Source organism: Periplaneta americana, chromosome 13 (genome assembly GCF_040183065.1).
Source record: "Periplaneta americana isolate PAMFEO1 chromosome 13, P.americana_PAMFEO1_priV1, whole genome shotgun sequence".
Lineage (NCBI taxonomy): Eukaryota > Metazoa > Arthropoda > Insecta > Blattodea > Blattidae > Periplaneta > Periplaneta americana.
Genome location: NC_091129.1, coordinates 122,662,306 through 122,714,404, shown reverse-complemented (window position 1 = coordinate 122,714,404; position 52,099 = coordinate 122,662,306). Strand labels below are relative to the sequence as shown.

The following is a 52,099-nucleotide window of genomic DNA, read 5'->3' as shown; positions in this document are numbered from 1 at the left end:
ATTCACCACTTTTAATATTTTGGTCTTTTAGAGTTAAACAAATTTGTTTTCACCAATAGTCTTCTTACCATTCTCATGGAATCTCCTTATGGTCATCACTTTGATCATGAGGACCTTAAATCTGAACATTCACGGTTCACCCTCGTTCAAACTAGAGTCTGTGTCAAACTTGTATGGGTTATATAGCGACTAATGACTTCAGTGATACTTTCCCCTAGTTATCAAAACTCGTTAAACTTGTATTGACAATTTCTGCTACAAGCACCTCAGCCGAAAGGAGCTTTTCTGCGTTAAAGCACGTTAAAAATTACTGTAAAAATTCAATGACTTGGGATCGACTCAATGGACTAGCCTTAATTTCTATCGAAAAGACATTCTTCAGTGAGCTCAGAAGAAACCCTAACTTCCATGATAAAGTTATCGACATCTTCGCAACTAAGAAGGGGAGGAGAATCGAACTTCACTACAAATAAATTGCCAGTTCCAGAATGGTGAGTCAGACTAATATTAGGCCTACTTGTATTGATTTTGCATGCTCTATTATTATTATTATTATTATTATTATTATTATTATTATTATTATTATTATTATTATTATTATTATGTCTTGGTCATTAGTCAACAATTTCATATCCTACATACAAAAAATATCACGAGTTGCCACTGTCCACACTAATTGAGAAAACTGCACAAAAAGAAGAAAAACTGGGAATGGTTCGTCGGAAATTGAAACTGGATTTAAAGAAAAATGCGCCTTTAAGAGAAGGTAAGATGAATTATTACCGGTACTTGAATTTTTCATTGTTGTTTAGTCAATTGAGGACAGGTCTGGATCCCACAAGTGACACCAACAAGGCATCGCTCATGAGGCAACTAGACCAGAAGATAATGGGGCAGTAGTAGTAGTAGTAGTAGTATTTATTCCATATTTATAAACCCTATTTTACATATAGTATATTAGGGTTATATTTTAAACTAATCATAACAAATTGAAACTTACAGACTACCATACAATAAATATACACTTGTAAGAGTGTAACATATATAAATTAATTAGATTAATGCCTTGAAATTACAGTCGAAAAACATAGAGAATATAACACGAATAGCATGTTGCACTTATAGATAATATTATGACACTTCGCTAATATACACAGATACACATAATGGGGTAGGGTGGCCAGTTCCTTTCCCCTAAATTTTTCATTAATTTAGGTACTCTTTTTCTCCTCGATCCTGTTAATATGAAATAATTCTCATGCCATTTCTGACACAAATTTTCCTGTTTATTCGAGTATGCAGACCGCTTAATAAAATTAATAACGGCTTTGCTCGTTAAAAGTAATTCACAAATGAGTATGTCTCGGGTTCATCCTAGTATAGAACCACGAAGACATTAAAAAGTCATTAAATGATGTCCCTGCCGCTTTGTCAGTTTTTTTTTTTTGCCAAAGTTGGCAGGATTTCCGGATCTTGATGTTCGTTTGTTACTGGTACCACTGCTGGCTAGTTCCGGCTGCCATCTTTCCTTTAGATTACTGGCGACGTGTATGGCTTATATCTTCATGCTGTGAAGAAATCTTGCTTCATCGTGTAGAACGTGTTAAGTATTTATATGTAAAATGTCTGAAACATTGCAGCTAAGAGGCACACTTCGTGGTCACAATGGGTGGGTTACGCAAATAGCAACAAACCCGAAATACCCAGATATGATACTTTCGTGTTCTCGAGGTAAGTGAAGAATGCGGCATTTCAATGTTATATTTTTGTATAATGTAAGCTAGTGTTAAGAGTTAAATTATGCTGTCATGCATACCCAGTCGTTCGCAAGTGGTAATGATCATGTTTATTGGGTTTTATAAATCGCAAGGACTGGTTTTTTTTTTTTTTTTTTTTTTTTTTTTTTTTTTTTTTTTCCCCCCCCTCTGATGTTGCACACATGGCCAGGATTTCGATGTGACTTCAGGAAAGTCTTCATGTGTGTTCGTATATTTGATTGCAAGTCACCGTAATTTGTTTTGGAAACTAATCACTTCTAATATCCTACGCGCATACCCTTTTAAGTAGTAGTGTGAAAGGGAAAACCGTGAAAAAAAAAACTAGCTGCCGGTTCCCGTCTCTCACTAGTATGCGCATTCGACACCTCGTAAAGAGCTTAGCTGTACTAACTAGTCTTCCAGGTTTCCCTTTTCAAAATCTGCATGATGGATAAACGGGAAAATTTAAGAACACTGTTACCCTTTTCCCCCTCTTCCCGCAACATTCTAACCTTGTGCACACAAAATACATCTCCTTTTAGGATTAGTCTTAATCGAGATAGCATTAATAGCCACAACTGTAAGACGAAAAGAGAGAAAGACTAGTAGAAATGGTAGCGATACACAGAGGTTTGTGACGAGGCTAGTAGCATTAGTAGCCACAACTGTAAGACGAAAAGAGAGAAAGACTAGTAGAAATGGCAGCGATACACAGAGGTTTGTGACGAGGCTAGAGAGGATTTGATTAGGGATTAGTTACGTGATAGGCTGAGGTCTGTGACATAATTCCCCGAGATATGTAACTAGATTACAGTGGGTTAGATAAAGAGCTAGCTATGTGACAGGAGACTGAGGACTATGATAAGATTATATAACTGTCATTTACCTGTAGTAGTAATCTTGAAGTGAATGACACAGTATTGGGATTTTGGAGTAAGAGGGAAAGGAAGGTATCCGTGTTTTGAAATTCATCCAATGGCTGTAAGTCAGCAATTTAATGTGTAATTTAATAGCTACTACCATTCTGCGATGCAATTTCGTGTGTGGTATATACTCTGCATACGTTGGTAGCATTGAGAAATTGACATTACAGTGCTGAAAATTGCGTTGGAAACTATTTCGCAAATTTTGCCTGTAAGTCAGGAAGACATCAGTTTGGGGCAGGCAGTTGGAATTACAGCTACCGTAGTATTCACATCATATTTTTAATTTAAATGTGCTTTTTCAGTTTACAGATTATTCGAGCACCTCTTAAGGTGCTACGAAATGGCTTTAGTGTGGTTGTCATTTACCAAAAGACTTCTTTTTATGGTACTACCATATATATTTATGTTATAACCGGAGTTTATTCTTTCAGACAAGACCCTGATTGTTTGGAAGTTGACCAGGGACGAAACCAATTACGGAGTTCCACAGAAACGTCTATATGGACATTCCCACTTCGTGAGTGACGTGGTCCTCTCCTCAGATGGCAACTATGCCCTGTCTGGATCCTGGGACAAGACCCTGCGACTGTGGGACCTGGCAGCAGGGCGAACCACGAGGAGGTTTGAAGACCATACCAAGGTGTGACTGCTCAGCATTCTCCTTGAGAGGCTCCTTGTAGATAACGGAAGCTTTTTTGTTTGATTTTTTTATTGAATGCTAAGGCGGAAGATTGATTTTTTTTTAACTGAAGATATTGATGGAAGCTTTTTTTTTATACAATTTTTTTATATAAAGTAGAAGAGGTGGAGTAGCATCGGTTGTAAGTATTGATAGTCTCCTTCTGCTCCCCAGTGATTCAATTGTCTGGATTAATTGAATTTCATTTGTTTCAGTTCAAGTTTGTACTGAGCTTCCATTATCTTTCAGGATGTTCTGAGTGTTGCATTCTCAGTGGACAACAGGCAAATTGTGTCTGGCAGCCGTGACAAGACTATCAAGTTGTGGAATACATTGGCAGAATGCAAGTACACCATTCAAGTAAGTTGTTGCTTCTCTTTACGCTCTTCCTATCTGTTTTCAGGACACGCATTGATAATTCTCCAGAAAAGCTACACTGAAGAAAACAAAATGTTCTTTTGCTTCACTAGCTTTTGTGAGATGTACATAGTGATAAACACGTGGTTTAAGTTTGAAGTCACAAATACTTGCAACATAAAAATGATTTCATACGTACCTGTATATTTCAGTCCATATCTAGCACTTGTTCCTATTTAAAAATGCGTGATGTCCAGGACGAATTACTAGGAGACTGGTTTGTTCCCCTAGTATTGCATCCTAACCTTCTCGAATGTTTATAAATCAAAATTGTCGCTTTCCAACAATTGAATAAAATTCATGTTTTATAAATTGTCGAATGTAATGGTAATTATTGTCGTTTGTCACAGTTAATATTTAGTTAGCTCCTATATTTGCTCTTGCTTCCTAATATCCGACGATATGATCACATATCACCGTCCTTCGCAAGTCTTTCGTGGCTCCGACTTAAAGAACGCAGAACTTTACACCAGATCACTTATCTGTGGCACGCTAAGTATACCTCTTCATAGAACATCTTGTTATTCATCTTTTACAGTATCCACCTCGCGTCAATGGAATTCTTTGTCACAAAGTATTAGGGGCTGCAAGACAAACACCTTTAAAAACAGCTTAAAAGATAACCTTATTAGCGTTTCACTCCAATTATACTGATTTAAACTATCACTGACTACATTGTTACTCCTTCCTTTAGACATGCATCCTGACAGTGCTGTATTTTCAAAATTGTCTCATAATAATCTCTTTCTGTTATCTAATATTATTTGAAATATATTAACATTCTATATATTTTAGCTTAATTCTGCTACACAGTTTATTTCAGTGTTTAATTAATAGTTCATAGTATTTTGTTGTTTAATTCGTAAATAACTCTTGTATACATATAACTCTCATCTAAATCAAATTGTTGAATTCTTCGTAAGTTCATGCATATGTATATATACTTTTTGCTGGTTGAGTGGAAGAGAAGGCCTTACGGCCTTAACTCTGCCAGCTAAAATAAATAATAATAATAATAATTATTATTAATATAATCCATACTTTTCACATTCTCGTTTTGTTCTCTCCAACTTGTGATAAGTAAGATGTTCTTGTTATTGAGGGTTTGTATATGATGGATCGCAAGCCTCTTTTGTATCCCATACTTTGTTGATAGTCTTGATTGTACTAAGTTGTGGAGTTACAGATCCCTTTCTGATCTTATGACATTATTGTACTGGACAGAGCAAATGTTGATTTCCGTATTCTTCCTTTTGCAGGATGATGGACACAGTGACTGGGTGTCTTGCGTAAGATTCTCTCCAAATCACTCAAACCCCATCATTGTATCTGCTGGCTGGGACAGAGTGGTCAAGGTAAGAGTCATTGGCTGCAGTACAGTTACATGTTAACGCTAAAGTACTTGGTTAGTACAGTACACATTAACACTAAAATACTCTGTTCTGATATCAATTATGAACTATTCTGTTTTAAAAAAAAAGGGGGGCTTCGTATGAGACTTGAAAACAATATAAAATGGACGCCTAATGGGTTGCTAGCCCAGAAGGGTTTAATTGGTAGGGTTTCCACCTATGTAGCATTTCCTCTACATCAAATGTTACAGTTATTCCACTACTACTCGGTCGCCAGAGCCTCATTAGTTTAAAACAGATCTGTACTATGTCATGGAAGTGAAGCATGGACAATGAGAAGTGCAGATATCAGCAGAATAACTGCCTGTGAAATGAAATTTATGAAACACTGGGATATAGTCGCTTGGACCACAAAAGAAATTAGAATATCATGCAAGAACTTCAATTACAACCAGTCTCACAGTTTATAACAAGTACCAGCTGAAGTGGAAAAACGATTTCCAACGAATGAATCTGAATAACTTCCGAAAGCCATGCTTCGATACTGTGCCTAAGGGAAGAGATCTTTAGGCCGTCCAAAAAAAAGTGGACTGAGAATGACTCACTGAGACTGCAACAGGTCTTTTTGGCCTTTTACTTGCTTGGGTTGTAAAAAAAAAAAAAGAATAAAAGGAAACTCTGCAAAAAACTAGGCATTAAGCTCCACATTAAATTTTTAGTTTAATAGAGTCTGTGTAGGGATGAGCTGATCAAATGTGGTTGGGGAGATAAAGGCAAACTCCAAACATTGAAAATAAAGAAAACTGTGAGTGATGATAGGTCTAAAAGTGGAACTAAAAAAAAAAGAGAACTGTGAAGAGAAAATTGATATTAGAAAGTAGCAGTGGCACGGAAGGTGTGATATATTTGCTGATTATAGTGATACTAGTGGCTTGTGCAGCAAATGTTGCTGCAAACTATGTTCGTTAGACATTCAAATAAAAATTTTTCAGATTTATTTTCAATGAAGAATACTTGTCTTTTTGATAGTTATTTGCTTCCATAATAATGAAACATACTCCCTCTGGATGGATTTTTTTAGGCCAAATACTTTTTCTTGAACCTATCTAACTTCAGTTTTTGAGTTTCAACGCGAAAACGCAAGTATCAATGTCAGGACGATAGCAGTAGCTATTTCAGGTCATTGTGGATTGTAGGCAAAAGTTAAAAAAAAAATCAGGTTTGCTAAGCTTTCGAACAACAGCATTTTCGTATAGCTGCTGCATATAGAACTTGAAATGTAGAGTGTAAAATCATTTTATCCTACTAAGAGATCTTGCTGAAATGATCTGGAGACTACAACATTTTCTAGGCCTCTTATTTTATCAGTAAGTAATACCTTTTTATCTTTCCTTAGGAACTGTAATTTTTGCGCTCTCTCGAGCCAATACTGAAGACAATGACACATATCAATATCTACACTACACCGCCATTAAGTATATGAAAAAGACAATAACAATATTATTATCTTATTTAAGTTAAGTTTTGTAGTTATATATAGCAGCCACTCAGTAAATTATAGAAATGAATATCTAAATTAAGATATTCTCTACATTTACTTACATAACCTCAAAACAATTCACATTTATGTCATCAATATAGCAATATATGTACAATTAATGAAAAATAGACGCATCATGATATTAACTATAATAATATTTAATTTCTAATGGTAATAATGTCATCAAACGACCCCAGGTTTCGTAGATTTGAATATCCAATACACAGCTGTACTCAGAAAATTATACACTGCAGAATCAGTTTTTAATAACAAATTGAATTGACCTCTAAATATGTCGGCAATCCTGCAGGTCATGGCCTTCGTGTAATAGCCTATTGTTTTCTGTAGTGTGTGTTTTGTTCTGAAATTCAATCAAGTCGGCCGTGATTCTAGAAAATTAGTTCTCAAAACTGACAACATGGATTTTGGAAAATAGGAAAATTGACATTTCACTGAAAATTACAATTTTTCCGAAAAACTTTGGATGCCAGGCATGAAAATGAAGGGTCACTCATTAAAATCCGTTCAGTCGTTTTCCCGTAATTTCCATTACCAGTTCAAATTATATATATAGATTAGCGAATAAAATTCGAGAATAATAAGAAAAGGAAGATGATACTGATGTTCAAATCTTTGACTCAGGTTCAACATGTTAGTAAAATGGAGAGAAAACAAAAGAGAGTGAGAGAACTTTAAAAATGGCAGATAAGAAATAACCAGGAATCCATTTTAGCTCGAAAACAGTGTCGAAATTTTAGTATATAGCACTGTCCAATTAGAGACTTTTACTGCAAATTCTTACTACACTAAAGTGATGATCCCCTGTTACTTTTATGATGCACCGTGAGTGTTGCGGATATGGGACTGATTCATGTGTAGTTCTAAGAACTATTTGACATTTACGTATAAGAGAAATTATATTTGACGTTTGTGTTGTTTTCAGGTTTGGAACTTGACAAACTGCCGTCTGAAGATTAATCACATTGGCCATACTGGCTATTTGAATACTGTAACTGTCTCTCCAGATGGTTCCTTATGTGCGTCTGGTGGCAAGGTAACAACTATATAACATGGATTTGAAAGTTTAATATTTGGATATTCTGTTGCATTGAATCTGGTCGTGTGAAGGTGGTTGACATTTCACCTAGAAACAGTATTAGTGTTACCAGTACTTGCCTTATAGCCAACATGGCAACTCTGAGAGCTGTTCTACTGTGTTGTTAATTATACATGCTGTTGATATAACATATAATCACATTCTAGTACATACAGTTACGAAGCTCAATATGTAGGGAATATGCATCCAATGACAGTTGAACTTTAGTTGCTAGCCACTAGGATCGCAACTATCGCACATTGTATTGTTCCTACTATTCTCAGTTGCTAACTGTTTGGAGCGCTGTATTTCGAAAAATGTAAAAAAAAATCGCCTTAAAGCTTCGTGACTATGTACTAGACTGTGGTATAATCGTAAATCTGTACTTCGATTATAAAAGTTAATAATGTGCAACATGTAAGTGAATGCATAGAAATCACAGTGATTTTTTACTTATTTGTTTGCCAGTTGTCAGGAAAGACACAGTGCATCAGTGTATTTATAGAATTACTAGTGGCTTGAGCAGCAAATGCTGCAAACTAAGTTCATTAGACGTTCAAATAAACATTTTTCAGATTTATTTTCAATAAAGAATACCAGACATTCTGAAAGTTACTTGCTTCCATAATAATGAAAGATACTCTCTCTCGAGCCAATACTGAAGAGGACCACGCATATAAATATCTACACCACACCGCCATTAAATATATGAAAAAGACCCAACCCCATTTGATTAATAACTATAAAAATATTTGATTTTTAATAATATTATCATCTTACGTAAGTTTTATAGCTTTCGGTAACATATACTATATAGCCGCCACTCAGTAAAATATAGAAATCAAAATCTAATTTGTTATTCTCTACAGCTACTTATATAACCCCTAAACGTTTCACTTTCATATCATCAATATAGCATTAATATGTATAATTAATGAAAAACAGTCACATCACGGCATTAACTACAATAATATTTCATTTTTAACGGTAATAATGTCATCAAACCACCTCAAGTTTTGTAGTTTTTAATATCTAATATACAGCTGTACCCAGAAAATTACACATCACAGAATCGAACCTGTAAATTATTTTTAGTAAGTTAAGTTTTTAATAACCAATTTAATTTGAGCTCTAAATATGTCAGCATTCTTGCAGATCATGGCCTTCGTATAATATTGTTTATGTAGTGTGTGTTTTGTTTTATTCTGAAATGCAACACGGCCGACTTGATGCTCGCTTTGCTTCTCCTGAATGCAATTAGCTAGTTCTCAAAACTGACGACAGATGGATTTTGGAAAATAGAAAAATTATGTAGGAAAATTGACATTTCACTGAAAACTACTATTTTTCCGAAAAACTTTGGGTTCCAAGCTTCAAAACGAGGGGCCATTTATTAAAATCCATTCAGCCGTTTTCCCGTAATTTCCATTACCAGTTCAAATTATATATATATATATTTGTTTCCCCCTTTCCAAATACAAATTCTAAAGACACTATGATACCAACAAAAGAATACAGTAGAATCTCATTAGTACGATTTTCTAGAGACAAAAATATTGAACATCATATATGGAAAAAACGTACTACTGAAAAACCTTTTTTTTTTTTCATCTGCGTTAAAAAACCTGGAGTTGTACTTTCGTATAATGGATGGGAGTGTCGTATTTTTCCATGATTCGACAGTGTCAGTATTCACACTTGCAGCCTCGCCTCGGAAACATCTGCACATTAGACTGTGACAGTTCTTGAACCTTTCAATTCAACCGTTTGAAGTCGGAAAGTCCCATCTGTAGTGCTAAATGCTGTTTTAGCACAAACCATGGTGCCATCAATTGGTGTATTTGAAGCGCGGACTTATTTGAACCATTTTAGTGACACGTTTTCTAACTCTGCAAACTGACCTTCATGTACACATTTTCATTTGCTCCTTTTTCCTTCCAAATACGCTGCTTCGATTATTTTTCTTTTGCTGACTATTGTATTCAGTGTTGATGGAGGAATGTTGAGTTTACTAACTTCGTACCTTTTTTCGTTGCAGGACTGCAAGGCCATGCTGTGGGATCTGAATGACGGCAAGCATCTGCACACCCTTGACCACAATGACATCATCACGGCGCTGTGCTTCTCTCCCAACAGATATTGGCTGTGTGCTGCTTTTGGGCCCTCCATTAAGATTTGGGTAATTGTCTGTTTCTTATTCATAATCCCAACAACTGCAGTAACCAGCTTGCTGGAAAGTGATGAGCATAAAGAAAATACTCATGAATTCTGTGAGTGTAAGCGGATATGGGACTGATTCCACATGCTGGTATTGTCTTGCAAGATATTCATAATCATTAGTGGTGTGAGGTGAAAACTGTGCAGTGCCACATAAAGTGTAGAATTAAATATGTTTGCTGATGTGAGATAGTCTGAAATATACAGTCAGATAAAAAGTGCATAATGCACAATGATCCATTTTAACAAAAGCTGGATTATATATTCTTAATAGTACAGCCATTTTAAAAATACTGTCCAGATTACAAAGTACATCATTTTGTATCATACTGGATGTCTCGGAGGTAGGTTATGACTCATCATAAGGGAGTCACGATATAACAATTGTCCACATATTCTACACAATTCATTGACTCTTCAAACAGACCCTGAATATGTATGCGAACGGAATCAGATTGCAATTCCAATATTACTATTCCATGTACTGTATTAATTAATCTCGTGTACATACCAAAAAATCTACTTTGGAAGGAATTTTTCTAAAAAGCAGCATCAGGCATTGAGACTTGCATTATTATCAGAATAGCTACATGGTATAAATTAGTGTTCCCCCCCCCCCCCCCCCGGAAGCACTGTTTTTCAGGATTATCCTTTAAACTTGATAGAGTTTAATTTTGCCATTTTATAATATGTAACAGCAAATACCAGTACATTGATTTGAGTTTAATGAAAACGTGTGTTCTGCAGGATCTGGAGAGCAAGGACATGGTGGAGGAGCTGCGCCCTGAGGTTGTATCCCAGACAGCGAAGGCAGAACCCCCGCAGTGCTTGTCTCTGGCATGGTCTACGGATGGTCAGACGTTGTTTGCTGGATACTCTGACAACACCATCAGAGTTTGGCAGGTTTCTGTATCTGCTGCCCGTTAACTTTCCATAACAGAACAAAACTGGAAGAGGCAGTTCTATGCCATTGGCTTTTAAAAGTTTTTACAGTGTTTAAGAAAAAATGGAAATAAAAGGCCTCTTTTAATACGAGTTTGTTTACTTTTCCAATGACCTTGTTGTAAATCTTCTAGAACAATACAGACGTTGACCTTTAAGAAGAAAGCATTGTTAATTGGATTCTTGGTACATCTCTTCAAGTTGTGTATATGTCCTGAGAATGCACTACTTCGAATTTTTACTATACGTTGATTGAAGTTCTGGCTGATAACATATCAGGTAGGTAGTACATCTCACTTGAGATAGGACTTCAGAGGAAGAACAATTGTTTGTATACATATATCTGATTAGTGTAATATGTTACTAGTTATAGGTCTCGCAAGTACGGATTACCGACGGAAGGCATGCGAATCAAACACTGCGATAAGGGAGAGCGGGCGAGAGGAAAGGTCACGAGATAACTTGAATGATAATCAAGAGTACATTCAGAAGAGAAATGACATCGATAGATTCAGCCTTGCATTGTGATAGTTACATTACGACTTTGGTTTGTTCCATTGCATGTGAATACGTGTCTTGTATCACACGGTATTATTTCATTCGTAAACATACGTTACACATTTAAGTAGCTTCGAATTTTTATCTTGCTACATTCTCTATTTCCACAGCGATGTCCTCATTTGGTCATCTTCTTGGAAAAGAGAGTACTTCCATCGGCTCGCACCTCTCCCCCCTCGGCGTGGCTACATGCACATGACAAAACAGACAGCAACGCCACCATTGCTTTTCGGTAATCTTTTCTTGTGCAAGCTATAGCGATGTATGCAATGGAGGTGGAAAGGAACTGTACACTCCCAATATCTCCTGGCTTAGTTGGCTCATGTGATGCCTTGTTGGCGCCACTTGTGGGGATCCAACCTGTCTTCAGACAGTTAACTAAACAATTATACATTAAACAGAAATTCACTTGATACCTAAATAGCAAGATGTAATGATTCCAACAAGTATTTCTTTGCATATTTACAGGCTGTTGTGGACTTACACCTCCATTTCTTTCTTCCCCTCTTACATCTTTTGATTCTCACCCCAACCTGGAGTTCTCTCACCATCTTGACTCCCACCACACTAGCTGGACATTTAAACCGTGACTGGTCTGCCAAGGTGCTCATTCACAAACACTGCATCTATTGTGATAGCCCTTGACCAAGCACCATCTCCCTCTCCAGACCGAACATTTAAACTCTCACTTGACACGCTATCTAGTGTACAATGTTGCAACTATCAGGATGGCTGGATTACTGAAATACTACTAATGTCAGAGGTTTATAGGTCTGTTTTTCGTGGACACTGGGTACAAACCCATTAGGTATAGTTGCATTTATTATTGGAAATGTATAATATAATGGATTGAGGGAACCACGAAAAAACTTCAATCAGTTGGCTGGCCCCAGGGTTTGAACCTGGGACCTTCTGAATACAAGTCTCTAACATAAGCATCTGAACTAACATGGTCGTGTTTTGTAACATTTCATTTTATTGCTTCCTCATTTGAAACGGAGAATTGTGATGCTGGGATGCCTTAAAAATACAAATTTTCAGCATTCCTGTTTTGTAACTACTGGACTGATTTTGGGGCATGGTGGTGTTCTGCAGAACTGAAAATATGGTATGAAAGTATATGCATTATGCGAATTTTTCTTTACATATTGTATATTGCAGTTTGGCAAATCAAATCACATTAGAGAGTAGCATTGCATGAGAAAATCAATTGTACAGTATGTACTATATTTCATGGAGTACTTCTGTTCAAGATGTTAGGAGAAAATCCATAACTATTAGGGAAAACATGGGAATTTTACTTAAAACAAATAAAGAAATAGCTTTAGAAATAAATCCCGAAAAGACAAATGATTATATCTCGTGACCAGAATATTGTACGAAATGGAAATATAAAAATTGGAAATTCATCCTTTGAAGTGGAAAAATTCAAGTATCTTAGAGCAACAGTAACAAATATAAATGACACTTGGGAGGAAATTAAACTCAAAATAAATATGGGAAATGTCTGTTATTTGGTTGACAAGCTTTTGTCATCCAGTCTGCTCTAAAAAAAAAACCTGAAAGAATTTATAAAACAGTTATATTACTGGTTATGTATGGTTGTAAACTTTGACTCTCACTTTGAGAGAGGAACAGAGGTTAAGGGTTTGAGAATAAGGTGCTTAGGAAAATATTTGGGACTAAGAGGGATGAAGTTACAGGAGAATATAGAAAGTTACACAACACAGAACTTTGCACATTGTATTCTTCACCTGACATAATTAGGAACATTAAATCCAGGCTTTTGAGATGGGCAGGGGATGTAGCACATATGGGCAAATCCAGAAATGCATATAGAGTGATAGTTGTTACACTGGATTGAAAAAGACTTTTGGGGAGGCCGAGACGTAGATAGGAGGATAATATTAAAATGGATTTGAATGAAGTGGGATATGATTGTAGAGATTGGATTAATTTTGCTCAGGATAGGGACAAATGGCAGGCTTATGTGAGGGCGGCAATGAACTTCCGGATTCCTTAAAAGCCGTAAATAAGTACTTCTGTTCAAGATGGTTTTAGGCAGACTGAAATAATCAGTATCAAATGGTTCGAGATGGAATTGTCCCATTTCATTCAAAATCCGGTAAAATAACAGTATATTACCTTCTAAAAGGTGTAGTGAGAAAAAATGTCATTTCACGTTTGCTTTATTTGGTTATGACACTTCAATAAGTAACAGTCAATAAACCAGTTACATACAGTGTATATATTCCTTTAGTATTCAATATAGTAGATGAAATGCTTAAGTTGTGGGTATATAATTTATTTAAAAAAAGTCATTGTCTAGGCATTCTGGGTTGCTCAAAAAACAATAATGTACACACAATAATTATGATAAAAATTACAGTAAGTGAACAAGTTTACACGAACAGAAAACAATCTTTAATCCATACAAATTACAATTACATGTATACAAACTGAAGATAAAGGGATTATTCATTCCTTAGCTTCCTCATAAAGGGACTATAATGTTTGATATACAAGTCCTCAGCTTGAAAGGAACAAAATCTCGCATTCTACAATGGTTTTCAATACTGCCCTTTCTCTTAGCCCCATGGAGAGTTAGTTCCTTGCTCTTGAATGATATATTACAAGTACTGTACTACTACTACTAAATTTTAAAGCAGAATAATATATAGTTGAATTCGATTATGGCATCATTGAAGAGACTGAAGAAATTGCGTCACTATAAAAAATAAATACAAAAGATCAAAGAAATGCATACTATATTACGTATTTTGTGCCCCACTATAATTTAATTTGTAGTTTTTATATAGGCCTACAGTGCTGCTTATTTATATATATTATTTAAATACTGGATTTCAGAAAATAGTCAAATACCTACCAGTTACAATACAGGACAATAATTAAAAATGTAGGTTGAAATTTGTAATGTTTTTCTACTTAAGGTTTGTAGTTATTTCATACCATGTTCATCCTCTTCTAGTCTTGACACTGAATTGCTAGCTATTGATGCTGCTCTTCAGAATGTTACTCAAATTTCTGAAAAATTTATTTGCATACTTACCGATTCCAAGGGGGCTATATTTAATGTAATTAAATATGTACCAACCTATATGCAAATAGAATTATTCCACTTCAGAAACAACTAAGTAAACTAAAAGTACGTATAGTATGGTACAAAAGTGGGCCTGCTATAGTTTTTAAAGTGTTGCTACAGCAGAAGAAAGAGTTTAGTGTATTCCACTCTCTACTGCCTTTTCTTACAATTCCAGTTCTTGGCCCATAAAATGCTTATGTCACAATAACTGAAAACTGTTTGTCAGTATTGGGTAATGACATCAGCGTCTACCTGCAAATTACTCTCGACATTCTCAGTTGTATGTAGAACACAGATTCCAGTGGCATACACAGAATTTTGTCAAGAGGAAGAGGTAGTCATTAAAATTATTTAAATTATCGGTATTTTAAATTGTCTTTATTATTATTATTACTATGTTACGGCATATTTATTAATATTATACTATGTTCTAATAGAATATATTCATGAATATAACGTAATTTTTTTCACAGCCATCAACAAATGTTAACTTCTGTTTAATTTTGTATAATAAAAAATGCTTATGTCATTACACTTACATAATAATAGTGTATATATTTAGTCAACAGTTATTTGTATATGATAGATAGGTGGTAGGTTTCTCTATAATAAAGATAGCATTGTTATAATTCGAATGTGCTGCAGCACCAAGCATTGGGATTATATTGAAGGAGGATATAGATGTTTCTCTTGACAGTGAAAAATTAGAGAAGGGAAAACGATTATGGTTAAAAAATAAATCTAAATTTTTTTTAGAGTTCAAGGGAGGATTCAAACCCGGTAATCCCCCTGCATATGCCCTTGACTGATTCTTAGAAAATTTACACTTCCTATAAACGAGTTGTTCATTAAAAATTTATCGTTACACAATGAGGCACATTTGTTTAATACAGAAAAACCAGATTTCTTGAGTATCGCTGTAGCCGAGGTGTCGCACTAACGATTGTTGCTATAACCAAGTTCCACTGTTTAGAGAACATTGCTACAAAGTTAAATAATCTTTCAATCTGTGCCTATTGTAGAATTTCTCTTTCACGGAATTGACAGATTTGATTGAAGTAGACATTTGAATAAATAAAACATTTTATGATTTACAATAAGAATCTATTCCAAGTAACTTTCTTGAATTTTTTTTTCGTGTATTTACAAACTCTTAATGTCTTACCATGTAACAGCTCTTCACTTCATTTGTCGCAAGGATAATATTATATCAAGGCAGCATTACTAATGCCTGTCCTTTTGTGTACTTCTGGATGTTACATCTTCAGTTTCTCCTTACAGAAAGAATTCATCTCCCTTTTATAAATATTGTAGCTTAAAGGAAACAAGTCATCTTCTATTGCACAAATTCTCGTAATTTACATTTTTTGCTTAACGCTCATGATATCGCAATTTAGTATGTCTGAACATTGCATCTTAGTGCAGGAATTTGCTTCCTTTTAGCTTTTGTTCTATATAACTTATTAAAATACAGATTATTACATTTTAAAATGGATAATGGTTATTAATTGATATGTGTTCAAGCAGCTTCGTAGTAAGGGGGTGGAGGCACCTGAAAAAATAAGATTGTACAAGTTAATTTTAAATGATATCTTAATTTAAATCAGCCTATCACCAAATTTAAGTTGCAATATTTATATCTGTATTAATAAGAATAGATTCTGTTCAAAATTAAATTTTTTTTTCGTTTGCCCTTGAGTTTCATATTTCGAATTTACATAAGCTAACAAGAAGAGGAAGAAACCACCAGCCATTAAAACAGAACTACTAAAACAAATCTCAGCATAAAAAAAACATCACTGATGAAACTCAGTTAACTAACTACAAATACATCAAGGACAGAAGAGAGATATTTAAGATGCCAAAGAAAACAGCAGTACCTACTTTCAGAATGGAAACAAGGCATGACTGTCTAGTTGGCCATCTGTTTAAGCCTTAAATTCACAAATTATCCTATAGGATACAACAGGTTAATAGGCTATATGGTACAATTTTAAAGAACAATAGAAAAAAAAATTAGTAGGAAAATTAAAATTTCACAATACTATAATATTATATGACATATAAAATATGGACATTGCAATAGTTGTTTTATTTTATAAAATGCTTGCCCTGAAGGACAAAGGATACCAAATATGCAAGTATTAGTAAATACGTATAATTTTATGAAAATGTTTTCGTGAGAAATATTATTAATGTGTTATTAATTTACTTTATATACTTGATTTCTCAGAAGATAGATTGAATATTTTAGACCTGTCAAAGAAACAGTCTTGGCCAAAGAGGATTCAAGATTGAACTCTTTACAGAAGTTAATAAATTTTTTGTAATAGTGCCTCTAGCACCCACTAATAACCCAATAATTTCAGTGCTTTGTAACTTACACATTTGTAAATAATAAGGAACAGTTGGGCCATAAATTTGATTCTTCTCATTGTTAACATCTTGACAATCCAACACGGTTTAATAAACTAGTGTGAGAAATGAAGTTTTGCCAATTTAAGTGTTAAGATGCATTGCCTTCCAACTAATCACTGTAATATACGCAAAGAAAATAAAGCAGTTCTCAATAGAAACCATAGACATATAAATAGGAAAACCTCCAACTTAATGTGTAATTTCGACACACTATTGAAGTGCCATTAAGATTGATGATGGCAAAAATCGGAACTATATAGAAGCTACCTAGAAAAATGAAAAGGACTCTGCAACAAAAGCCTGACGGGCTTCTATTGGAAAGCAAGAGAGAAAAATTTATGTTAATCATCTAATCCCTAGTGTCAACATCATCTTATGTCTGACTCAAGTCATTCAACATTGTTTTAGGCATCACACACAACACGACTACTGTTGTCATGCCAGGAGAAGTCGCCGAAAGTGTCTAGACGGGGCGGAGGGGAAAGAGTCGCGCATGCACACCCTGCTGTTCACAGCAGTATTCCTTTTCACAAACATCTACTGCACATATCTTTGAGAGTCTGCGGGCCTGTCGCTCTCGTGTTTTTATTAGTTTCAACAGGACGAATGGCTTCAATAGCCTATACCACAAGTCTTTTTTTTTTTTAGTAGGTTATTTTACGGCGCTTTATCAACAGCTTAGGTTATTTAGTGTCTGAATGAGATGAAGTTGATAATGCCAGTAAAATGAGTCCGGGGTCCAACACTGAAAGTTACCCAGCATCCACAAGTCTTTGTAATATAGTAGTAGAGCTTTAATTTTCGTTTTTCTGGTGTTAGTATAGTTGATGATATTATATAGTCAGTGGAGTTTTTATTATTGTATAGTTGTAGTTTATGCTTACATAGCAGTTTTTGTTTATTAATTGTAAATATGTCGACAAAGAGGAAACAGAATTGACAATCCGTAGCGGAGAAAGAATTATTGCAAATGTGATAAAATGCTGTGATGAAGAAAAAGAACAATGTCTTAGCCTTTTTCTTACGAAATCTACAGCAAGGGTAGAAAAGTATTGTAATGCATCGACAAGAACGATACAGCGTGTAAGGAAAGAAATGAAGACTGCAAAGAAAAAAGTGTATTGTTGACATATGGAATTTTCATGTCTGACTTTGTTCCCCTGTAGCACGTAAGTGGACTGATGTTTTCAGGTCAGAGTGTAGTGTAAAGTTCCCCCGTCCCGCCTATCCACTCCACGCGCCAACTCGTAGTGCGAAGACAGTAGGGATGGTATAGCCATATTATAGGACTACTTACCGCTTGATTTGCATTTACAGAGTGTCCTCTTGGTTGTCCATTATGATAATCTATTAATGGGTACTCGTCAGTAGCTTGTGGTGTGTGTGCTGGAGCTGTGGGTAAGAGTGATTTATGTGACACGATATTTTTTTTATACATATAATTAAACTCTAAGTACGAGTATGGATACCATCTTCTGACCTTTGCTGTTCTGTTGTGTACCTGTTGGTAGCACTGTTTGTGACGAGCTATAATCATAGCCTGGCAGGATGGTGTACTCCCCCAGAACTCTTGAAGTTGGTCTAGGGGTCTTACAACACAGTAGCAGCCCTGACACAATTAGCATCAGCAGCAAGGCATAGAACGCAATTTGGAACCCTATGAATAAAATATTAATAAATAACTTGGTCTGCACTATACTGATTTTCCAGTATGGCTTTTTCTGTAGCAATGTTATTGAGGGTTTAAAGTTACTGGTATCAGGTGTTGATGATGGCTCATAGTACGGGGCTTTATCTCTGACCAACTTCGGGTAAATACGGAATAAGACAAAATATATTCCTCTCATAAAGGATGCAAATTTGTCAATGTTAAACACTTACAATGGATATGCCAGTGCCAGTGTCTGTTACGGTGATTGTGGTGATGCAAGGAATGTACTCGTTCGTCTCCATAGCAACAGATCTTGGCCACAAAGTTACAACAGTGCAAGCCCCAATCAGGACCACAGCATCCATCTTCTGTTTTGCAACATGATGTGATGTCATCATCTGCCTAGATGAAAATAAAATGAGTTAGGTAATAAAATATGTACACCTACAGTAGAACTTTATCTTCATTATCAAACATGGTTGTTTGTACTATCATTTGATATTTCATACCAATATCATTAAATTCGATTATCATTAAAATTCTACTAATTTATTTTTGCGGATCATGTCCAGTACATTTCTCCCGAGTAGCAAATATTCGCACAGTCTCGAGCATTAAGTTATGCATTCGAGTACAGTACAGTATTTTGTTTTGTCTTCGTTAAGTAGGCATCCAAGAATGTGTCAGCTGTTAAATTTATGTCATATTCGGTAGCTACCAAATATGGCATCCCATCAAAATAAGTGATTCATTGTTTATTGAAATTTATAACATTTATGAAGCTTTTTTCTGTTGAAGTCCTATAAGAAATGTTCATGAACCACTTACGAGGCAACTAAGCCAGGAGATAATGAGGTAGGATGGCCAGTTCCTTTCCCTCTCCATTGCATACATAGCTGACTAGTAACATATTACACTAATCAGACTTCAGATTATAAGAAATGTAATGGATTTAATTTTTTTGTAAAATTAAATGTATTTGATAGTGTTAAGGGTTGATATTTCTTATAATACATAATTTTGTTCGAAATTATAACTTGAAAGAAGTAACGTATGCCTATAACACAGCTAGGTTTTATTTTGGAACTACCTAATTATTTATTACTAAAAAATCACTGTTGTGATAACTGTTGGAAGTTTTGTGGAATTAATTAATTAATAATGATAGTCGGAGCCTCGTTTTATTTCAGTGGCTTCAAGTGATGAAAAGGGTTACCATATCCAAAACTAACAGAACGAAGCTATACATTCCAGCAAATAGTCATATGTCATTTTCCATATTGTCTCTTTCATCTTATGTTTCAAAGGTTAAAAGAAATGTGATGTGATGAAGATAGGATGGTTGGTTAGTTTCCAATGTCTAGTACGTAACAACTGATTTCACTTTAATCTATAGCTATTTTGAACTGCACCTTTTATGTGTACATCCATGGATATCAATACAGATGGAAGACTGTGTACCAAAGAGATTTTTAATAGACATTTTCTCATCAATTTCAACAAGAGACCTCTAAAAAAAGTTATCTTATTTATTTATTTATTTAACCTGGTAGAGATAAGGCCATCAGGCCTTCTCTTCCCCTCTACCAGGGGATTACAACTACAATATTAAGAATACAATTACAATTATAATTACAATTAATATTGAATTTACAAATACAATAAAAATCAAAGTACTAAAAGATTAACAGACTAATAAAAGCTAGACAGTTCATTGTAAAAATTAAGAAGAGAGAAAAAAATTTTTTTTTTATTGACTAAGTAAAAATTAAACCTACTCTACGCAGTAAGAAAATGCTTAATAAGTTTGCTTTCGAACGCTACTAAATTCCGACAGTCTCTGATGTCACTGGGTAGGGTATTCCACAAGCTCGAAAGCGAGATTGTGTATGATGATGAATACGAGGATGTCTTATGTGTTGGTATGGCTAGTATGAGGCTATTTTGCGTGCGTGTGAAGAGATTATGATATGATGACAGGTAACTGAAACGGGAGGCAAGGTAGGTAGGTGTAGAGGTGTGAAGGACTTGGAAAAGGAGAACAAGAGAATGAAAATTTCTACGTTCATTAAGCCATAGCCAGTTTAGAGTTTGGAAGGATCTTAGTGACACGTCATATTATAAACCTCGTGTTACAATAAGTTGGTGGTAGCATGTATACAGATAGGGTTCTCAATTCCTTCATATATTTCAAGGCCTCTGTATTTCGTCCTACTTTGCTTTACTCTTCCGCCTTCTGGATTTAATGGCGTTTCGTATTTTTTACATCAAGTAAAATAATGATTACCTATATTAGAAATTAATATTACATATTTTTTGTAAAAGAGGTATGTTATTTAAATCTAACTCTGTGGTGGCTGAGTGATTTGACCTTCAACCTGTCACACAAGCGATCTGAGTTCAGTTCCCAGTTAGACCTAGGATACTTGAGGCTCGGTGTTGCAGTGTTTATTCCACGTATCTGAAGTCGATTGTAATTGAAGACAATAGAACGCGAATATAAATACCAGAAATAGGAGTTAAGTAAGCTTAACAAACCCAAAAAGACTTTCATATGAACCAATATGAACTGGATTGAAGCAGTTGTATTATATTTTCTCCCAAGAAATATTAGGCAGCTTAAAATACATGAATAACAATCATTAATCGGAAATTCTTTCGTTGTTGCGTTAACAAAGATGCAAATAGCGTATCTTTATAATAATTCTGTAAAATAATGTTAATTATTCTTACCGAAATTTCAGAAATGAAGTATAGGCCAATAATTGCCGCACTGAAGATGAATATGCGCGCAAAGAAAGCCATCTTGCTCTTCTGACATTACTGAAGTAAATGATTTAATGCACTTGGATTATAGGATTAATAATTTCCATAATATGTTTTCACGGCTGATATGCTAATGTGTCATGTGAGATCTGTTTCATCAAAGAAGACTCATCATCACAGAGAATAATTAAATGTATTAGAAATACGCACGTGGAAATAACCGTTGTCTTTGTGACTTCTTCATAAGGAGTTCGTGACTTAAAAACCCAGTCTGATGTGGGAGTTGTAGACCTTCACTACGCCAAATTAGTCCAGCATCTGTATCAAGAGTGGGAACGAAGTCTAATTTACTTTCTCGTTCCCATTTTAATGTTAGAACATTTTTTTATTAATCTTGATATATATTTTTCTTAAATACATTTTAAATGGAAGAAAATGAAGACATTCAGTAAATCTTGAACACACTTGAATAGTGTCAGAGAAAGGGGAAGAATGTTTTCATCAATTTTTCAGTGGTGCATTTTTGAAGTTTAAAACATCGTAATTTAAAAACATTTTCTTAAATTTCATTGAAAATTAATCTTCTTCTTCTTCAATTCAAGGGATAGGCATATGCCTGTTCCGGCTTCATAGTGTATCCATCCAACGCTTCCTAGGTCTTCCCGGATGTCTTCTCCCTCCAGGTCTATAATTCATCATTATTCTTGGGATTCTTTCTGGTGTCATTCTATTGACATGTTCTGCCCACTGATCTCTATAATTCTTAACTTTTTCTTCTAGGGAAAAGATCATCAATTCTTCTCTTATTTTATCATTTCTAATTTTATTCGATATAATACACCCCTTGACTGACCTTAGAAACTTCATTTCAGTGGCATTTGCATTCACAGACTGCCCTCTTGGTTGTCCATTATGATAATCTATTAATGGGTACTCGTCAGTAGCTTGTGATTATTTCATTCATAATACATGACAACGAAATTCGGAAATACCGATAGTTTGTACTTAATGTTTTTTTCTCAAATGATTATGCACAGTTTTACAGAGTACCTATGTACTTTAAAAGTAGCATTCTAATTAAATTCCATTGCCACAATAATTTCTAAATATCACAGCATCTTAATCATGACGAAAGAAATCCGAAAACAACAAAGAAGATGTGTAATTAGTCTTAACACCTAAATTCTATGGTGCATGGCAGTTGTGATATTCGGCAGGTTCACACAAACCGGTTATTAAATTATTTCTAGATAATATTTGCATGAACATAGATACATATGAGAGAACTGGTTGTTAAACTTCTTAAATATCACCACTGGTGCACGGTAAAAAGGGCGTAAGTCAGAAATCGTTGGTTTTGAGTTATGACCACAATGTGAGTACAAAACGTATACGTCTTCAGATAGTTAAATGGCATATATCTATCCTCTTTCATAATTATGTAGAGCTTTAGATTTCCAGCCCATCGTAATAATATTGGTCTTCATTTCAAACTTTAATTCTGCTCTACTGAAACTTGCAATTTATGATTTACGCCTTTTTACCACGCACCATAGAATTACAAATAATAATAATAAAATAATCTGTGACAAAATGCAAAAAAATAGTCTGTGTTTTGGAAGACCTTCATGGAATACTGAACACATTATATTAAATGTTATTTAAATAGGCTGTAATGTCATATTTAAGCAACGTGAGTTATCTTGATTTTTAAATGTATCAACAACAGAAAAATTGGACTCCCAATATTATTTTACAATTCCTCTGAAGTTAAGGATCACAAAATTTAGCACTCTCTTGCATCCACCCAACAAATTACAAATTCCAGGAAAAGGCATTATTGTTGTTGTCCCTATACAGTACTACCAGTTATATATTTTTTAAGTGATGCCCCAGATCACATAATAAGTGATCAAGGATTGTTGCAATTTGTAAATCATTGTCTAAACATTGTAAATTGTGTATCGAGAAACAGGGTCTCGATTTTTTAACAAAATCTGTAAAGGAATGTGTAGTCAAATGTAAGGAAATGTTTGGGGAAAGCGACTTTTAACATACCCTGTATATAGGGGATTCCATGAAGCATTGAACACATACACGAGCCACGCCTGATGTGTGTGCCAAAGAAGTTCATAGTCAAGACGGGCTCTCAGTCATTAACTATATTTTAAAATTGAATAATATAATACTTTTATGTACGCACAAATACAAAACTATAGCTAGATACTAGAACTGCAATTTCAACCATCCGCCATCAACAATGTCATTCCGTCTGTTTGAACCAATCGTAGAACGTTATCATAGATGTTTATAATGAATTATTATTAATAATTTAATTCAAAACAACTTATTATAGATGGCCGTAAACGAAAAATTCCATAATCTTAAAGAACAATGCAGCTGCTGGTTCCTGTCGTCCACTCCCTGTAATATGCGCATTTGACACCTTGTAAAGAGCTTAAGATGCACCAGTGTTTCAGATTTTCCCCGAAGAAAAAACTGACATTATTGTAGAGGATGGCATGCACGAAAAACTTTGGCTAGTTTCCTCTGCTACGTAATTATTCCTCAACTGGAATTGTGACGAAGTGACGTCGCCATTGTTGTATCGGTAGATCTGGTGTATGTCCTTGTTAAGTTAGCGAGTTTTTTTTTATAAAATTATGTATTTATAAACATATTTAGTTATTTTTAACTAAGACAGAAGGGAAAATAATCCCCCCTTTTTATTGATAATAATTAAATTGAGTGACCGTTTTGTAACAGATTTTCAGGCATTGTGTTGACACTGCGAAGTAATGTATACAGCAGTTCCACTTTCAGTACAATTTAAAGGAATTAGTACCGGTACCGTACAATTTTAAATTGTCTGTACACTGTTACATACAGTCGATTGATATATGTATATAATTTGGTACGATCTGTACTTTTTTATTTTATAATAAATATGAAAACTGAGAATGTTACTAATTTTTTATGAGTTACCATGTTAAATTACTGGTAGCAACAGCATGATATTTTTCCTTCAATGCTCTCCTTTACTGTTATCCTGGAAATAGGTTTCAGTCACCATGGTACAACAATGGGTACCATACCATCCTTGATCACTTATATGTGTGACCTGGGGTATCATGTAAAAAATGTGTAACTGGTAGTTCTGTAAAGGGACAACAACAATAATGCCTTTTCCCAGAATTTGTAATTTGTTGGGTAGGTGCAAGAGAGTATTGTACTAATTTTTGTACATTAAACCCCATAAGATAACGTGTGTGTGTGTGTGTGTGTGTGTGTGTGTGTGTGTGTGTGTTTGCGTGCGTGACCCATTTTCAAGTTGCACATCACTTTGGCAGGCCACATTATGCATGATGTGTACCTATCTGTGAAGAGTTATGTCGTGTACTAGGGTGAGTGTATGTTAAGTGTTCGTGTAAGTGTATTGTAGGAAATGGGTGAGGATGATGGTGAAGGTGAGGAAGGGAGAAGGGGAAACCCGGTGCCGGCATTTAGCCTACTCCTGTCGAACAGCACCAAGGGAGCCGCCGTGCTTAACATCCCCATCCGACGGATGAATTGCTGTCAACACTGACATGCCTTCACCACAGTCTATTATATACAGTGGCAAAGCTTGAGGTGTTTTTTTTTGCAAATCTCGTGATAAAGCGCTCCAAGCGGTTAGCAACTAGAAACAATAGACTGTCCATGGTCGACTGGACTGTGTCGTATTTCTATCGAGTGCTAGCTCGTTGCGTATTTCACATTGATGCTTGTGAAATGTTCGTTATTGGTTGTAATGAAAATGTTAATGGCTAAAATATAATAATTGGAATAATAATATGGGACAAGGAGGAGACGTTTGTAGTGCTATAAATTGTAGCAACAGTAAGAGAAAGAAGCCAGAGTTATCCTTTGTCCGATTTCCGAAAGATTCAGAAAGGTTCCTGGGTTTCCACAAGAATGCTGTGCAGAAACAAAAGTCTTAATTTTGAAGTTCTTTGTGACTGTTAGAATACATTATATCCTTAAATTTCACAATGAAATGTTTCAGTCTAACCGAAAGGACATTAGATACCGGTTAAAGTTCTGTCACTACTAAATTTCCAGAGAAATAAAGATTAGGTCTATTTTTTTTTTCAGAGGATATATTTTTAATTGTAGCTATTAATTTTGTTATTATTTTTATGTGTTATTTTACTAAAGACGTAGAAAAAATAAGTTTGTTTTAATGAAATTTATTGATCACGTTTTATTTTCAATTCAGGTGGGATTATTCTATAAAACGTCTTTGGGATTATTATTGCTTAGGCCTATTTTTTTTTCAAAGGATGTGTTTTTAATTATAGCTGTTAATTTTGTTGTTATTTCTATTTGTTGCTCTATTAGAGGCGTAGAAAAAGTCTGTTACAATAATATTTATTGATCAAGTTTTATTTCCAATTCTGGTGTGATTATTATTGCTTAACCTCATCCCACTTTGTTAACTACGTAAGCCTACACTACAAGTACCGGTACGCGTAAGTTACTCCATTAATTCATATTTTCATTATTATTGTTGTAAAGGGAAATGCAAATTAATATGTATTGGTTTCCTAGTTAATTATCGCTATAATCTTGAATGAGTGAAGCTATTATAGTAAGTTTCAGTTCGTTTTGCACAAACAAAAATTATATTACTTATTTCTTGCAGGTATCTTCGAGTTTATGGTGGAATTTAATATACTTCATTAAAATAATAAATTAACTTTATGCATTTAATATTTCAATAATGGAAGGAAGGTGTTAATTTTTCCAAAAGAACACAACGAAAGTGTAACATATTTTGTCGGCTGCTAGGAGAGAGATCTGCGATGATGAGGCGGTAGTAGCGATCCTAGTGGTGGGCAACTACCCATGTTTGCATTTTTACTACATATTGACCTTCGCGACTGTATATAGTAGACTGTGCCTTCACTTCATATGCGCTGCGGAGAGATTTGGGTAAATCCCAAATCTCTCCGCAGCGCATAATTTAGTGATTAGAAGTTGTGCACCGCTATCTCTATTAGTCCCGAGGTAGAAATTTTACAAGAAAATTTCTGACCCCGCCGGGAATCGAACCCGGGCCGGTTAGTCTGGAGGCAAATACGTTACTACAGAGCTATATAACTCGGCGGACATAAAAAAAAAAAGAAATAAGTACAGTTTAGTACAATTTTCTGTGCGATCTGGTACATTTTATTATTGGTCAGTGGCAACACTGTGTATACCATAAAAACTAATATGGCTGTCAGGTTTAGAAATGCTGTTTGCGTATGTCGGAAATACTTATCTCAGTTTAGTGCGTTGCAAACTGTAAAGTGAGTTACTTATTTTAATGAATACCTCATTCTGCATGTATTGTAATAATTTCTCGTTCATTTGGAGTGTGTTATAATTTGGTTAATTATTTTGTATACCTAGGCAAATAACCTAGGTTAGGAACATTTTGTGCTTTGACGTTTAATGGAATTTACTTTTTCAACATTCAATACACCTAAAACTATGTGATGTAATAGGTAATCTCACACAAACTGATTACTTATGACTGCTGCAAAATCGGCTGACGTAGTTAAGATTCACAATTTCAGCTTAATTTTAGTTTCATTGCTATAGGCCTACAGTTAATGTAACATTTGATATAAATCTCTTTATAAAATTAATTTCCATTATACTTAATCATTTAATTTTATTATAAACGATATTTGCAATGCTCAAGCATCTTCCTGTGTCTAAACTTTTATTCTCCACTCTTCTCTATTTTCAACACAACAGTGTAAGTTACAGGAGGCCCAGGACTGTGACAAGATTAGATGACGGGATAGGTATTTGACAGGCGGCCAAGGACTGTGACTAGGTTAGGGTGTGTTGGATGAGGGAATAGATAAGTGACAGAAGATGGTGACGAAGTTGATACTTAGCTATGTCTTGATCTAACCCACTCTGACCTTGTCACAGTCCTTGGTCTCCTGTCAGCGCTGTTGTGTTGTGGCTGCTGAATATACCGGTAAATGTTTAACCATTAAAGTTTGCATTTTTCCAAAATAATAATAAATACTTATAAAACTTGGTGAATCTACACCGTACTTAAAATCATTTTAACCGTAAAGGTGTTCACGTCTGCATATTGTGTAAATGAAAAGAGAAGAGTTTGTACAGTAAATGTTAAAATATTTAATCTTAAGTTAATTTAGGTGTATTTTTTATTCGGATAATTATACTTATCTTATTCGATGACATAATATAAGCAAATAGTTGAATAATTGGAGCTATTGACATTTAATCTTATACAGTATCCAGTCACTAGGAGGTGCGAGGCCTTATCATCGCAACAATGCATGGAGTTCGCACCTTACGATTGTACCACCAGCCGCTTCAACCACCTTTATACCAAGAAGATCGATGTTCATTCAAACTCAAGAAACTCCGAATCCGAACTGCTTGAAGTTTCTTCCAGGAGTTCCGGTAAACGAACAGATAATGACATTCTTATTATTAATGATACTGAATTGATCATAAATTAAAACTTGATGTTATTGATTTAATTTTTTAATACCACAAACGCTTAATTTAAATAACAATAATAATATTTTGTAAATTTGTTAATTGTTTGCAGTGTCATATCTAGTTTCTGTATTGATTTGTAGGTACTGGAGACAGGAGAGACAATGGATTTTCCAAACGGACAAGCTGCATATCGGTCACCATTGTGCAAGCTGCTGTTTAGAATTGAGGGAGTCAAGTCTGTTTTCTTTGGACCTGACTTCATTACAGTTACAAAGGTAATATAATAATATAGTACTTAAGCTACTGTGCATTCTTTAACATTAAAAAGGCATAATTTCTTCTTGTATGAAGGGGTAGTCAGATAGGTCTGCGGTTTGTATGTACCGGCATTTTTTTCTCTTGGAAACATGATAGCTGTTTACCAAATTACAGCCCATGCTTAGGATTCCCAAAAATATGAGAAAAACATGGGACACTTAGCACTGATTTAAAAAATTGAGCTTTTCGTGTATATTTTCCATCGCGCTTATCCATGTTGTCTTTTGAACATTAAAACAATACAATTAAAGGTAATTTTATATAAGCTGTCGATGTTCCTTATGTCGTTTTTGCATGTACTGCTCTCCACCTTGTTATATGCTTACAATGCTTTTTATGAACAGGATGAACTGTTTGGCATTTACAACATTTATTACGTTGATGCAGTGTCAGCTTGCTCCTTACTTGGATTTATTTACGCGTGTACATTCCAGATCAAACCAAGATCAAATCAAAAAGTTGTCTTTGTGCTCCGGTTACACATCTTGCAAATACGAAGGTTAGTTTAGGTTTTTATTAACCAATTCCGCACATGCCCAAGGTGATTCTGTTGCGAGCTGCACAATTAGTGATATTAGTACCCTCTTTTGTTTCACTTTTTAAATTTATGCAAGATAACGGAAGCATACAGTAAGTTCAAAAACGACAGCTGGTTCTACCAAACCACTTTATAGTGTAGTGGTAAAGTGTCTGACTACAAACTGAAAGGATATCGGACAGAATCCCGGCGATTGCATTATGTGGTACCGTAAGTTAAAATAAAAATGTGTATTGAAATTAATGTAACATAAATGAATAAGTAATGTGAGGCCAACGATAGGAGACAGAGAACTATGACAAAGTTAGAGTGAATTAGATAAGGGGATAAATGACAGGAGACCAAGGACTCTGTGACAAAGTTAGAGGTATTTATTATTGGGTCATTCCATGAAAATTGTGACATGACACTAAAAATTAAAATTTGTTAATTTGTACATAATTTTGCTATCATAAGGTTGGCGAAACTTCAAAATATCTCAAATAATATATAAATGTCAATATATATTGCGAATCTCGATTTTATAAGGTCATGATGTTGATTGAAAATAAGCATGGATAAGTGAAAATTCGTGATTTTCCCGGGTTTATACAACTAAAGTGAATAAATTTAGGACAAATTAATAAACTTTATATAAAAGGACTTATTATAGGGATACGTAACAAGCTGTTTTTTACGGTGATGGGTTGTTAGCCCTTCGTCCAACCCCCAAGCTGGAGGACCACCCCTTATCGGCTGTCCACGACTGCTTATTCAATATATTCGCAGCTACCCTCCATATCTGGAGGTAACAAATATAAATGACACTCGGGAGGAAATTAAACGCAGAATAAATATGGGAAATGCGTGTTATTATTCTGTTGAGAAGCTCTTATCATCCAGTCTGCTGTCCAAAAATCTGAAAGTTAGAATTTATAAAACAGTTATATTACCGGTTCTTCTGTATGGTTGTGAAACTTGGACTCTCACTCTGAGAGAGGAACATAGGTTCAGGGTGTTTGAGAATAAGGTGCTAAGGAAAATATTTGGGGCTAAGCGGGATGAAGTTGCAGGAGAATGGAGAAAGTTACACAACACAGAACTGCACGCATTGTATTCTTCACCTGACATAATTAGGAACATTAAATCCAGATGTTTGAGATGGGCAGGGCTTGTAGCACATATGGGCGAATCCAGAAATGCATATAGAGTGTTAGTTGGGAGACCGGAGGGAAAAAGACCTTTAGGGAGGCAGAGACGTAGATGGGAGGATAATATTAAAATGGATTTGAGGGAGGTGGGGTATGATGATAGAGACTGGATTAATCTTGCACAGGATAGGGACCGCTGGCGGGCTTATGTGAGGGCGGCAATGAACCTTCGGGTTCCTTAAAAGCCATTTGTAAGTAAGTATACAACTAAAGTGAATAAATTTAGGATAAATTAATAAACTTTATATAAAAGGACTATTACTGGTGACTATCTTTATTATATAAAAACGTTAATGTTTATTCATTGTTACATTTTAAGATTCGTTTTTAAAACATATTCACGTTTGTAACATTGGTCACGAAAACATGAATATTTTATATTATTTGTTCTAAACGGCACTTCCTTCTAAAAGTACTTTGTTTATTTCTTTCCATAGCGATGTCTTCACAAGATAAAAGTAATTAAACTCTATTTCCCTATTGTAATATTCTGTTATAAGTAATCAAAAATTGTAACGCGAGTCACGGTATATGTAGAATTGTAGAGTGTAACGTGAGTCAAGTATCAAGATGATGTAAAAATGATGTCTGCGGGACAGAGAGATGCAATTCGTGATGGTGAGGGCAATAAAACAAACACACAAGTGCGATGCATGATACGCTCTTGCTTTCCATTCAATTTTAGTAGATTCCACTTATCCTCCAAGTCAAATCATGGAGTTCGAAATAAATTTCGTCAAGAAAATGCGCCATCAGCCAAAGTAAGTATCTGTAATTACCGATAAATATTTAAACTGGATCTGGCGCAAACTTAAAATCGTGTTGTGCCTTTAATTGCTTATTCTACATGAACCACATATCAGTAAAGTATCAACATTCATTTGAGCATGGTTTTCATTCTAATTTACTCATTTCAATAAAACATTTCCCTTCTGATCATGAGAGCAATGGAAAGAATCCAAATAGCTGCTTCAGTTCTTTGTTTGGAATATCCATGTGTTCGTGCATGGGCTTAGGAGTCTAATCATAGCAATTTAATTATTTATATTTTTCATTTCAGCTGGATGAAGATGTTGAATGGAAAATTCTGAAACCTGAAATCTTTGCAACAATAATGGACTTCTTTGCTAGTGGCCTGCCAATTGTAACAGAAGCTGAGCCTGCATCAGATACACGTAAACATCAGTTGTTACTTCATCCATAAATGACTCTTCAGTTTTTACTGTAGTTGTAATGATACTCATGCGAATTTTAATTGCAGAAATAACAGAAGAAGATAGTGAAACAGTTCAGATGATAAAAGAGTTATTGGACTCGAGAATTAGACCTACAGTGCAAGAAGATGGTGGGGATGTTGTTTTTATGGTACGTAAGCATTTGCGATCTCGCATAGTTCTAATTTGTTGTTGCAATGATACATAAACAACTGACTGAAGAATGAACAAAAAAATTGTGTATTATAATTCCATAGCAGTTATAGAGGTTTGATTTCCTTCATTAATTATACAGTGAGTTCCAGGGAATATTCCTGGTATTTCTTTGGGCTGAGCAGCACAGGCCCCCATACTACCACCACTACTTACATCTATGAACTCACAGCGCTCTTTAGGATTAAAACTTATTACAATCTTGTATTAAATCTACTGACATGAGCCTATCACATTTAAGAACAATTAAATACCATCAACTAGATCAAACCTGCAAACTCGGGCACAAAAGGCCAGCACTATACCGATTGTGCCACACAGGCCGACATAATTGTAGAAAATTATACATAGAAATATAGATGTAAATAAGGTGTGTGTGTGTGTGTTTGTTTGTTTTTCTCCTCCCCCCCCCACCACAAATATGTGCAATTTATGTTCTTTTCTTTAAAGGGGTTTGAGGATGGAATTGTGAAACTAAAGATGCAGGGTTCATGCACAGGCTGTCCTAGCTCAGTAGTAACGCTGAAGAATGGAATTCAAAATATGTTGCAGTTTTATATACCAGAGGTGAGTGCATACATTTTCTCTCCCCCTCTCCATTTTTTGAGGTAGAAATATTTGCTTAGTTTCATATTTACTATTATATAAAAATGCTAGTAGTCGTCTTATATGTACTATAATAAGTACAATAAAATTATCTTATATATAAAAAGAAAATAATAATCGTCTTATATATTGTTTTTTCTGAGTCTTTGGTTCATATCATAAAAAAATATTAATTTCATTAGAAGATTTGGAACATATCCTCTTAAACTGTCCTGTCACAAACATCCATAGAACTAATCTAAAATCTGCAATCCCTACAACCTTGGACAATTCTCTCCAATACATATTGAATACACCTCATCTTTGGAATGTGGCTGCTGAAATATACAACAAGCATTGTGCTTTTTACCGATCATTTGTAACAAGAGGAAATTCATAGTGAAACATAGTGGAACACGTGTTGTCAGCAAATAGCTGGATACACTACGAAGATAGATTATTGCAGTGAACATATCGAAGTGACATTGCACACTTAGAAATTGATACACAGAATGGAAGTCTAGACACCACAGCATAAAGTGCAGTGCGTACTGAATAATCTGGGATTTTCATTCATATGGTGAATCATCTCAGCACCAAAATTAGCTGATTTGTGCCAGTTGCCTGATTTAAGGTGATAGAGTTGGCATTCATAAGCATGCAAACAGACATGCTTGCGAAGAATGTCGTGAACTGTTGAGTGAGGAACTCGTAATTTCCTACTAACCTGTCTAATTGACGTATTATGTCCCCAAGTTAAATTTGCGTTTCGTGAATGCAAGAGACTAGTGCTAGTAGCTTTAATTGCTATTGTTGTTAGTATGCAACTTACTGAGTGAGTGAGTTCATGTTACAAGAGATAATGCAGTGAGTGAGGTAATATAATAATGTGTGTAAGAAATATGGTGCATAATATTAACACTTTAACAGTATTTATACAGATACAAAACTTTCAGCACCTTCTATACACGTGTATTCACCAATATCTCATACAACTCGCTGGCACGAACAGTAAACACCTCTTCATCAGCTTAATATTTACTCATAGGTCACAAAGGCCAGAGGGAGAGAGAATGGTGATTCACATTCTTTCAGGACACAGATTTAACTTGGGCGCATAGTATGTGGGCGTATAGCGAATGACTGATACACCTGATCCACAGTCTCTTCAGTCACATGCTTTTTAGGATGTTTCACTGTTTTTGAAATGTCACTCCCAGTCTGTCATAGATAGTACAGTGGAGTCCCTCTGTTGGACTCTTCTGTTATGGAAACTTTTAATTTGGAAAGCTAGCTGACTCCTCCCACTGACTCAATATGTTACTGATAAGGCAATCACTTTGCTCATGCTCGACATTGACATCAAAGGATACAGTAAAGAAGAAAAAAGAAATTTATTTTCGTTTATACATAAAAATACAAACTTAAATAAGAATTATTTTAGCAGATAAATATATATAGGCCTACATACAAATATGAGAAGATTTTTAAGAACACATACACAGCCACCAGCGTAGCTCTGTCAGCTAAGGCGCTTGCCTGCTGATCTGGAGTTGCGTTCGGGCACAGGATCGACTCCCACTTGGGTTGATTACCTGGTTGGGTTTTTTTCCGAGGTTTTCCCCAACCTTAAGGCAAATTTCAGGTAATCTATGGTGAATCCTCGGCCTCATCTCGCCAAATACCATCTCGCTATCACCAATCCCATCGATGCTAAATAACCTCTTAGTTGATACAGCATTGTTAAAAAAATAAAACATACAAATATAAGCATAAATAATTACAGTGGTAACTCCTCTAAAATAATTGTTTTAATATTAACGACAAAAATATTTTAAAATCATATAGACTGATATCATTTCATAATACATTTATTCAGACAAAAAATTAAGTTGAAACTTGTAGGAAATCTGCTCCAACGCTTAAGTACATCATCCTCAGTAGTACATAGTATTAAAACAATAAATAGTGTTTGTACTCACCCTATTGCTTACAGCCTTTCATTGCTCGGCAATGATTGCATCGCCTAGGTAGGAGTGGGCACATAAGACCAATAACGTAGTACACAGTATGTACAAATGTATTAAATGACCTTTGATTGGCTAATAGTTTTTACCCCAATTTATGAATAACGAAGGGACTCCACTGTGTATGGTTTTGCATGTAGAAGAATCCACATTCCATTTTCTTTGTAACTAATTTAAATTCTACAAACCAGATCACGCACTGCACTTTGTGCTGTAGTGTCGACATCTCAATTTTTTAGCTCGGATACCCCATATATAAAACAATAACGGTATCAAAGTTGTACCAGTCTGTTATACTGAAACTGTGGCTACTATAATCTATGAATGTAATTCATCACATCTCATATGTGGTGTCATAAATCCAAGAATCATTCTTCTTTGTCTCCTCTTCCTTTTCGTCCTAATTTCTTCTTCTTCTTCTTCTTCTTCTTCTTCTTCTTCTTCTTTTTTAAGTACCAAAACTCAAAAGTGAAAGGTGACATAACTTAAATGTAGTCTTGTAAAATTTTAGTTATGTGTATATTTATTTTTTATTGATTCCATTATGGAAAGGCAGTTATAACTAATGTGCTACATACACTGACGCATTTATCACTACTTTATTCAGCTGGATCTGTTATTTGGACTCAGTACATGCAGTTGATTTTGGAGGGAATCAGTAGACAACTCGTGATTGATTAAAAGTCATATTGTATTATAGTAATAAAATTGACAACACAATTATTTTTATGCAATTCTAAAATTTGTTTTAAGTTTTCTTGTACCTTCTTCTCCCTACAGGTGCTCGGTGTTGAACAAATAGAAGATGAAATACAGATAATGACGAAGTTGGAATTTGAACAGTTTGAGAAGAAAATGCTGGCCGAAAAAGGAAAGGAAGAAAAACAGACGTAGAAACCTGTCAGCTGTCAGTTACATACAGTTCCATGGAATATGAACCAGTGCAAGTGGAATAATTACTGTGTATGTCCCATTTAAGCAGCACAGTTCCTTGTTTTGCAAGTGAACATTTTCGTCTTCACTAAAGGCCTATTTTTGTAGATACCTATTATCATTTCAATTATCAGATCTTTGTCTTATTAAATCTCGCATTATTTGCTCTCTCAATCTTTCTTTGTTGAGATATTGCTATTAAAGGATTAATATTATACCATTACTGTTATATTTTGTATTGCATTGGACATTTGATGTTCCATTGAACTGAAAGATGGTTAAATTTAAGACTGTTAGTTTTATTGTATATACACCTATTTATTAAGCAGATAATTGTATATTCGTCCTTCATATATTCAACAAGGACTTGTAGATATTTGAAGTTGTAACAAGACCTTATTGGAGTTATAAAGTAGGTATAGCACATTTCATTTTTAAAATAAATTACCTCTGCTTGGGTGATATGATATACTGTATATTTGGTGTCAACATTTACATCCATGTAATGTGGACCTCACAATTTTGTATCCGGTGCCACAATTACATTCATTACAGGTAAACGCTCTTATAATTGAACTTTCGACCCCATTTAAGTTGATCAGTATTCCCACCTTTAAAACCTAATAACTTAATTTAGATCCTTCAAAATTGACACTTTTACAACTGTGTTCTTGATTTTTAGTTCGCTTATATCGAACACACACTGTTTCTAATAATATTTGTTACTAAAACATACTACACCATTGTCCAATAAGTTCGTTATTATGTCTGTTTCTGGTGTACATTCCATTTTCAGATCTCACTAATTTTCTACATATTATACTTCACTATCCTAGCTAGCCATACTGCTCACCTATTTTCATTATCTCTATCGTTTTACTTAACTTCCTGTTACACTCCTCTAATTCATTCAAAATTGACACTTTTATCACTCCGTTCTTGATTTTCATTTCCTTAGTCTATATGAACACACACTGTTCCTAATAATACTTGTTACCGAAACATACTACACCATTGTCCAATATGTTTGTTTTTATTTTGCTTGGATGATATAGGCGCTCAGTTGTTTTACTTGAATTGCATGTTTTGTGGACTATAGAAAGTTTATTTTACAGTCTACAATATGTGACTTATCACTAGTGTTCATTTTCATGTGGTATAATACTGAGGAATAATTATTAAAAATATTGGATATATGTAACTACAGTCTGCGTCACCATTTTTGGCATGTGAAATAATTAATGGGAACGTTAATTGAGAGTGTTTTATATTTGCCACAGTCAGTCTGACAACTGTGTTTGGCAAATGGCTGATGTGACGTGTATATGAAGTGGCACCATTCTCAGCTGCACTAGCAACATGCTTACAGACTGGGTACTATATATCTAGAACACACGCCAAAAACGCTGGCGCCAGCTATAAGTATGTAATAATGAAAAAAAAAAATTATAATTGCACTTTTATAATTAAAGTCGACTTTATGGCATTTACTCTGAAGGTACTATTCTTGAGATGGCGTCTGTTGCAGAGTGATAAAAGAAAAAAATAACCCAGAACTCTTGGAATTTTTGCAGTCACATACCAGTACTTAATGACTTTAAATTTTCACGAAAATGGAAAATGTACAATTTTTAATCAGTTACTGAATTGTGCTGCATTGCCTGCAGTGTTACGTAGTGCTGATGGAATTAGTGATGAGAAGATATGTCAGAGAATTTGTTATAGGGTTATCTGACATTTGTCTTACAGCCAAGGAAAACTTCAGAAGAAACTCAACCAAGTAATTAGCTCAGAGCAGGTTCAAACCCACGCACAAATGCACTCTCGAACCTTGAATCCCATTCGTTACCTGTAGACCACTCCAATGGCCATAAATTGTTGACTTTATATTTAATACCCGATATTAATTCAGAAATCAGTATTTTTGCCAAAACTGAAATGTAAGTTTTAAATATGACACTTAAAATCAATTGCAAAGTTATTTTAACACCAGAATTCAAGAACTCCCGCATCTTTCCAGTGCAGGTAACAAATAAAAATTTTCTTCGCAATATGCCCTTCATTTTCTTCACTTGCACATAATTTTCCCCATAACTATATGTGAACAATAAAAATTCTATGCTTAATTTATTTTAATTCTGCAAGCAAAATAGACACAAGAATGTGAACGAAAATCTGTAATAAATCCTGGAAGGCATTGCTAGGAGATAAGAACTGTGTTACAGATTTTCCAAGCACAGTGCCATTGCCTCATTTGGATTAGCTACTGGTCATGACTAGGGAAAGGAAGTTCTTTGCATATTTGTTCTCTATCGTGTGAATATGCTCAAAGATCTACATGAATCACAAATTTCTGATTACAATGATATTACTTTTATTGTGCATAAGAGTGCATATTTTGCCTTTATTTATGAAAGCATCATATTTTAACGTTTATGCAGGGAAACTTCATATTATGTATGTTTATTTGTTTTTCCCTCATTTTTAAAAATGTGTAACCTTATAAACATGACTAATTTATGTTTATGAATTTTGAACATAACGATGATGCCCTCATAGGGAGCCTCTCAAGTTAGCAATTGGTATTCCTTTACTGCAGTCTTTAGCAGATTTCGATAGAACAATATCCAGTTTAACATCAGTTCCAGGAAATGTAGGAGATAAAGTGAACGAGAAAACAGCAAATATTCTTTCCAAAAACCGGGCTATTATCAACTTAAAGATATTCAAGATATTCTCGAAGGAAAAACACTCCAAAAACCAACAACATTTTCTATAGAACAGCTCACAGCTTTTGTGCAAGCCCTTCTTACTTCTTGTGACGTAGAACGAAGTTTTTCGCACTACAAAGCTATGCTGAGAGATAAGAGGCGAAGAATTACAACAGGAAATATACGTCACTGCTTAGTAGTGAACTGTAACAGCATAAATGGAGCATTCAGCAATGAGGCAAGCACTTCAAAATCCATTGATTAAACGTAAGTTACCTATACCTTATTATTCTGTTAAAATAATCTCAGACTGATAATGCATATTTTGTAGCATATTTATCTATTTTTACGGCATAAATGCATACATATTCACGTTTTTAGGCATGAACTTCCTTTCTCTGGTCATGACTTTCCACTATCACAGAATCAACATCTACAACCCTCCAGATTGTGTACAGTGCAAGAGGCCAGAATCTGGGATGAATAGGAATCACCTCCAGACCTAGGCCATTCCAGAGATACAAGCTGATACACCAACACAGCTTGTAAATTGCTACTTTGAAGCCAAATGGATGAATCCCAATTCCGCGAGTATTAGGAATTTACTGTTCTTTAACTGTAGCTTAATTCTGCACATTTATTAAAGTGGCATTAAAACAATATTTATAGTTACAGGGATAATCTTAAACAATAAGAAGGAAACCTCAATATTGTGTTTGTCGATTCTTGCTTATCGGGCATGTTCGGCTGGAATATCTCTCTATGAATCATGGATTTTCTGAAAGTGACTAATGTTATATCTATAAAAATTAATAAAATAATAACACAGGCAAATAATAACATACATAATATGCAGTTTTATATAGACTAGTATGGAAATGTTTAACTTGGCCAACTTGGGTCAAATAGCAAAGGTAAAATTCTAATTCGGAAAGATTTGTTTTCTACACGGGAGACGAAAAGGAGTAGAATCTACCATGTGGACGAGACGAAACGCCACCGCTTAACCGAAAGTCTGGCGGCCCCTGCTTGCTATAGGAGTGGACTTCCTACCGTCAAAGCACGATAGTAATATGCTGTACAATAAAAACATAAAAGCTTACCTCATTCTTGTAAATGCTCTGTAAATTTCTCGTCTGTTAATACACGTTTATTCACACGAGGTTTCTTATTTTGTACAGATCTTGTCTCTTTGAACTTCTTTACTAATCAATATATTGTTGTTTTATCTGGCACAGGGGAATCGGAAAATTGACAACGGAACTTACGGCGACACCTTCTCCATGAAGACTTTTTTGCGAAAGTATTACAAATAAACGTGCATTGTTCTGTTCTGTGTCTCATGACAACTTACACACTCGACTCTCAGCACAAAGCTGCAAACTGCTTTCTGCAATATTTTGTTGCGTGGTATCTGGTAGTCAGAGAATATTCTCTCAATTGTTGCACACATCTGAGTAAATTGGCGGACTCATTATTAAAAAAAATTATGAATTATTGCAAGAGTTCTGTTAATCATTCAATTAGACCTTGCGAACTAATACATATGTGCTTTGCACGGAATCTAGTTCGAGAATAACAGGGCCATAAACCCTGGAGCAAGTAGTGGCACTCCGGCGACTAGTTTTCTGCAGCTTCTGTGGCATTTCGTCTCGTCCACCCGGTATAACTACATATAAATCTGGACTCTTAATTATTAGTTATTTTCAGTGTTGTGCTGTCTCATTGCAAGGTGTAGGATTTTCACCTTCTGTATAACGTCGTTGAAGAATCGTTAATATTAAACATACTCTAAACCATTAATACTTCTTTCATTATGGCTTGCATCTTTCAATAAATTTTTATTTTACTTGAAATACATTCAAACAATTTTGTAAGGTAATTGGACTCGGGAGGAAATTAAACGCAAAATAAATATGGGAAATTCGTGTTATTATTCGGTTGAGAAGCTTTTGTCATCTAGTTTGCTGTCAAAAAATCTGAAAGTTAGAATTTATGAAACAATTATATTACCAGTTATTCTATATGGTTGTGAAACTTGAACTCTCACTTTGAAAGAGGAGCACAGGTTAAGGTTGTTTGAGAATAAGGTGCTTAGGAAAATATTTGGGGCTAAGAGGGATGAAGTTACAGGAGAGTGGAGAAAGTTACACAACGCAGAACTGGACGCATTGTATTCTTCACCTGACATAATTAGGAACATTAAATCAGTGGCGTATACTGGTTAAAGGGTTTGGGCTACTGCTGACCCTATTATTACACAAAATATATCTAACAATTACTTTAATTTTAATTACTATGGTAAAACTAATAATACAAAATTATTACATTATGTTATATTATAAACTTTTTCTTTTGTAATTTCCTTGGGCTACCGCCGGTAGCCCCGGTAGCCCGCAAAATACGCCCCTGCATTAAATCCAGACGTTTGAGATGGGCAGGGCATGTAACACGTATGGGCAAATCCAGAAACGCATATAGAGTGTTAGTTGAGAGACCGGAGGGAATAAGATCTTTGGTGAATCCGAGATGTAGATGAATGATGATAATATTAAAATGGATTTGAGGGAGGTGGGATATGATGATAGAGACTGGATTAATCTTGTTCAGGATAGAGACCGATGGCGGGTTTATGTGAGGACGGCAGTGAACCTCCAGGTTCCTTAAAAGTTATAAGTAAGTGAGTAAGTAAGTTTATCGGCTTTTCTATAAAAATTTTTTGTGACAATCTCTACAAGAAGATTATGACCACTCATTTTCATCCCAAACAGAATACAGGTAAAATAAAATAACTTATTTGTGTCAGAGGACCCTGTTAGCCAATGATATATCTTACACCATGAAAATTGAAAATTTCTGTTTTGTCTTCCTTCATCTGCTATTTTAATAAGTAAATGTGGTGTAGATCTCCTTTTCTTGTAAGCACATTTTTTTTCATACGTCCAACGTGAAAAAGGGTTTCTCTTTTAATTCTGTTCTCTCAGTACGAGTCATTTTACACAAAATTAATATGTAACACACACATGTGTACACATTGTGATTAAACTAAACTGAACAACGCAGCACTTTCAGAGAATACCAGTATAGCGCGACATAATATTGTGACAGAAGACTAACCTCATTTCATTCCGAGATGTAGCGAATCGTTACCCCCTTCCCGGTCCCCCCTCGTGCTTATGAGTCAAAGGTCATAGCCATGCCTTTAGAGGGTTTTTGCCTTAAGCCTCGCTCCTCGCACTGCTCTCTCCATACTGGAATGACTGCCAACAGTGAAGTGCAACCAAGTTTTACAATACACCATTATTACGAATGTATAGGCCTACTGTGGCTAGATATAACTCAAATTTTTTGGATAGTCTAAGCCTCAAAAGCCTCTTAAGAGCTTCGCCACTGGTGCTCTGATACACTACACACGAATTTATAATGTACACCCTAAATTAAAAGTATGACACTGAGAATATCATTCTGTGTTTGATTACTTGCTTTGTCCTCATTTTCTGCCTCGTTATCTGATGAATCAGAACACTTCTGAACTCTTGTACTGACAGCATGATTGTTAAAAGTACCCTAATAGCTATTTATGTATAAAGTACGCAAAATAAGGCTTTAATGGACGAATTCAGTGTTTTTGGACAAGGCATAAACCAAGTCGAGCCACCGGCATAGCTTAGGCGGCTAAAGAGCTTGCCAGCCAATCTAGAGTTGTGCTCGGGCGCGGATTCGATTCCCGCTTGGGCTGATTATCTGCTTTGGTTTTTTCCGAGGGTTTCCCCAACTATAAGGCAAATGTCAGGTAATCTATGGCGAATCCTCGGCCTCATCTCGCCAGATATCATCTTGCTATCATCAATGCCTCCGATGCTAAATACATAACCTCGTAGTTGATACAGCGTCATTAAATAACCAAGTAAAATAAAAAAATAAATAAACGGAGTCCAAAATACAGAATGAGTCCGCTGGAGGTTTTGTGGATGTACAATAGTTTTTAGTAAAAGCTCTCTAAATTATATGAAATAAAATAAAGTAAATATAAGTATAAATGGCATAATCAGTCAGTTGTCATATTCTGACAGCCGTCTGCTAAACATAATGAAACAATGGTGGCGTATTAAAACCGTATTAAAGGTTTCCATGACGACTTTCCGCTAAAGTTAAATTTTTCGGACGGATTACAGTCTGAAAAGCAACTATTTTAGAGAACATGTACTAAAAATACATTTTTGTGTTGTCGATGCCTGCCTTTGTATAACATTGGAAAGAAGCTGAAAGCTACAGTCATTGTTTTCCCCCTCCCCATCTTTATTGCCCTGAAAACTTAACAACACACACATTGTCTCTGCTACCTATTTCGTGATGTTCCTTATAGTAAACGTGAACCGGAGGTTCATTGCCGCCCTCACATAAGCCCACCATTGGTCCCTATTCTGTGCAAGAATAATCCAGTCTCTATCATCATATCCCACCTCCCTCAAATCCATTTTAATATTCTCCCATCTACGTCTCGGCTTCCCCAAAGGTCCTTTTCCCTCCGGCCACCCAACTAACACTCTATATACATATATCCTACATGATGCATGCTTTTCATATATCTGTATACATTAATCACTATTTTATTTGTTTGTTTGCGTGGATCGCGCGCGCTTCCCCCCCCCCCCCCGGAAATATTTGATGTGCGGCTATGTGTCACGGCCAAATTGTTCCTGCTGCGAGCCCTTCCTAATATACGTTTGCCGCAATCTGAATTACTGTCACGTGATTGGTGCAGCGAAACCAGTCTAGTACATACAGTCGCGAAGCTCAATACCTAGTAAATATGCAAACATTAGATAGTTGCTCACCACTAGGATCGCTAATATCGCCTCATTATAGGCAATGCAAAATAGTACCGTCACAGTCTATTGTTTCTAGCACCCTCAAAACTCAAGCTTCGTGACTGTGTATAGTAGACTGGCGAAACGATGTTGGCACATTGTAAAGGGATTGCCGTTTGTAAACATCAATTTGCTAACGAAAAGAACTTTGAGAAGTTTAGTTTACTATTGAATTAACAGTTTTTGATGTATTGTATAAATATAAAAGAAGTTCTGGTGGCATTAGAATGTTTTAACACGCAGCACTTTCTCTGCAAGATAATGAATACCGTATACAAAATAGTGTAATCATTATGATAGACAAAGATAATAAGTATAACTTTACCAAACGCGAGTCTAATGCGAACTATCGCGATGACGCTATACGAACGCAGGAGAAGTACAAGTGGCGCTCCTGCTGCAGGACTCCACTGGCCTTGGTCGAGTAATACCAGTATGGTATGTGTATAATGGTGGACCAAGTGAAAGATACGACCCGCGAGTTCCTGATATGGTGGAAAGTTCACATTTCTTCGAACCATTGTGCGAAAGAGGTTTACGAAAGAGGAGCAATGGAAACTAGTGCGGTACAGTAAGTAATTAAATACATTTTTGTTTAATCGTATTTATAAATGTTTACCGCGCAACAGTATTTAAAATACGTAGGAAGGTTATGTCGTAACGTTTGTTTTGCATAGGCTCATAAATAGTTCAATTCAATTCACTATTTCCATATTAATAATTACAGTGTTACATGTTCGCAATCACACTACTAGCCCATAATAACCTAAATAATTATAATATTTACTGTGTTCAAAGAACAAGTTACAATAATTTGTTTGATCTATAATACCCATTTATATTAAGGTACCGGTAGTACAGTACCAACGATTTTTGAAACATAGAACTTAGAACGCAAGTACTTGGTATATCTACTCTAAAAATGTTACATTTAAAATAAAGATATGTTTTGGGTTTGTAGACTACTTTAATGTGATGTTCTACTGTAACTGGTTATAACGAGGTTAAGAAATTTGACTAGTAATCAGTGTTTAAGTTTATTTTGCAGATATGTGTAATTGCATGCAAATGTAAACTGCGAAACATATTTTTTTTTTTGTTTTTCAGCTGGCGTACAATACTTCAAACTTTTTAGGTTTACGTCTTGACAAAGAATAATGACTTACAGTAAAAATTTACGATACTTTTGTTTTGGAATTTTATCAAATACTTTAAAGTTTTTGAATTTATGTCGTGGCAAGTAAATAATGACTGGAAATTTCTTCTTCTTTCTATCTGTCTAAATCTGTTTCGAGCTCAGTTGTCTGTCAGATACAAAGTTATAGTCTATAGTCGCGACGCTGTTATTCCCGGCGTGACTCCTCATCTTTGCTTACGTCTTAGGAAGTCAAGGCTCTATAAAGTCTAGGTAGGTAGTATCGTTCGCCATTTTTGTTCTTTCGTTGCTGAGCTACCAGACTAGGGATCTATTTGCCACACCGTTAATCATTATCATGTCGTAGCTCCTATGATAATAAATCAAACGGACTGTAATTCAGCAAATAATTGAGCGGCAAATAATGTCTTCGTGTGCTTTCTGCGAACGCCAACGAAAGAGCCAAAATGGCGGGCCATTATATTAAGTATTTATCCAGCCTTAGGAAATGCTTAACATCTTCATCAGCGAATCACAAGACGCACACGTTTAAATGTGGCCGACCTGCAACGTGATTGGCTGCCGGAAATTAGAGCGACGGGACTATACGTACCTATTTTTCAGTTTTTCCCAAATAATTATAACTCCATTAATACTATCTTTGTTTTCGACATTAAATTAATTAATCATCTTTTTGTAATTGGATTAATACAAATACCGGTAGTATTAATATTTTTTGATAACTTTGAATCCGAGATTATTTAGCCTACCTATCTTAACTCAGGACTACCTTCCAGTACGGAAGGATGCTTCAATGGTCTAGTGCCCATCCTTCAGCCCATTTCCACTTCACACAAGTATAGGAAGTGCGGGTAAAACTTGTTTCAGAATACTTCCAGTCAAATCTCGTGATAATTACATAATTATTAAACTACCTATACACAGCTCACAGGATTTCCGTAGCAATTACTCCAGTTTCTCTTATTGCTGTTCATAAACCGCTAATGTTCATGTTTTAATTTGTCAGATCTTTGTATTTTTATTTTGTTTCGCATCTGAGTAATGCATGAAAGAAAAAGCAACTGATGCTAATCAATAGGCTTACTAATATATGATATTTACCGTACTTCGAAAGCATTTTTTTGGACTCAAAGTAGGAAGGTTATCACTGGCGTATCGGAGAATAATTCGTCTCCCTCCCTAGACTTTTTTTTGGGGGGTTCCGTCTCGTGCCTTGTGAAAAAGTTTATAGCATGTAGACTAATAAACGTATCATTTTTAGAAAATAAAAGAGAGTGAGAAAACTATTTTAGAAATTTCGGAAATTTAGCAGTCATTCCAATAACCTTTCTACTTCCGCTTTTTTACTGTCAACTCAACGTTCTCAACATACAATACAGCAGGCCTATATACACAGGATAATGACCTGCACTTCAGGAATCAGTTCTGTAGGCTATTTTGAACATAAAATGTCATGTGAGCAACCGTTAAGGAGTTGCAGCTGATTGAATCCTACGAAAGTAGCAGTGGTTTTGAGCAGAACTAAGAATTATTCACTTAAAATACACAGAAATATTAATTAAAAATACAGTATTAATCATAAAATAAACATATCTCAGTTTGGAAGCATATTTTCAAATATCTCTCCTTCCACTTCAGTGTACTTGGTGCACAGATGTGAATGGCGCGCGTAGCGTTCCGTACCTCCGTCTCTGATGAGAGGAGCTGATAATCACCAGACCTATCTTCCCCTTCTCCCTCGTACTCCACGTTACAGCGCAACCCTCCGTTTAGTTTACGTTACAATGGTTGTATCACAATGCAAACAACTCCAAAGCCTGATTCACAGTATGATGTATACATTTTTACAAATAACTTTCGAACTAATGATAAATCGGACATATGTTCGTATGACATTTTATGTTCAAAATGGCCTCTGGGTCATTAGTCGTGAATCACCCTGCTTGTGTATGTATGTATGTATGTATGTATGTATGTATGTATGTATGTATGTATGTATGTATGTATGCATGCATGTACATTTCCCGCCTGGGATCTGCAAGGATAAGTGACGTCACGCGGTGGGTAGAAGCAGTACTATGATAATTATATGCTCGCGCATGCGCACTCTGTTTTACAGACGAAGCTAACGTACGTACGTACATCACCTTTCCGTATCTGATAGTAACTGTAGTTCAAATTAATGTTAAATAAAGAATTATAATTAACAATTATCATTATTTTATCATCTCTGAATAGCACCTGCCGTTAATAAAACGTTAAATAAAGAATTATAATAAATTATTATGGTCATCTTATTTATGGCTTTAAATTGTTTTTTAACATTAAAGAAATACAATTATAGGCGTTATAGCCTTTCCATCTCTTAGGCCAGTGGTGCCCAACCTTTTTTGACTGACGACACACTTTACTGAACGCCCACGATATCGCGACACACTTATTTGTTTTTATTAATAATTATATAATAATATAACTTCTATGTAGAGTCAGACATCCAGTGTTGTAGATAGTTGATATTAATATGCAATCGAAAAATCTAAGAAAAAGCAGCAACTTGAGTGGCATAGAAAAAAACAAAGGTTTGTGTCAAAAATCCCAACCTATCTGTACTAGATATCCGATAAAATATTTTTATAATCGTTTTTGAAAACTCGCATATTAAAATTAATGTGAAGTCTGAGTCTGGTGGGTTACATAAAGTTTCTCTATACGTGGCGTGGCCTTATGGTTGACAGGCCAACATGTAAATAATCTTCAAGATGCGGCAGTATATCCCTTTATTTAGACTTCACTATTTTCATGGTAGAAATGCTGATTCACACAAGTATGACGTTGAAAACGGCAGTTCTAATTGTCTTTTTAATTTATTTCGCAACATCGACGAATTTGACAAAACATTTCCGCATATAAGACTCTTGGGATTTTGATTATATTCATCTCTACGCCACATAAAACCATATTGCAAGTATTCATCACTATATTTGAAGAGTCCACTGCAAGAATGATGGATGTCATTTGGAATACATTTTGCAGGAGAAGCGATTGAAAGTTTGAAATGCTTAGCGCTCAAAACTTAACTGCGATTTTCCGATCATTACTGGACAATGACTATCAGTGTTAATGCCATGTAACTCCCTATTTAAATTCTATATGTCTTGGTTCATTTTCGACAAGAAAGTGACATCCATCATTCTTGCAGTGGACTCTTCATTTACGAAACGCAGTAAGTTTTTGTGAACCCTGAAGATAATTTTCGCTCACGTTATTTGACCTAGCACTGATGTCATCTAACCCAGAACTTGATTCAGATTATCTTTGTGGAATTAAAAGTTTGTATATGATAAAATCTAAATAAACCTCTTTTGATAAAATAGTCGCACAATCACCTGCCCATACATATATACTGAAACTGACCAATATGTTCTGACGATTATAAACTCTTGTTTATTACTAAGAGGTAGAGTCAACGAATCAGCCTACTAAGCATTGTTGCAGGTGTTCACTTTCATTCGAATTATTGCCATACAGAAAAATTAAACTCAGTAGTGTTGTGTTCACGTTTCATTGGTAAAATCTGTCTCAAATAAATTGTACAATATCAAAGACTTTGTTGTAAATAAAAAATGCTTCGCAAAGAGACTTTCTGGATGGCATAAAATTTATTTTTCAATTCCATAATTTCGCGACACACTCCATAGTGTGTCGCGACACACAGGTTGGGAACTGCTGTCTTAGGCTACTTTAAAAAGTGGCGTTGAATTATAAAAAATTATAATTCATCATCTTGACGTCTCTGATTAGCTTCTATGCTTCAAAAGAGACATTAAATAAAGATTAGCAAATATAGCGTTGCCGATTCTGTTCGTTGTGCTTGTCCACTGTTTTAGGAACCATATTTAAATGTTGTACGCACATGGGCTGTGGAACAAATCTTGTTGAGCTGCATAGAACAGATCGCGACGTAATTGGACAGGTGTATCGTGACATGCGTGCTCGTCGAAGCATTGAAAATTAGTCTCTGCGCCATAGACGTTTCCAGGAGGATGTGCAACATTACGATTACGACTCGGGCTGTTAAGATATCAGCTCGAGGCACACGTATTGGTGCTCTGAATGTATCAGCGGAACAGTTCACGATCTTACAGTGTACTGCCATAGTCTAGTACAGTGATGTCAAAGCAAACGCATTGTTTCTGACCTTGACGTCGTGCGCGGGCAGCAAGCGCTAAGTATGGAAAGAGGAAGGGTTGTGTATATGAATAAGCAGCCTGTTGGATTATGAAAACAGTGGTGCACAAACTTCAAACGGAACGTGAAATTTTATGTCGTTATTTTTATATGGCTTCTTTCTGTTTAATATTATCTATATTGTCTGTAAAACAGAAGTACTAACACAATATTGCACTTGTGTTTTAAATCTTAATAACATAATGGAGAGTTAAGAAGGAATATTCACTTAAATTCCATAGTAGTATAATATTGGATGAAACACATCATTCATAAAGAGTGGTATTCCAAAGAAAGAGATTGAGTATGACATGATAAGTTTGAATTAATATTGATGGTATCTTTAGCCTTACAAAAGTAATCAATAAACTAATCAAAACAATATTACAGTACAAAGCAAAGTTACCTAGGTACTGTATCTGTTTTAAGTGTAACTAATATTACATAACAAAACTCTTATCGTATTGTAACTTTTAAACTAAACAACAATGTAATTTTATTATCTCAACAATAACTCTTCACTCTCTACAATTTAATTTCACTCCCGTCAACAATGGGATTTGCTCTCCGCACAGCAACACAGGTTCGTTATTGCACTCCACAAACAACAATGACAATTTACTTGGACTATTACGAATAACAATGAACTGTTAATCTTAACTAATATTCACAAAGCACTATTTACAACACAGAACTGTCAGTTCTGAGTTCACAGCTCGTTTGTCTTGGCTAGTTCTTCTAGCTCAGTCACACGCGTTCACAGAATCTCGAACTCCAGACCTTCAGAGACGATCCGCTGCACTTCGAACTCAGGTCCCCCAACTACGGTCCACTGCACTCGAACTCCGGGCTTCAGACTCCACAGTTACGGACACAACTCAAGTCGCGCTCTGGTCTCGAAGCTGGCTTCACTGCTACACAAGACTGACTTGCTCTCCACTGACTTTAACAACACTGGCTTACTGACGGGCTGAATGAATGACTAACTGCTCAAGTTCACTCGCGTTTCTTCTTTTATAACTAAACCATAGTTACGAGAAATTTCTACGGGTGTCCTCTCGAATTATCTGGATATCTCCACTTCGACGGTCTCCTGGACGATTCGGGAGGGTCCGTCCCCCCCCCTTCACTCCACACGTAGCAGTTTGCGTCCTTCCTCACTCGGCAGTAGCAGATGCGCGCGCAACCTCCCCTCGCCGCGTTGCCGTAATACACCCCCTCTGCCCTCTCAGCATGCAGATGCTCCCCGTACCAGTGTTTCGTATGCCGCGCGCCCTGTCGGACACGGGTTCGAACCCCGGTGCAGCTGTCACAGTATTATGCTTTTAAGGTGATATTTGTGAGCAACTTCCATCATCAGAATATTGAATTATTTTCTCGAAATCTGCTGAAGCTATAGAGCTGACATTTTTACAACACATGGGCACGTATCTTTTGCTTATGATGTAACAGTAGTTGCTTTGTTAATTCATTTCCTTACAAACAGTTTCCATGCGAATATGTTCAAAATTTTCAATACATTATCTTCAGTAATACGTATATACGGTATAATATATATATTTTTTTTTCCACATAAAACCCTATTTTACATGAGCATATTAGGGTTAAAGTTTTCTATTTACTTGAGATAATATAATATAAATACATTTTAACTTTTTTTTTTCTGTCGATGTTATGAATAAGAGAAATGTAAACTTAATTTTACGACAGTTACAACTATCAACACAATTAGATTTACGAAAACATTCTGTAAGGCTACTAAATAAATAGGCCTATACCTGAAAATTTAACTTTTCTATACGAAAAGTTGAGAAAATATTTCTTTTGAATAAAAAATCAAACTTGTGAAAAATAAGCATAAAAATTAAAACTTACGTTCTTATAATGCACTTATACTTCTCAGGCAAATCTAAAAATTAACATGGATACAGTTTTAATAAGTTCTCTTCCCTTTATCTATTGAATCAGTGCTGGCCATCCCTGAATATAGCTCCACCAAGCGGCATATACCACCTCTTTCGTCTGTCTCTTTCCTTTCCGCTGTAAAGCGCTCAGGCTCTCCTGGGCTCTAAAGCGCGCGCTTGCTCCTGTGGGGATCAATTGACATGCTTGGTTTAGTATATAGACAAGAAGCTCACTACGTAGTAAATATGCATCCATAGATAGTTGCTAACCACTAGGATCGCTACTGTCGCCTCATTACAGACAATGCGAAATAGTACCTGCACAGTCTATTGTTCCTAGTACCCTCAAAACTCAAGCTTCGTTACTGTATATACTAGACTGTGGTATTGCGTTAATTCATAAAAGGACTTATAGTATTTTTTCTTTATTTGTCTTTATATCTTTTTCTATCTTATCTTTATTTCATGTCTGCCTGCCTGTCTGTCTTCTCGCCTGCCTGCTTATCCATCCATCCATCCATCCATCCATCCATCCATCCATCCATCCATCCATCCATCCATCCATCCATCCATAATCCATATGTATTTCATCTCTCTCGTTATCTGTGCATGTGTCCCTCTGTTTATGACTTTCTGCTTGTTCATCTGTTCCGTTTTGTTTCCCTAACTGTAAGGCAAATAGCAGGTAATGTATGGCGAATCCTCGGCGTCATGTCGCCAAATACCATCTCGCTATCACTAATCCCATCGACGCTAAATAACCGAGTAGTTGATACAGCGTTGTTAAATAACCAACTAAAAAAATATATAGTCTGTCCTAGCTCGTTGTTTCAAACGGTTCGCAGTCTACAATCTTCACTCGACTTGTAAATTCTCCCGATAGGATTCCTTGTCATCGGAGTAGGCCTAATAGTGGTGACAGCATCTGAAAGACAAAAACAGCGAAGGAAAGAATCGAAAAGGAGCGTTTACCCTGGACAAAATAATTGAAGATATTGGTAGCGCCGAAAAATTAAAGTTACGGCACTGAAAATGGCGTTGAAATCTGTCTCATTTCCAAAAATTTCAGTGTAATGAGAAAAGAATTTTACTTGGGACAGAAGGGTGTGATTATAGATTTCACAGTGTTCTCATCGTGTATTCAAGTGTGCTTTTTAATTTTCTAGGTTATCCAAGTGATTTCAAAAGTGTTACGAAATGGGTACCTATCCGTGCCATTTACTTTTTTAATTCATGCATTCAGTCTTTATTATTATTATTATTATTATTATTATTATTATTATTATTATTATTTATTTTTTGCCATTCCTTGCTTTATTTCTTAACCCTTTCTTACCTATAGATACCATATGGCAATAATTAACTTTATAGCATTTATATACTTTTGTGTTACATATGAAGGTAAATTTTGCTGGATAACTTCTATTTCAATACATTTTCATCAATATAGTTTTGTTTCAAATGTTGCCACTCCCGCAACTTGGTCACTGAATTGGTCCTAATACAGCTATTTGTTTCAACATGGATTGCTTGTAAATTTAATTTGGGTTAGAAAGGGTTAATCGTTTTCTGTGTTTAATTTCTTGTCCACTTCTTCTTATCAACCATTCTTTTCTGTTAATTTATATTTAATGTTTACTGGTTTTATTATCTTTTTTTCTTTTATTTTTACTTTATTCTGTCCTTACCACTGTTTCGTTTGCTCTTCCTTTATTCTTATTTCAGCTTGCTTTTTCGTTCATTCCTAATCTTTTATTTTTCTTTTGTATTTTTAGCATCTCTTTCTATGTATCTTTCTCTATGTTGTTTCGTCCAGTTTATTTTTCTTTTCTTTTATCTGGGACAACTAATCTCTTTCAAGAACAGAACAGAAAAGGAAATAAATAGAAGGATCTCCCTGTCCTGGAAGGCATTTAGGGCCCTTAAATTCATTCTGCTTGACAAAACCTTAAGCAGAAAAACTAAAAGACAGGCACTGGAGACCTGTGTTTATCCTGTACTACTTTATGGGTGCCAAACATGGTCGCTAACAGGGAAACACAGGACCAAACTACAAACGTGTCAAAGGAAAATGATGCGCAAAATTATGGGCGTATCACTGAAGGAGAAAATCCCAAATGCGACACTGTACCAACTAGCAGATACACAGGACATCACACATGCAGCCATTACATCCAAATGGAAATGGGGTGGACACGTGGCCAGGCTACCAGGCGACAGATGGAGCTACCATGTGGGACCCCCGCATAGGAAGGAGACTTCAGGGCAGAC

The 52,099-nt window shown here is 35.4% G+C and overlaps 3 protein-coding genes across 4 annotated transcripts; 2 read left to right on the top strand and 1 right to left on the bottom strand.

The window, feature by feature from the left end:
* Positions 1-1,511: 1,511 nt before the first annotated feature.
* On the top strand, positions 1,512-11,016 carry LOC138712339 (small ribosomal subunit protein RACK1). Its single transcript, XM_069843992.1, has 7 exons — positions 1,512-1,731; positions 3,115-3,323; positions 3,612-3,722; positions 5,039-5,134; positions 7,615-7,725; positions 9,806-9,946; positions 10,732-11,016. The coding sequence occupies exons 1-7, from the start codon at positions 1,623-1,625 to the stop codon at positions 10,909-10,911; spliced, it is 957 nt and encodes a 318-aa protein (XP_069700093.1). The 5' UTR covers positions 1,512-1,622; the 3' UTR covers positions 10,912-11,016.
* Positions 11,017-13,796: 2,780 nt separating this feature from the next.
* On the bottom strand, positions 13,797-21,663 carry LOC138712342 (uncharacterized). 2 transcript variants are annotated; one of them, XM_069843995.1, is made up of 5 exons: positions 21,390-21,663; positions 18,887-19,058; positions 18,507-18,662; positions 18,303-18,397; positions 13,797-16,139 (listed from the first exon to the last, which is right to left on the bottom strand). In XM_069843995.1, the coding sequence occupies exons 1-5, from the start codon at positions 21,459-21,461 to the stop codon at positions 16,107-16,109; spliced, it is 528 nt and encodes a 175-aa protein (XP_069700096.1). In that variant the 5' UTR covers positions 21,462-21,663; the 3' UTR covers positions 13,797-16,106. The 2 variants fall into 2 exon arrangements, with proteins under 2 accessions (XP_069700096.1, XP_069700095.1); XM_069843994.1 differs by having other exon boundaries at positions 18,486-18,662; positions 21,390-21,661.
* A 4,941-nt stretch (positions 21,664-26,604) lies between these two features.
* On the top strand, positions 26,605-35,426 carry LOC138712337 (NFU1 iron-sulfur cluster scaffold homolog, mitochondrial-like). The gene is made up of 7 exons (XM_069843990.1): positions 26,605-26,755; positions 27,728-27,899; positions 28,082-28,216; positions 31,048-31,162; positions 31,249-31,352; positions 31,865-31,981; positions 34,807-35,426. Exons 1-7 carry the CDS (start codon positions 26,679-26,681, stop codon positions 34,918-34,920), a joined length of 834 nt encoding a protein of 277 aa, XP_069700091.1. The 5' UTR covers positions 26,605-26,678; the 3' UTR covers positions 34,921-35,426.
* The last annotated feature ends 16,673 nt before the right edge of the window (positions 35,427-52,099 follow it).

Coding starts and splice junctions, on each gene's coding strand:
- LOC138712339 (XM_069843992.1), top strand. CDS start 1,623: ATGTCTGAAACATTGCAGCTAAGAGGCACACTTCGTGGTCACAATGGG. Junction 5,135..7,614: donor GCTGGGACAGAGTGGTCAAG/GTAAGAGTCATT, acceptor TGTTGTTTTCAG/GTTTGGAACTTGACAAACTG. Junction 9,947..10,731: donor GGCCCTCCATTAAGATTTGG/GTAATTGTCTGT, acceptor TGTGTTCTGCAG/GATCTGGAGAGCAAGGACAT.
- LOC138712342 (XM_069843994.1), bottom strand. CDS start 21,461: ATGGCTTTCTTTGCGCGCATATTCATCTTCAGTGCGGCAATTATTGGC. Junction 19,059..21,389: donor ACTTCATTTCTGAAATTTCG/GTAAGAATAATT, acceptor ATTTTCATCTAG/GCAGATGATGACATCACATC. Junction 16,140..18,302: donor CTGTAAATGCAAATCAAGCG/GTAAGTAGTCCT, acceptor TTATTTTTTCAG/GTGCCTCCACCCCCTTACTA.
- LOC138712337 (XM_069843990.1), top strand. CDS start 26,679: ATGGCTGTCAGGTTTAGAAATGCTGTTTGCGTATGTCGGAAATACTTA. Junction 31,353..31,864: donor GTGGGGATGTTGTTTTTATG/GTACGTAAGCAT, acceptor TTTTCTTTAAAG/GGGTTTGAGGATGGAATTGT. Junction 31,982..34,806: donor TGCAGTTTTATATACCAGAG/GTGAGTGCATAC, acceptor TTCTCCCTACAG/GTGCTCGGTGTTGAACAAAT.